The sequence below is a fragment of the Syngnathus scovelli genome, chromosome 14, assembly GCF_024217435.2.
Source record: "Syngnathus scovelli strain Florida chromosome 14, RoL_Ssco_1.2, whole genome shotgun sequence".
NCBI lineage: Eukaryota > Metazoa > Chordata > Actinopteri > Syngnathiformes > Syngnathidae > Syngnathus > Syngnathus scovelli.
In genome coordinates, this window is record NC_090860.1 from 1,688,065 (window position 1) to 1,749,012 (window position 60,948).

Below are 60,948 nucleotides of genomic sequence, written 5' to 3' on the forward strand. Positions count from 1 at the left end.
AGAACGTCATACCCCTAGACTTCTCTAGCCTGTATCCAAACATCATCATCAGCAAAAACATATGCTACACCACCATAGTAGAGCACGGCGGCGAGGAGTATGCCTGGGAGGAGCACGAGGGCTGCGAGCATGCCCCGCGGTACGCCGAGAAGGAGGCTTTGGGTCGGGAGATAGGGGCGCAGCAGTGCTCGCTCGCAGCGTTGCCGGCCAAAGCTAAGCAAGAGCGCGCCCGTCTCAGGGATCGCATACAACAGCTCAAAGTACGGTACGCAGCCATGGTGCCCGGCAGCACAAAGTGCAACACGTTCAGCTACAGGTTCACTCGAGAGTTTGAGGGTGTGCTGCCCAAGGTGCTCAGGAGACTGTTGGACAGCAGAGCGACCATACGCCGTCGCATGAAGGACATCAAGGACAGGGACCTGTACATGGTGTTGGAGAAGAGACAGCTGGCGTACAAGATCAGCGCAAACTCCGTGTACGGCACCATGGGCACACAGAGGGGATATCTACCGTTCATGGCCGGGGCTATGACCATCACGTATTGTGGGCGCAAGCTCATCGAGAGAGCCGCCGAGCTTCTCAGGACCGTGGTGGGGGCCACCATGGTTTACGGCGACACGGACTCGTGCTACGTACAGCCTCCCTCGAGGAGCTGTGGGACCTGGCCATCGACGCCAGCGACACGGTGTCGTCGTTCTTCGATAAGCCCGTGCGTCTCGAGTTCGAGCAGTGCATCTATACAAAGTTCATCATCTTCACAAAGAAGAGGTACGTGTATGTAGCCGCGGCCAGGGACGGCACGACCCGCACAGGCAGCAAGGGTGTCATGCTGTCCAGGCGGGACAGTGCCATGTGCGCCCGTAACATATATGCAGCCGTCATGACCGCCATCCTCCAAGAAGACCCCCGGGCCCACGTCACGGCCAGCGGCATGATGACAGCCATCATGGTGCCCGGGGCGCTGCCCGACAATGGCTTTGTGCTCACCAAGAGCGTACAGGACATAGGCGGTGAGTGCAATGACCAGGGCTCGTACCGCATACGCAACCCCAAGAAGGCGCAGGAGGTGGCGCAGCAGAGGTGCCGTTATGGCACAGGGGATGCATACCGTGCCGCCCTCAGAGAGGAGCTTGTCAAACAGATGCCTGCCCAGGCCCAACTCGCTGAGCGCATGAGGCTTCAGGGGCGCGCAGTCGTGTGCGGGGCGCACGTCGAGTACGTCGTGCTCAGGCACCAGCATGGGGTGCCTGAAGCGCCCCTCGGCGGCAGGATCCTAGACTATGACCACTGGAGCGACACCAAGGATGTGTACCCGTTGGACCGCCTGTACTACATGAAGAGCGTCATAAATGCGTGTGATCAGCTCTTTGTCACGGCCGGCTATGGCGCCGTGTGTAGCAAAGTGTACGCTGCGCATCTGCAGGCTGCGTATGTGCGTAAGAGCTGCTCAGGCAACAGAGCGTTATATAATAAAATGGCAGACACCGAGCAGCCACTGCGCAAAGAGGCCACACTGTCGTGCAACTCAGTAAAAGAGCAACTACTCAGCGCCATGGGCACTGAGTATAGACTGTCCAACAGTGTGCTGCAAGAGGTCATCGCCCACATAAAGAACCAGTACATTGTGGACCTGTGCGCCCGTATCACCATGGGCCTCGACTATAACAACAGTAAAACTGTTACCGAGAAGCTGCTCAAAGTGATCGGCATCTCAGGGTGGCCAGAGGTCCAGCTACCCATGTACTACGTTAAGTCGGGCACTATCATCAGGCTCATGAAGGACAAGATGCCTGGAGTGCGCATCCAGCAGCAGCACATTTGTGTGTACCTGCATATTGTGGGAGTGCTGCTGAGTCAGCATACCAATGGCCTGCGGCACTATTCTCATCAAGCCCGAGCACATGGCATACGTGCTCAGGAACAACAGGATCGACCCGAGCGCTCTGGTGTAGGCCAACTATGGAAAGTACTGCGCGTACACCTCCTGGTACACCTGCAGGTCGGCCGCACTGTATGGGCAGAATGTGATCCAATCGAACGCGTGTGGGTGTTGCCTTACAAAGGCCCGCACACTGTTCATGGCCACTTGCACAGCGTCCCATATGGGATAGTTGTACACACCTGTAGAGATGGACGGGAACGCTATTGTGCGTAATTGGTTGTTCATGGCCTCGTACAAAGACTGCACGTAGCAGCCCATCAGTTGCCGGGTTTGCTGCGTGGTTGGGACACTGCCGCGTTTCAGCACAGGGCCTACGGTGTGGATGACAAAATCGGCCGGAAGGTTATAGCCTCTGGTTATTTTTGCCTCCCCAACTCGAATATCATCCAGCTGCTGGCATTCTCTTAGCAGCCCAGAGCCCGCTGCACTATGTATGCACACAATGGCCGCTATGCGCAATGTGGATATGTCACACTGCCTAACTGTAACCCGTGTCGGTTCAATGGGCCAACTGGGGGCGTCGATGACGGTGCTCTCGTAACGTGTGGGCGTCTCGATCATGGTTGTATCTAGTTCAGTCGGGCAACCGTAATAGGGCTCTGGGCAATTGCAGAACATGTGCACGGAAAAGGGCATCCCTTACCTGAATGAGCGAGGCATGCCCCTGACTAAGCACGCGTTGTGTGAGATGTTGTTTCACCCGGCCGAACGCACGCTCCAAGAGACAGTTCAGCCTAATGAAAACGACTGCACCATGAGTCACCCACTCCACGATGAGGCTGTGGATCGCGTCTTGGTAAAATACAACACTACTCAACTCCAGTTTATGTGCAGCGATCCGGATATTGTGATCATGGACAGGGGCAGAGCCGTTGACAAAGCGGCCATAGTGGCCAGACTCTCGGGCTCACCGCAGACCAGTACCGTTACATCAGCCTCGCATCGGCCCGCGGTGGCCAGCAGCAGCAGCAGCAGCAGCAGCAGCAGCAGCAGCAGCAGCAGCAGCAGCAGCAGCAGCAGCAGCAGCAGCAGCAGCAGCAGCAGCAGCAGCAGCAGCAGCAGCAGCAGCAGCAGCAGCAGCAGCAGCAGCAGCAGCAGCAGCAGCAGCAGCAGCAGCAGCGTCCAACGTATTCCAAGTATGCGTGAGTGCATGAGAACGATGTCTATGAGACAAGTGGTCGCCATGTGCAAAGAACGTAACATCGATGTGAGAAATGAAGATACCGGGCGCCCGTACACCCACGCAGAGCTGTGCAAGAAGCTAACGGGCAGTTCTCCCACCATCACGGTACCCGAAACGGGACTGGTGGTGGACCCAGCGCCCGCAAACAGTCTAGTGTACATTAAGATGCCCCACACTATGCTGCATAACACAGTTCGCGCAGCCCACGGTGTCACGTACAGCTTTGTGGCCGTGCAAGACTCTGTTCCGGGCACTTACAAGCCTGTGGATCCGGAGCACTATGTCGTCTGTTACACCCCTCCGAAGGACATAGCAGTGCAGCTGTCGCCCATCGACGGTTGGGGCCCGGACATCAAGTGGACCGTAAGGCGTCCCTCGCAACCTTAACCTTAACCCGAGGTCCCAGAACACCTTACATTGCTCCTTGCGCCTTTCCCCCGGACATCGTCATCAGTGATCTGATGAAGAAGCTGGACATCCTGAGCGATAACGCCGTAAGTGTATGTCGAACTCCTTATGTTCGCACTCCACGAGACTCGGCGGCTCAAATGTGACTTTTGGAAGGCTTTGCGCTGAAAGAAGCTTGTTGATGTTAGAGATTTGCTCACTCCAACTTATTTTGCAAGAACCACACGGGAGACAAGCAAGTTCTTTTAGACACCTGCAGGTGGAGAGATCACTCGCTACAGGAACGAAATCTAAAAGTCTCCTTCCTGCAAGGGCATATTTATTAGGAGGAACAGAGTGGGGGTGAGAGTGGACAGGTTTGGTGTACCCCCGGCCTCTGATAAGATCAGAGCAGGGGGTGTTTTACACTGTTGTGGGAAACAGAACAACTTTGGATTGCTTCCCCTGCAGCTGGTCAATCAAGCAGAGGAAGCAACCACTTCATCTTACTCTGCATTGTGAGGGCAAGACAAGATTGATTTAATCATTATAGTTTACATTCCAACATAATCATACGATAAGGATAATTTGAAAAACCCTAACATCTCCCTCCTGTTTTATCATATGATTATGTCACCCCAAACAACAAAGACAAGTAAGAAAATACATATATATATATATGTACAATGAAGAAAGAAGAATAGTAAAAAATAAAAACAACAAACAATGATAGCAACACTTTCCAGTGAAGATGAGGCATTACCTCAATACCCAAGATCAAACTTATTGTGTAAGCGAAAAACCTGCTGGCCAGATGTTATTAGCAGGAAAATTCTTACACGGCCCCTGTGCCACAGGCGACCAGAATGCTATCAATAAAAAATAAAAATAAAAACACAGAAACAGTACATCATTGTATCCATCACTTGCGAAGCATTTTTGATGGTTAAATCATCAAGTTTCTGTAAAACATGCCCAACAGAGCAGCATCTACGCAATCCACGTGTCATTATCGTCATCACATCCGTCATCTCTAAGAAGTTGTATATGAACTTGGGCTACAGTAGAGGACACAAACTTCGACACAGCAGACTTCAAACATGGGATAACGCAGGTCGTAAACAAGCACAACACCACCAGCACAACAAGCACAGGAGACAGCAATTTCAACAGCAGTTGCCACCAGTTGCCAGAGAATAGCCATGAAAAGAAATCAAACTGATGTGGGACCTTGTCATTAGACATGGCCTGCTGTAAGTTCTTCAGCGAATTCATGGCGTCGTTTATGTGGGTGTCATTTTCTCCTGGTATGTATGTGCAACAGGAAGTCCCAATGATGTGGCACACACCACCTTGTGCTGCCGTCAACAAGTCCAGAACCATCCTGTTTTGCAAGACCATCAGTCTAATAGCCTGAATCTCTCTATTTTGTCCATCGTTGACTTGCAGCGAGAGATTCACAAAGGATTGAAAATGATAGTTCAGTGTCTCGATGAAGAGCGATAGTTTCCCAACCCCAATCTGAGGGAAGAGCGCAAGGACAACTTTGTCTCCGGCAGACCACACTTTATGGTCCTCTGGAACGTTCGCACCCCAGACAGGGTCATGAGGGTCAAAGATTGCAACTGCTCTGCGTCGACGTCCAGATGAGTTGTGTGCTCCTGTCAGCAGATGATGTCGTATCCTGTAGGTGTGGTCTGTCACCCACACTGGTGCACACACTCCTGTCCAGTTGGCGGGCAGCATCGGATAAACCTTGTGACCACAAAGCCACCAGCCATTCTGTATGAAGTATGTTCCGTTCGATGGTGTAGCCATGTTGGTTGGAGAGCCCTCACCACCTGAAATGGCTCTCTTATCTTGACACTCATCAGTGATGTCCAAAGCTCCCATCCAGTTTCCTCCTGGAGAGCAGTCGTCGTTAATGCAGACGTGGGTCTTGTTACCTTGGATGTAACATGTGTAATTCACTCCAGCTGGTCTCTCTGTGTAGGCCACTTGTGGTATTGTCCGTCCTTTAACAGTCACATTGAGATTTGTCCAGAACAGCTGATCACAGGCACCGTCAGCAAGTCCAGGGCGGTAAGGGTCGGCATCTTTGACTGTGACGGCACGGTGCTGATATCCAACTCCTCCCATGGATGCCATACATTTTGCTTCAGTGACATTCATTGCTCTGGCCTCCAAGCGAACTTGCGTGGAGGAAGGGGGGAGTTTCGAACACACATAGCACGCCTCCCGTGTGTGAGCTCTCACAGTGAACCTGACATACCGGTACCAAGTGTTGGTTTCGTATGGGTTTCTGGGGTCCCATGACCAGTCTTCAAAGTTCTCATCATGTGACCATCGTTTACCACGGGCAACATTGTCATTTGGTCTGTTCAGATGAGTCAATAGACCATAGCACGCTCCAACCACAACGCAGCAGAGGATCCATCTGGCATATGGAGCCCCGTTGCTACTAGGATGGCAGAAACACCGGGACATCCCCTCGCCTAGCGGAGTGGGAATCGATGAATTCTTCACCAACATTGAGACGCCTCACCCTAAACGATGGGGCCCCTTTGTAGTCAGCCTTCCCCACCACTCCGAATTAGGGGTCCAGCACTCTCTGCAACTTGCAGTGGCTGTGGTGAATCCAGCTGGGCCGTTGAGAAATTTTTACCGCCGTGGGAATAGCAAGCAAAACTTGGAACGGTCCCTCCCACCGCGGGCTGGCCCAGTTCTTGCTTTTGATGACCTTGATGTAGACCCAGTCTCCTGGATTGATGGGGTTGTCGACCTGTGAGGAGGAAAGATCAGGCGGCAGTAAATTTGTCTTTGACACAGTTTGAGCGTCCTGATCATATAATCTGCCAAGGACTGCTCTTCATCTGTTGTTTGCAACTCTCGTAGTTCTTATCGTTCTTATGTTCCTGTTAGCCTGCAATTGTCCAAATCAAAAATGTTTTCTTTTGACTGTCTTTCTTTTGAACCTCTAAATCTCTCGTGTTGCTAACCTATCTACACCAGAATAAAAAAAAAATACCACAGTATAACACCAAATGTATTCGAAAATTCATTGTCATAAAGTGTTGTATTATTACTATCTTCCACTATCTGTCCTACTCACTCCCTCCTTTTGAGGCTTGCCAACGCCCATACCTCACACCTTGACAATCTTTTTGGGATAATGCGTTCTTTACTACATACGATTCCATCATCATTTAATTTGACTTTCTGTCCAAAACGCTTCTCAATTTCCCAGTTCACACATCTTCTACATGTGTTACTGGTTCTCCAGTTTTTTTTTTCTGTAGTTAATTATCAACCCAAAAGCTACGTGTTTCTTTCTAACATTCAACCTGCTCAAAATCACTCTTTCATCAAAGTCGCTCTACTAATTTTCCATAGTAGTCGCCAACGACTTCAACCATTCAACCTGTAATTTCTTTTCATTCAGGCTATCATTCATCAATGTTCATTTGCATCTCACACACAGTCTCCAAAAAGGAGTCTTTCTATCACATTGGTCCCAATTCATCCAAGCTCACCACACAACATTCATATATCATTTTCAACTCAGGTTTCCTGGTAGAACAATCCACCAATTCAAAAAAAAACTTAACTAAAACAAACAATTGGCAAATTAATCTGAATTTTTTCTTTGTTTTTAAATTTGAAGAACTCAATCTCTCAGATTTAGCTTGCTTTTAGAATTTTGTATAATCTTATAACACAACCAATCAATTATTCCTATTAAATGTAGCATTGCAAAATCTTAAATTCACAATTTAGCTTCTTCCAATTCCTGAAAGCATGTTCTGTCATTTTTTTTTCTTCGAATTTCTCATGTGGGCTCGACACTTAACATGCACTAGTGTGGATTAGTTTCTGCTTGCAAACAGATTTCTCTCTTTTTCCTCTCATTTTTATCTTTCAAAATAATTTCTGTTCTGCGGTGCAAATTGGATAGACCACAGTCTAGCAAATTTTTTTTATACTAAAACTTTAGCCAATGTTCATCATTTTAACATATACACACACACATGCACAGCTCTCGCACGCAAAAGGTAGTTCCCAGCACCAATGATTCGTCACAGGCTGGCCATTTCCTGTGGTCGATCATGAGCTGGTCCCTCCCATGCACACGAGGACAGCACATTCTTATTTTATTTATTTATCTTCTAGAAGCAAGTTGCATTTCTTTACCACTTGATTTCTCAACTTCCTTTCTACTCCATACTTTTTTCTTCCACTTCGGCATATATTGCATACAATTAAGAAATCTACTCGCCATGTACTTCTCATCTCCGTCAAGAGGTAGAGATTTACCGTTTTTATTTCCCATCTTAATTCTAGTAATTTTAGGTTTTACAATCTCTTTGTCTCAAAAAATATTATTATTATTATTATTACTATTATTACTTATTTATTTCTTTGAGGATCCTCAATGCAGGTTTAAATTGACCTTTCAACAAATTACTAGCCTGTATTATTGCCGTGGATCAATGCTAGAACTGCTATTTAGTCAATTTATCCTACCAGTCACACTCTCAATTACACAAACTCCAGCGCTTTGTATTTTTCTCATGGCTCGGACAAACCAAAGCCGTATCTCATAGCTCGGACAAACCAAAGCCGAATATCATAGCTCGGACAAACCAAAGCCGAATCTCATAGCTCGGACAAACCAAAGCCGAATCTTATAGCTTGGACAAACCAAAGCCGTATCTCATAGCTCGGACAAACCAAAGCCGTATCTCATAGCTCGGACAAACCAAAGCCGAATCTCACGTGCACCTGTGTTTTTTTTTTGTTTTGTTTTTTTATACGCGTTTCACAACAACACAATCACACAACTTCAGGCCTTTAACTTACTTGTCCCCTGGTTCGTTGCACTGCCGGGTCCCGTCAATCCACCTCTGTCAGACGAAGGCAGACCTAAGATGCTGGCCCAGCGAAGAATTTCCTTCCCAGGTCTTTCTTTACCAGGTCCGGCTAATGGACGCTGGCCCGTCGACGGTGTACAGCGCGTCGTCCTCCGTCAGCCAGATGATGGGTATGAGGGATCCCGGGTTTCGGCACCAAACTCTGCAGGTGGAGAGATCACTCGCTACAGGAATGAAATCTAAAAGTCTCCTCCCTGCAAGGGCATATTTATTAGGAGGAACAGAGTGGGGGTGAGAGTGGACAGTTTTGGTGTACCCCCGGCCTCTGATAAGATCAGAGCAGGGGGTGTTTTACACTGTTGTGGGAAACAGAACAACTTTGATTGCTTCCCCTGCAGCTGGTCAATCAAGCAGAGGAAGCAACCACTTCATTTTACTCTGCATTGTGAGGGCAAGACAAGATTGATTTAATCATTATAGTTTACATTCCAACATAATCCTACGATAAAGATAACCTGGAAAACCCTAACAGTTGACGCTGTGCCTTTGGGCTCTTGCAGAATCTCACCAACGAGGAGCAGGTGGTCATGATTCACGCCAGGACCCTTCTCACCCTAGCCGAGAAGGTAACGCGCACGTCCACGCACGCTCTCGCATTCTGCTTATGTGACAGCAGCCTTTCCTCAGTGGTTAGAATACATCAAAGTGACCAAGTCAGCACTTCAACAGTAGATGTTGGACATTGAAAGTGAGAAGGTAGACAGACACGCGACATCAGCCAAGGGGAACTCCGGCAATGTGCCCCAACAATTCTGACCTTGAGCTGTGCTAGGATATGTTCTGTAAGCAGAAGGGCTACCTGGATGAAGAGTTGGACTTCAGGAAGCGTTCCATGGACCAGGCTCATAAGGTAAGTCGCCCTCAAATCTCCCGCCGGACCACTGATGGACGAGGATTGCGGCCCAGAGGATCCTGGAGCTGGAGGCCATGTTGTACGAGGCGCTACCGCAGCGGGACTGCCCCGCCACGGACGGCGAAAAAGCCAGCCACGCTGGCGTGAATGACGTGCTGACGGCGGATCAGAGAGAAGAGCTTAGGAGCGCCGTGGACCAATGGAAGCGAGCCCTGATGTGCGAGTTGAGGGAGCGCGACGCTTGCATCCTCCAAGAGAGAATGGATCTGCTGCACAGCGCGCAACAGGTAAGGGCCCAAAGCCAGCCCGGCACTTACTTGCACGCTTACTGGCTTTTGAAGGCCACTTTCCATTTGTCCGTCCTAGAGGAACAAAGAGCTGAAAGAATTCATCGAAGCTCAGAAGAGATAAATCAAACAATTGGAGGAGAAGTTTCTGTTTCTCTTTCTATTCTTCTCCTTCATTCTGTGGCCCTAACACCAGCTGGTGAGTGAGCTCCAGCGGCACCACACTCGACACCTCCGATAAACTGCCAGCCGGTCTCAGACGTTGGCAGACGCTCCGATGCCGACGTATACCCCCCGCCACAGTGACAGAGGCACCGCGTCACACCGGCGCTCATCCAATCAGAAGGCAGGAAAGGCAAATTCACATGCAGGGCACTCTTGAACCAGAAGAGAGCGCCACAAAAAACGGTTATTGCCCCAAACGCGCACTAAAAAGGGTCAGAATAACAAGAGTCCCACCGGCCAGCTGTGTGACAGCTGGTGTGAACATTTTATACAAATAAAGTTGTATAGTACAGGTTTGGCCAAGCCGCAATTCCTGAACCGCATGTGGCTCTTTGCTTGGATTCATGCGGCCCTTTTATGTTCATATCAACATTTGTGTGTGTGTGTGTGTGTGTGGGGGGGGGGGGGGTGGTTGTGCGTGTTGGCTTCACTTGAGTTCAATTTGGTATTTTGGTCAAAAGCGCATGTGGTGAAATTCCACAAAGTAGGATGGGCAAACACATTCCAGTAAACTATTAGTGTCAATTGGGCTCTCGAAATGGCAGAGAAAAGATGCACAGAAAAACGGAAATATGTAGATGAACACAGGACGTTTTTATCAGAGTGGGAAAGTTTCTATTTTTTGTTGAACGTGATGGCAAACCATTCTGCCTGTTATGTCAGACCTCAGCGCATTTCAAAGATTCAAATCTTCAGCGCCATGCACTTCAGCTCACTCCATGGCTAATATTGATCAGGCGTCGAACCCGCAACATCATGCTTAAGAGGTGGACATGCTAACCAGTGCGCCATTATGTCAACGCATAATAAGTAAGTCTACTGATCAAAACAGCGGTTACTTTATGACGTCGCTACGTCGTGGTCAAGTGACGCAGACAAGACATCAATGGACGGACCTTCCTCCGAAATTAGAATCCGTGGGCAGAGTTAACTTGTTTAAAAGGGAGTGGGCAGAAGAAATATTTAATTTATTTAAATCTATTTTGAGTGCACACCATTATGCCAATGCATAACAACTGTAAATCTACTAAACAAAACAGTGGTTGCTATATGACATCTGCCACGTTGTGGTCACGTGACAGACGTGACGTCGATGGGCGAAACTTCCGCCGGAATTCAAATCCGCGGGGAGAGTTAACTTGTTTAAAAGGGAGTGGGCAGAAGAATTATTTAATTTATTCAAATCCATTTGGAGTGTGCGCCATTATGTCAATGCATAACAACTGTAAGTCTACTAAACAAAACAGCGGTTGCTATATGACGTCTGCCACGTCGTGGTCACGTGACGCGGACGTGACGTCGACGCCTACTTTACATCCCACCGATCACAGGACCCCTCGGCTGCATAACCGCCCCCCCTTCCCAACCAATCGGATTTGCTATACGCGAAAACGACGCCAATGGGCGGGCTCTTCCGCCAGAATTTAAATCTGTGGGCGTGGCTTGCAACAGGAAGTAGGAAAATGGCGATGTTGACAAAGACACAGCGGATGGTAACATACGACTAACGAGAGAAATATTTTTATTTTCTGCTTGCAACTGGACCGTCCAGAGCGTACACGGTAAGTACAACTCATCGTTTTTAAAAAGAAGTACTTTTCTTGCCCTGAAAAGCGAGTGAGTGTGGCGTTTGGGGGGAACGTCGAATTTCGGCGATTATTTCGACTGGTCAACGGTTGTAAATGATTGCGTTGATTAAAAACTTTATTTAACTCTACTCTTAACTTTGCCGTTTCAGATATGCGGGTATTACACCGCGGAAATGATGTCAATAGGCTGAACTGTCGCCAAAATTCAAATCTGTGGGCGCAATGGCCTTGAGCGAGACAACGGATACAAACACGACGACTATCAACAGAAATATCTTTATTTTCTGCTTGCAAGTGGACCGTCTAGAGCGTACACGGTAAGTACAACTCATTGTGTTTAAAAATATTTACGTTTGTGTAGTTTGCGTTGCGTTACATCTGTGAATGTTGGTTGAGGCTAAATGTTAATGTTTAATTTCCTTCCTTTAGGTTCCACGGTGTTTGTTGGCTGTAAGTTTTCCACTGCAAGAAGAGGCTCGTATCATTGACCAGGAGCGAGCTACAAGTATCATTGACCAGGAGCGAGCTACAATGGTGAGTAGCCATAACATTTATGTTAAACACTTCCTATTTCATGTCTAACAATACTTGATTTAACAAATAACCATAAATAAATACAGTGTGGGCACTGAAGTTAACATATGTGATTATACTGCCTAATCCGTCACCGAGTATATTGTTGCAAAGTAATATAAGATCCAAAGTTGTAATTCAGAATAGTTTTCAAAAGAAGGCCATTAGAATTATATACAAGTCTGATTACCCTGAACATAATAACAAGCTATTAATTAAATCATAAATTCTTCAATTCAAAGATTTGGTAGATTATCAGACAAATAATGTCTAACAGTAATTGATTTAACACATCACGATAAGTAGATTGAGTGTGGGCACTCTCAAGTTAACATATGTGATTATACTGCCTAATCTGTTACAGAGTATGTTGTTGCCAAGTAATGTAGAATAGATCCAAAGTAGTAATCCAGAATAGTTTTGAAAAGGCCATTATAATAATAAACAAATCTGATTACCTTGAACATAGTAACAAGCTAAGTGTTTAATATGTCCTATGAAGTCAAAATTGGGCACCATCATGTGGTGAAATTTGGAATTGCATCACATCCAATTTTGCCTGGGAACAAACAGATTAAATAAATCTTAGTTTTGAATAAGCCACTCCTTCTCAAACAAGTAAACTCTGCCCATTTTGCGCAGTAGATGTTCTGTTAATATCTAGTATTTATACAAAGTCATAATTTAAATTGCTTTCAACCTTCATTCATCGGTTCAACCAACATTACTCGCTCTTATTACCAATTTGTATTGATTTAACTAAGCGTTTAATACTTCCTATCAGGTCTCAAGTCAAGATTTGGCAAAATACAATTTCAGCAAATCCAATTTTGCCAGGGAACAAAAATAGATTAAATAAACTAAATAAGTCTTCTTCCCATTAAATACATCAGAAAAGTTTGTCTTGTAACCAGTCCTCTTCAAACAAGTAAAGTCTGCCCATTTTGTGCCGTAGATTTTGTGTCTATGCCTAGTATTTATACAAAATCATAATTTAAACGACTTCTTTCCTTCATTCACTTTGGAAATTTGGAATTGCAGCAAATCGAATTTTGCCAGGGAACAAAAATAGATCAATTAAACTAAATAAGTCTTCTTCCCATTAAATAAATTAAAAAAGTATGTCTTGTAACCAGTCCTTTTCAAACAAGTAAAGTCTGCCCATTTTGTGCCGTAGATTTTGTGTTTATGCCTAGTATTTATACAAAATCATAATTTAAAGGACTTCATTCCTTCATTCACTTTGGAAATTTGGAATTGCAGCACATCAAATTTTGCCTGGGAAGAAAAGTAGATTAAATAAATTTAATAAGTCTTACTACTTCCCATTAAATAAATTAAATATGTCTTACTTGTTCCCACTCCTTTTCAAAAAAGTAGTTTAAACCGAGGGCCCTTCACTCAACCTTTAACCTCAACCCCGCACGTCACATTGTGTTGTATCTGTGAATGTTGGTTGTGGCCAAATGATAGTTTTCTTTCATTCGTTTAGGTTCCAAGAAAACTTGATGTAACTCTACTTTTAACTGCCGTTTCAGATAAGCGGGTATTACGTCGCAGTCATGTGCCGCGGATATGACGTAATTGGCGGAACTTCCGCCAAAATTCAAATCTGTTGGCGCGATGGCCGTGAGCCACTGAGCAACGACGATTACCAACAGAAATATCTTTATTTTCTGCTTGCAACTGGACCGTCTAGAGCAGGGGTCTCAAACTCAATTTACCTGGGGGCCGCTGGAGGTAGAGTCTGGGTGAGGCTGGGCCGCATCAAATCGTAATCCACAAAAGTAATCCATAAAAAAGGTCCTGATCCAATCTTCTCAATTTGAACAAATTAACAGTCAGAACATGCAGAACATGAAGAACAGGAACAGTTCTTCAGAACATGGGCTTCATTTCTACTTCCTCCTACTCCTTGCTGCCAGAGACTTGGCAACGCTTCCTCTCACACAGCTGAGCCACATTTGGCTTGAGGGAGGAGGCAACTGAGACCCTCAGTATGGCTTTAAGATGCTCATCTTTAATTCTGGACCTGTACTTTGACTTATTGAAGTTCATTGTGGAGAAGAGCTTTTCACACAGATAGGTGCTGCCAAAAAGGCACATGGTCCGCTTGAACATCCTGGAAAGCTCAGGGAAGCTGGGGGGCAGTTCTCTCAAAAATTGTCCAAGCTCCACTGTTCTTCCACTCACTTCCCTGAACTTGGCTTTGAGTTCAGTATTGCACTGCAGGTCAATTAGCTCCATCTGCAGAACAGGGGGGGCATCCTCAACATCAAAGGAGAAGGGGTCAGCAAAAATGTTAAAAGTGGCTCTGTGTGTCTTGAAGTCTGCAAACCTGTGATCAAATTCTTCTTGTAGCTTCCCAATGGTATCAGCATACTTCTCACCACTGAATGCTGTGCCTGAATCCATTTCCAGCTTTTGCTATCATTTCACTCACAACATAGCTAGCTTTCACAGCCGCTTCGTTCTCTTTGTTTGTTTTTTTTGAAAAAAAACTTGTTGCCTCAGTAGAGATTATTTAAGTTTGGCGACCCGATCCTCTCGCTCATCTCCCAGGTATTTTGCGTACTCCTCAGCATGTTTAGTTGAGTAATGACGTCTGATGTTAAACTCTTTGTTAACAGCAACTTTACCCATGCATATTAGACAGGTTGCGACGTTCCTGTGCTCAACAAAAAAATATTCCGCCTCCCACTTCTCCTGAAATTGCCTGTGCTCATCCGCAACTTTTCTCTTCACGGCAGGTTTTGAAACAGACATGACGGGGGCTGACAAACAATGTACAGCACTAGGTGACAGTGACAAGATATTTCCCTCCACTCGCTCATTCAAACATGTCAAAGTGCTAATTCGCCAATTAGCCAATTGCTATTTCGCCCAGTTGTCACGAGCCTGAGCTACGGGAGCCCATACGTGTCAAAAAAAGTAAAACGGCCAGATGCATGTGCGAAAAGAAATTCGCGGGCCGCACTAACACACAGCTTAGATGTCACGCAGGGGGCCGCAAAATATTGTCCCGAGGGCCGCAATTGGCACGCGGGCCATGAGTTTGAGACCCCTGGTCTAGAGCGTACATGGTAAGTAACACTCATTGTGTTTAAGGAGATTTACGTTTGTGTAGTTTGACTAAAGTTGTCGATGTAGCTAGCGTTCACGGTAATAGCAACGTGTAGCTGAGGCACTAACCCTAGCAGAAGTGTAGCCGCGTTGCGTTGTACGTGTGAATATTGGTCGAGGCGAAGTGTTAATGTTTAATTTCATTCCTTTAGGTTCCACGGTGTTTGTTGGCTGCAAGTTTTCCACTGCAAGAAGAGGCTCGTATCATTGACCAGGAGCGATCTACAATTGTGAGTAGCCATAACATTTATCTTAAACACTTCCTATTTCATGTCTAACGGTACTTGATTTAACAAATAACCATAAATAAATACAGTGTGGGCACTGAAGTTAACATATGTGATTATACTGCCTAATCTGTCACCGAGTATATTGTTGCAAAGTAATATAAGATCCAAAGTTGTAATTCAGAATAGTTTTCAAAAGAAGGCCATTAGAATTATATACAAGTCTGATTACCCTGAACATAATAGCAAGCTATTAATTAAATCACAAATTCTTCAATTCAAAGATTTGGTAGATTATCAGACAAATAATGTCTAACAGTAATTGATTTAACACATCACGATAAGTAGATTGAGTGTGGGCACTCTCAAGTTAACATATGTGATTATACTGCCTAATCTGTTACAGAGTATGTTGTTGCCAAGTAATGTAGAATAGATCCAAAGTAGTAATCCAGAATAGTTTTGAAAAGGCCATTATAATAATAAACAAATCTGATTACCTTGAACATAGTAACAAGCTAAGTGTTTAATATGTCCTATGAAGTCAAAATTGGGCACCATCATGTGGTGAAATTTGGAATTGCATCACATCCAATTTTGCCTGGGAACAAACAGATTAAATAAATCTTAGTTTTGAATAAGCCACTCCTTCTCAAACAAGTAAACTCTGCCCATTTTGCGCAGTAGATGTTCTGTTAATATCTAGTATTTATACAAAGTCATAATTTAAATTGCTTTCAACCTTCATTCATCGGTTCAACCAACATTACTCGCTCTTATTACCAATTTGTATTGATTTAACTAAGCGTTTAATACTTCCTATCAGGTCTCAAGTCAAGATTTGGCAAAATACAATTTCAGCAAATCCAATTTTGCCAGGGAACAAAAATAGATTAAATAAACTAAATAAGTCTTCTTCCCATTAAATACATCAGAAAAGTTTGTCTTGTAACCAGTCCTCTTCAAACAAGTAAAGTCTGCCCATTTTGTGCCGTAGATTTTGTGTCTATGCTTAGTATTTATACAAAATCATAATTTAAACGACTTCTTTCCTTCATTCACTTTGGAAATTTGGAATTGCAGCAAATCGAATTTTGCCAGGGAACAAAAAATAGATCAATTAAACTAAATAAGTCTTCTTCCCATTAAATAAATTAAAAACGTATGTCTTGTAACCAGTCCTTTTCAAACAAGTAAAGTCTGCCCATTTTGTGCCGTAGATTTTGTGTTTATGCCTAGTATTTATACAAAATCATAATTTAAAGGACTTAATTCCTTCATTCACTTTGGAAATTTGGAATTGCAGCACATCAAATTTTGCCTGGGAAGAAAAGTAGATTAAATAAATTTAATAAGTCTTACTACTTCCCATTAAATAAATTAAATATGTCTTACTTGTTCCCACTCCTTTTCAAAAAAGTAGTTTAAACCGAGGGCCCTTCACTCAACCTTTAACCTCAACCCCGCACGTCACATTGTGTTGTATCTGTGAATGTTGGTTGTGGCCAAATGATAGTTTTCTTTCATTCGTTTAGGTTCCAAGAAAACTTGATGTAACTCTACTTTTAACTGCCGTTTCAGATAAGCGGGTATTACGTCGCAGTCATGTGCCGCGGATATGACGTAATTGGCGGAACTTCCGCCAAAATTCAAATCTGTTGGCGCGATGGCCGTGAGCCACTGAGCAACGACGATTACCAACAGAAATATCTTTATTTTCTGCTTGCAACTGGACCGTCTAGAGCGTACATGGTAAGTAACACTCATTGTGTTTAAGGAGATTTACGTTTGTGTAGTTTGACTAAAGTTGTCGATGTAGCTAGCGTTCACGGTAATAGCAACGTGTAGCTGAGGCGCTAACCCTAGCAGAAGTGTAGCCGCGTTGCGTTGTACGTGTGAATATTGGTCGAGGCGAAGTGTTAATGTTTAATTTCATTCCTTTAGGTTCCACGGTGTTTGTTGGCTGCAAGTTTTCCACTGCAAGAAGAGGCTCGTATCATTGACCAGGAGCGATCTACAATTGTGAGTAGCCATAACATTTATCTTAAACACTTCCTATTTCATGTCTAACGGTACTTGATTTAACAAATAACCATAAATAAATACAGTGTGGGCACTGAAGTTAACATATGTGATTATACTGCCTAATCTGTCACCGAGTATATTGTTGCAAAGTAATATAAGATCCAAAGTTGTAATTCAGAATAGTTTTCAAAAGAAGGCCATTAGAATTATATACAAGTCTGATTACCCTGAACATAATAGCAAGCTATTAATTAAATCACAAATTCTTCAATTCAAAGATTTGGTAGATTATCAGACAAATAATGTCTAACAGTAATTGATTTAACACATCACGATAAGTAGATTGAGTGTGGGCACTCTCAAGTTAACATATGTGATTATACTGCCTAATCTGTTACAGAGTATGTTGTTGCCGAGTAATGTAGAATAGATCCAAAGTAGTAATCCAGAATAGTTTTGAAAAGGCCATTAGAATAATAAACAAATCTGATTACCTTGAACATAATAACAAGCTAAGTGTTTAATATGTCCTATGAAGTCAAAATTGGGCACCATCATGTGGTGAAATTTGGAATTGCATCACATCAAATTTTGCCTGGGAACAAACAGATTAAATAAATCTTAGTTTTGAATAAGCCACTCCTTCTCAAACAAGTAAACTCTGCCACTGGAGGCAGTCAGTGTCTGTCTGTTGAGGTTTTCACCTTGTTCTTCTCCTGCTGAAGTTCTAACTGGACATCCATCAGTTTGGCTCTCAGCTCGTCATTGGCGGCCAGAAGGGCGCCCGTTCACTCCGCCTTGGCCCGCCCTGCCGGAGCTCGTTTGGACATCTCTTACTCGAGTCTCGCCCGGTCGTCAGTCAGAGATCACAACATTTGTACCTGGAGAGCACAAACGCAGTGCTGTTTTCCACTGGCTTCGAACTCAACTTCAATCGGTACCGTAACTTACAACATCATAAACATAGATCTAGCTTGACTTATTCATTGAATAAATGCATTTAGTTCTTCAAAACTGCATCACGCAACATAGTGTGACCGAGACGGCCGTTATCCACCTGCGTGAATTTATTTGGTGAAATGAATGAGATGTTTATGACACCATCGTTCTGTCTCTATGTAGATGAAGGGAAATAATCGATTGCTGAAGGTCCAAAGGTGTTGTGATAAACAAATAAACATTTTAGTGATTAGTGACATATTTGTGATAAACATATTAGGCAGGATAATCACATATGTTAACTTGACTGCCCACACTGTATTTATTTATGGTTATTTGTTAAATCGAGTACTGTTAGACGTGAAATAGGAAGTGTTTCACATAAATGGACGACGAAAGGGGTACTCACCATTGTAGCTCCTGCTGGTCAATGATACGAGCCTCTTCTTGCAGTGGAAAACATACAGCCAACAAACACCATGGAACCTAAAGGAATGAAATTAAACATTAACATTTAGCCTCAACCAACATTCACAAACGTAAATATTTTTAAACACAATGAGTTGTACTTACCGTGTACGCTCTAGACGGTCCACTTCCAAGCAGAAAATAAAGATATTTCTGTTGATAATCGTCGTGTTTGTATCCGTTGTCTCGCTTAAGGCCATTGCGCCCACAGATTTGAATTCTGGCGAGAGTTCAGCCCATTGACATCATTTCCGCGGTGTAATACCCGCATATCTGAAACGGCAAAGTTAAGAGTAGAGTTAAAGTTTTTAATCAACGCAATAATTTACAACCGTTGACCAGTCGAAATAATCGTCGAAATTTGGCGTCTGTGGCTGGAAGCAGACGCCGAGTTCGACGTTCCTCCCAAACGCCACACTCCCTCGCTTTTCAGGGCTACACACAAAAAAACAGATTTTTCAAAACAATGAGTTGTAATTACCTGTACGCTCTCAGTTGCAAGCTGAAAACAAAAATATTTGTCTTTTTAGTCGTCATGTTACTAACCGCTGTGTCTTGTTTGCCAGCATTGCCGCTTTCCTACTTCCTGTTGCAAGTCACGCCCACGGATTATAATTTTGCCGTGAGTTCCGCCTATTGACGTCATGTCCGCGTCACATGACTGTGACATAATATTATCTAAAACTGTTTGTGCGGTATTGTGTTGTTTTGTGCGGTATTGTGTTATTCTGTGCGGCATGGTGTAGTTCAGTGCGGCATGGTGTTGTTCAGTGCGGCATGGTGTTGTTCAGTGCGGCATGGTGTTGTTAAGTGCGGCATGGTGTTGTTCAGTGCGGCATGGTGTAGTTCAGTGCGGCATGGTGTTGTTCAGTGCGGCATGGTGTTGTTCAGTGCGGCATGGTGCTGTTCAGTGCGGCATGGTGTTGTTCAGTGCAGCATGGTGTTGTTAAGTGCGGCATGGTGTAGTTCAGTGCGGCATGGTGTAGTTCAGTGCGGCATGGTGTTGTTCAGTGCGGCATGGTGTTGTTCAGTGCGGGATGGTGTTGTTCAGTGCGGTATCATGTTGTTCAGTGCGGTATCGTGTTGTTCAGTGCAGTATCGTTGTGTTGTCCGTATTGTGTTGTGTTGTTCGTATTGTGTTGTGTTGTTCGTATTGTGTTGTGTTGTTCGTATTGTGTTGTGTTGTTCATATTGTGTTGTTCGTATTGTGTTGAGTTGTTCGTATTGTGTTGTGTTGTTCGGATTGTGTTGCCTTTAACACTTAGCCTCTAACACTTAGCCTCTAACACTTAGCCTCTAGCACCTAGAAGGTAAATAAATAGGAAGGAAGTGTCACGTGCTGGTGCCTCCTGTCAGTGGAATCACCGTCACCTGCCACGGGTTCATGGACAGCGCTATATCAGCGCCGCAAGCGCAGAACCGAGTGCCAGTCTGTCCCTTGATGCTGCTTCGCTCATCAGTCCCGGAGAAACTTGACTCGCTTGACTATTCGAAACCCCCGCAGAACCGTTTGTCCTCTCCAGCCCGATCGCCGCTCCAGCGCCGGCTGTTCCCATTATCCCCTTCCAATAAAGTCCGTCGTCACGCTGTACTGTCCGATCCTTAACAGTACAAACTGGCCAACGCTATGCAGTCAGCGAACGACGAGACGGCATTGAGCCGACTGGAGCGAGCCGAGACCGCCATCAGCAGCCTGTCCGCCGACATCCGGAACCTGATCGAGGTTGGTCAGCAACAACAGCTGCAGCAGCAGGAGATGGCCCAAGCCCTCCAGAGACTGTCGGTGGCTGCGTCCCCGGCTGTCACGGCACCCCAGCACCGCCCGTCTGCCGAGGCCAGGAGGCTCGTGGACGTCCCGGAGCCCCGCCTCGGCAACATCGAGAAGTTCAACGGCGATCCCAAGCACGTGAGGGCGTTTGTGACCAACTGTCACATAATGTTCAGCCTCCAGCCCGTCACGTTTGCGTCAGAATCAGCCAAGGTCGGGTTCGTTCTAACCCACCTCACGGGCGAGGCGCGGCTATGAGGTTTGGCAGAGTATGAAAGGATGGCCCCAGCATGCGATTCCTTCGACGCCTTCGCATAGGAATTGCTCTGCCTGTTCGACCTGGGATCCGCCGCCGAAGACGCCGCCGAGGAACTGGCGACGCTGCGTCAAGGTAGCCGATCGGTCGCGGAGTACGCCCTTAAGTTCCAGACGTTGGCCGGCAGCAGCGGATGGAACGCGCCAGCGCTCGTTAGCACATTCCTAAACGGCCTCGCCGAGTATATGAAAGACGAACTGGTGTCTTACGATTGCCCGCGAACGCTGAAGGGCGCGATGGACTTGGCGGCCCGAGTAGACCTGCGGATCCGGACGCGGCGGCGCGATCGGGAGAGGAGGTCCCCGCGGAATCCGCATGGCCACATTCCTCCGTCTGCTGGGGACCCGTCAACCACACCACCCGCCGAGCCCATGGATCTGGGAGGGGCTCGGGTTCCCTCGGAGGAGCACCGTCGACGCCTCTCGCTGGGCTTGTGTTTTTACTGTGGGGACGGGGGCCATCGGGTGGCGGGGTGCCCGTTAAAAGGCCGGAGCTCACGCGGCGTCGGGGGATCCGCGTGAGCTCGACCAGCACCGGCTCTCCCAGTCCCAGCACGCTCACGCTACAGGCACGTGTCCAGCTTGCGGCGGGCGACCAGAACGTGGCGGCCTTGGTGGATTCCGGCGCGGAGGGGAACATCATGGACATTAGCCTGGCGCGTCAGTGGGGTGTCGGCTTCCTCCCGCTGAGCCCTTCCATTCCCGCGCGTGCCATTGATGGCCGTCTGATTGGCGAGGTGGCTTTCGTGACGGAACCGGTTAAGGTAATGCTCTCCGGCAATCACCACGAGACCATCCAGTTTTTTCTTCTTTCCCTCCTAGGACAGCAGCTCATCCTGGGGCACCCTTGGTTGCGGCAGCACAACCCGGTGCTGGACTGGGAGGTGGGGGTGGTACGGCAGTGGAGCGAACGCTGCCATCGAGTGTGCCTGAAGGCGGCCACCAGCCCACTCGGCAGAGCCCCGCCCAGGTACAGTCCCGACATCTCCAATGTCCCAGCAGTTTATCACGAACTCAAGGAGGTTTTTAGTAAAGCCAGGGCCGCTTCTCTTCCTCCACACCGGTCCTACGATTGCGCCATCGACCTGTTGCCCGGCACCTTCCCTCCCAAGGGACGCGTCTACTCCCTGTCCGCTCTTGAGCGCCGGGCTATGGAGGAATACATCCGGGAGTCCCTGGCAGCTGGTATCATACGGCCGTCCTCTTCACCTGCGGGAGCGGGGTTTTTCTTCGTGAAGAAGAAGGAGGGCACGCTCCGCCCGTGTATCGACTACCGGGGAATAAACGAGATCACCGTAAAGAACCGATACCCTCTGCCTCTTCTTTCTTCCGCCTTTGAGAGCCTTCAGGGTGCCACCATCTTCACAAAGCTGGATCTTCGCAACGCCTACCACCTGATCCGCATCCGGGAGGGAGACGAGTGGAAGACGGCTTTCAACACCCCGAGCGGACACTACGAGTACTTGGTGGTTCCGTTTGGGCTCACCAACGCCCCAGCAGTTTTCCAGTCCCTGATAAAGGACGTGTTACGAGACATGCTGGACAAATTTGTGTTTGTTTATTTGGACGACATCCTCATCTTCTCCCGCTCGCTTCCTGAGCACATCAAGCATGTTCGGGCGGTGCTGCGACGCCTCCTAGAGAATTCGCTCTACGTGAAGGCAGAGAAGTGCGAGTTCCACGCCTCCTCTGTCAAATTCCTCGGCTACGTGGTGCGTGAGGGATCCATCGAAATGGACCCTGGGAAGGTGGAGGCGGTCACGTCATGGCCTGTTCCCGAGACACGCAAGCGGCTGCAACAATTCTTAGGTTTCGCGAACTTTTATCGACGTTTTATCCGTGGATACAGCACGGTGGCCGTGCCACTCACCGCCCTTACCAGCCCCGCCTCCCCATACAAATGGACAGAACGGGCGGAACAGGCATTTCAGGAGCTTAAGAGGAGGTTCACATCCGCTCCCATCCTCAGAGTTCCCGATCCCGACAGACAGTTCGTGGTCGAAGTGGACGCCTCGGACGTGGGTGTCGGGGCGGTGTTGTCTCAACGTAGCCGCCAAGACGATCGTCTCCATCCGTGCGCCTTCTTTTCTCGCCGTTTGTCAGCCTCAGAAAGGAAGTATGACATCGGTAATCGTGAGCTCCTCGCCGTCAAGTTGGCTTTGGAGGAGCGGCGACATTGGCTGGAGGGCGCCACCACTCCGTTCATTGTCTGGACCGACCACCGCAACTTGGAGTATCTGAGATCGGCCAAGAAACTGAACGCGAGACAAGCACGGTGGGCTCTGTTCTTTGACCGGTTTGAGTTCTCTCTTTCCTACAGACCGGGTTCCCGTAACGCGAAGGCGGACGCCCTGTCGCGTTTGTTTCCTGGTGGGGAGGAGGGACAGGGTCCGCCTCCCACTATCCTCCCGAGCTCGGTTCGGGTGGCGGCTCTCACATGGGAGATCGAACGCCAAGTGGAAGCCGCATCACGCGATCAACCCGGCCCCAGCAACTGCCCGGAGGGTCGCCTGTTCGTCCCTGAAGCCCTGCGATCGGCCGTGCTGCAATGGGCGCACGACTCACGCCTGGCCTGTCATCCCGGCGCTGCACGCACGAGGTACGTGGTGGCACAGCGTTTCTGGTGACCCACCTGGCAAGTGGACACCAGCGATTACGTCAGAGCCTGCTCAATCTGTAACCGCTACAAGACGTCTACTCGTCCTCCGGCCGGGCTGCTTCAACCCTTGCCGGTTCGCCAGCGTCCCTGGTCTCACCTGTCAATTGACTTTGTCACAGGCCTCCCCCCCTCAGAGGGAAACACGCTGGTCCTCACGGTGGTAGACCGTTTTAGCCTAAGCTCCCATCTGCGAAGCAGACGGCGTCCATCATGGTGCGGGAGGTGTTTCGTCACCACGGTCTTCCACAAGACATCGTGTCAGACCGAGGACCTCAATTTGCGTCCACCTTCTGGATGGAGTTCTGCCGACTCCTCGGCGCCACGGCCAGCCTCTCCTCGGGGTTTCACCCTCAGTCCAACGGTCAAGCGGAGCGCCTGAACCAGGAACTGGGCAGGGCTCTCCGATGCATGGCCGCCGGGGACCAGCGCGGGTGGGTTCAACAGCTTTCCTGGGTAGAGTATGCTCACAATTCCCTTCCCAGCTCGGCCACGGGACTTTCGCCTTTCCACTGCGTCTTCGGGTACCAGCCACCCTTGTTCGCCCACCAGGAGCGTGGTGCGGCGTGCCCGTCGGCCCAGGCTTGTGTCCGCCGTTGTCATCGTGCCTGGGCGAGGGGCCGGGTCAGTCTTCTCCGCTCTGTTTCAGGCTACGCCCGCCAGCCGAACAAGCACCGGACGCCGGCTCCGGAGTACAGAGTGGGGCAGCGTGTGTGGCTCTCGACGCGGGATTTGCCGCTGCGAGCGGGATCCCGCAAACTGGCGCCCCGCTTTGTTGGACCGTTCCCTATCCAGAAGGTGATTGGCCCGGCCGCAGTCTGTCTGCTCCTTCCAGACTCCATGAAGGTTCATCCCACGTTCCACGTGTCCCGTGTGCGGCCAATTTCCCCCCCACACACACACACCAATGTTGATATGAACATAAAAGGGCCGCATGAATCCAAGCAAAGAGCCGCATGCGGTTCAGGAATTGCGGCTTGGCCAAACCTGTACTATACAACTTTATTTGTATAAAATTTTCACAACAGCTGTCACACAAACAAAGCGGGAAAAAACGAAGACGTGCGTGTTCCGCCCACGCTGGATTTATTTGCACCTTTGAAAAGACACCGTATTGCCGCAGATGTGGCAATGAGTACTTTTGGGCATCTGAGACGGAAGGATGTCCAAAGCATCACGTCACCTGCTCTGGTCGGCATGGTGGTGGGACGTTGAGGTCAACCGCTTTGGGGTTGGCTGAATCTTTGGTCGCAGGATGCCACACACTTGAAGACAGAAGCAGAAAAGCAGAGCTAAATGCAAAATGTACTCACCGGTGACTCCAATTTTTTCCCCCCTGAAGAAATGGATGGACGGGTGGCCCCGGCTGGCCGGTGGGACTCTTGTTATTCTGACCCTTTTTAGTGCGCGTTTGGGGCAACAACCGTTTTTTGTGGCGCTCTCTTCTGGTTCAAGAGTGCCCTGCATGTGAATCTGCCTTTCCTGCCTTCTGATTGGATGAGCGCCGGTGTGACGCGGTGCCTCTGTCACTGTGGCGGGGGGTATACGTCGGCATCGGAGCGTCTGCCAACGTCTGAGACCGGCTGGCAGTGTATCGGAAGTGTCGAGTGCGGTGCCGCTGGAGCTCACTCACCAGCTGGTGTTAGGGCCACAGAATGAAGGCCAAGGAGAAGAATAGAAAGAGAAACAGAAACTTCTCCTCCAATTGTTTGATTTGTCTCTTCTGAGCTTCGATGAATTCTTTCAGCTCTTTGTTCCTCTAGGACGGAGAAATGGAAAGTGGCCTTCAAAAGCCAGTAAGCGTGCAAGTAAGTGCCGGGCTGGCTTTGGGCCCTTACCTGTTGCGCGCTGTGCAGCAGATCCATTCTCTCTTGGAGGATGCAAGTGTCGCGCTCCCTCAACTCGCACATCAGGGCTCGCTTCCATTGGTCCACGGCGCTCCTAAGCTCTTCTCTCTGATCCGCCGTCAGCACGTCATTCACGCCAGCGTGGCTGGCTTTTTCGCCGTCCGTGGCGGGCCAGTCCCGCTGCGGTAGCGCCTCGTACAATATGGCCTCCAGCTCCAGGATCCTCTGGGCCGCAATCCTCGTCCATCAGTGGTCCGGCGGGAGATTTGAGGGCGGCTTACCTTATGAGCCTGGTCCATGGAACGCTTCCTGAAGTCCAACTCTTCATCCAGGTAGCCCTTCTGCTTACAGAACATATCCTAGCACAGCTCAAGGTCAGAATTGTTGGGGCACATTGCCGGAGTTCCCCTTGGCTGATGTCGCGTGTCTGTCTACCTTCTCACATTCAATGTCCAACATCTACTGTTGAAGTGCTGACTTGGTCACTTTGATGTATTCTAACCACTGAGGAAAGGCTGCTGTCACATAAGCAGAATGCGAGAGCGTGCGTGGACGTGCCCGTTACCTTCTCGGCTAGGGTGAGAAGGGTCCTGGCGTGAATCACGACCACCTGCTCCTCGTTGGTGAGGCACAGCGTCAACAAGCTTCTTTCAGCGCAAAGCCTTCCAAAAGTCACATTTGAGCCGCCGAGTCTCGTGGAGTGCAAACATAAGGAGTTCGACATACACTTACGGCGTTATCGCCCAGGATGTCCAGCTTCTTCATCAGATCACTGATGACGATGTCCGGGGGAAAGGCGCAAGGAGCAATGTAAGGTGTTCTGGGACCTCGGGTTAAGGTTAGGGTTGCGAGGGACGCCTTACGTACGCTCACGCCCTCAGCCTCACAGTAGATCTGCAAAGGGCTGAGGCCGTCTGGGAAACGGACTTGCAGAAACTTCAAGACGGGGGAGCGCCACTCCCTCTCCTGAAAGGCAGAGGCATGCATCCGTCCGTCCGTCCGTCTGTCACATCTCTGGCCTCAACACGCTTGTGCGAGTCTTCCCACCTCCAGCTCCAGGATGCGGAACTCAAGCAGTTCGTTTTGGTCTCGGATATCCTGGATGTGCTCTTTCAGACGCGCTTCTTCCGCCTCCATCCGCCTGACCTGAAAAGACAGTCAGACCTCATCTGTGGGGCTTCCCGACGGGTGTGACGGCAAGCGACTCCGCCCAGTGCCTTTCTTTCTGTCACCTTTTCGGCCAACTGCTGATTGCTCTGACGCAGCAGCTGCTTCTCCTCCACCCACTTGACATTCTAGAAGAGACAAACGCGTGGACAGCTTTGGAATGTTGTGTCATTTTCATCCACAAATTCTTTGGTTGACTGGAAAATGACATTTGCTTTTCTCCGCATTTTCCCAGCCACGTTCAGGGGGGGGTTGGTCCAGTAATGCCAGACGAATGAGTGACTGAAGATTGTAGCTATTTTGTCTGAGAAAAAGGTGTGCTCATTGATGAGCTTACCTGTCCTTGTTGCTTCAGCGCTGACTCCAGATCTGCTACTCTGCTTTGATAGTGACCCATTTCTACCATCAGCTTTTCTCTGGTCTGAAAGGAGGAGGAGGGAGGCTCCTCCTCCTCCTTTCAGACCAGAGAACACCCGAGGCTGGGTGAGAACGGGGAGGCTGCGACCCGGCCGGGGGTTGCGGGAAGGGGCGCCACCTTGATCTCCTTCTCGGCGTCGTAGTCCCCTCCGCTGGTCTGGGCGAGAAGCGCGTAGGCTCGTTGCAGCGCTTGATATTCTTGCGTCAGCTGGCGGTAGCGAAGCTCCGCCTCCTCATGCACACACCAATGCAACACAGCACTAGTGTTAGGGTTTTCCAGGTTATCTTTATCGTAGGATTATGTTGGAATGCAACAGGTAATAAATACCTTACCTTGTCCTCCTTATCTCAAGGTCGTAAAACATCCCCTGACATGTTTAGACTAGAGGACAAGGGCTTTAGCCAGCCTACCCATACCCCCACTCTGTTTCTCTTAATAAATATCCACGTGCAGGAACGAGGGCAGATTTCATTCCTGAAGCGAGTGATCTCTCCACCTGCAGGTGTCTAAAAGAACTTGCCTTGTCTCCTGTGTGGTTCTTGCAAAATAAGTTGGAGTGAGCAAATCTCTAACATTTTGGTGCCGAAACCCGGGATCCTCATACCCACCATCTGACCGGTGAAGGAGGACGTGCTGCATTGTCGACAAGCCAGCGTCCATTAGGAGGACCTGGAAGAGAAAGTTCTGGGAAGAGAATTCTTCGCTGGGCCAGCATCTTAGGTCTGCCTTCGTCTGACAGAGGTGGATTGACGGGACCCGGCAGTGCAACGAACCAGGGGACAAGTAAGTTAAAGGCCTGAAGTTGTGTGATTGTGTTGTTGCTTGTGAAACGCGTAAAAAGGAAGAAGTGCACAGGAATAAGTTTTGTGGAAGGAGGGGGTGTTGTAGAGTCCCCCTCTGGATGAGGTGTCTCTTTTGGAGCAGTGGTTCTCAAACTGTTTTAAAATCTCAGTACCTCCGTGAATCATTATTTGACGACCACTGTTCTAGGGAGTACAACCTCGCGTTGGCAGGGCTGGGGACAGGGACTTTTGTCTTTGGTTTCCAGGGAAGGTGGGGGGTGTTGTAGAGTCCCCTCACTGGATGAAGCAGCTCCTTTTTTTAAAAGGAGGACTTCGCGTAGGCAGGGATAACTTGTGTGATTGAGTGTGTGACTGGTAGGATAAATTGACTAAGAAGCAGTTCTAGCGTTGATCCACGGCAATAAAACAGGCTAGTAATCTGTTGAAAGGTCAATTTAAACCTGTATTGAGGATCCTCAAAGAAAAAAAATTGAAAAAAATTTTAAAACCTTAAACTACTGAAATTAAGATGGGAAAAAAGAACGGTAAATCTCTTGCTCTGCTCTTCTTTAAAACGAGAAGTTCATGGCAAGTAGATTTCTTAATTGTATGGAATACATGCTGAAGTGGTAGAAGTGCTAGAGTGTGGTTGAAATCTTCACAAAGAGATGAGAACGAATTCAAGAGACAAAAGCTAGAAAGATGAAAACTGATGCGGTCACAAGTGTTTGTCAGACCAGGAGACAATAAGGCCCCTGTGAGCAGGTGCAAGGCCGCAGCTCAAGCCGCGGCTCAAGCAAGGGGCAAGAGGAGTTTCCGGTCCTATGCAAATCATGTATCAAAATTTAAAAGATCTGAAACCTCTCCCATATGACAGCAAAACATGTCATTGTCAGGTTATCAAAAATCGTTTTAGATTGTTAGAGCCCCTGTCCACACAAGAAGTATGACAATGCTGTTTGTAGGCCCAATTACAAATGAATAGGGATCAAATTGTGTTACACTGAAGTTAAAATATGCAAATCAAGTGGTAAAGAAATGCAACTTGCTTCTAGAAGATAAATAAATAAAAGTAGAATGTGCTGTCCTCGTGTGCATGGGAGGGACCAGCTCATGATCGACCACAGGAAATGGCCAGCCTGTGACGAATCATTGGTGCTGGGAACTACCTTTTGCATGCGAGAGCTGTGCATGTGTGTGCGTATATGTTAAAATGATGAACATTGGCTAAAGTTTTAGTATAAAAAAAATTGCTAGACTGTGGTCTATCCAATTTGCACCGCAGAACAGAAATGATTTTGAAAGATAAAAATGAGAGGAAAAAGAGAGAAATCTGTTTGCAAGCAGAAACTAATCCACACTAGTGCATGTTAAGTGTCGAGCCCACATGAGAAATTCGAAGAAAAAAAATGACAGAACATGCTTTCAGGAATTGGAAGAAGCTAAATTGTGAATTTAAGATTTTGCAATGCTACATTTAATAGGAATAATTGATTGGTTGTGTTATAAGATTATACAAAATTCTAAATGCAAGCTAAATCTGAGAGATTGAGTTCTTCAAATTTAAAAACAAAGAAAAAATTCAGCTTAATTTGCCAATTGTTTGTTTTAGTTAAGTTTTTTTGAATTGGTGGATTGTTCTACCAGGAAACCTGAGTTGAAAATGATATATGAATGTTGTGTGGTGAGCTTGGATGAATTGGGACCAATGTGATAGAAAGACTCCTTTTTGGAGACTGCGTGTGAGATGCAAATGAACATTGATGAATGATAGCCTGAATGAAAAGAAATTACAGGTTGAATGGTTGAAGTCGTTGGCGACTACTATAGAAAATTAGTAGAGCGACTTCGATGAAAGAGTGATTTTGAGCAGGTTGAATGTTAGAAAGAAACACATAGCTTTTGGATTGATAATTAACTAGAAAAAAAACTGGAGAACCAGTAACACATGCAGAAGATGTGTGAACTGAGAAATTGAGAAGCGTTTTGGAAAGAAAGTCAAATTAAATGATGATGGAATCGTATGTAGTAAAGAACACATTCTCCCAAAAAGTTTGTCAAGGTGTGAGGCATGGGCGTTGCCAAGCCTCAAAAGGGGGGGGGAGTGAGTAGGACAGATAGTGGAAGATAGTAATAATACAACACTTTATGACAATGAATTTTCGAATACATTTGGTGTTATATTGTGGTAAATTTTTTGTTCTGGTGTAGATAGGTTAGCAACACGAGAGATTTAGAGGTTCAAAAGAAAGACAGTTAAAAGAAAACATTTTTGATTTGGACAATTGCAGGCTAACAGGAACATGAGAACGATAAGAACTACGAGGTGGGATCCAATTTCATTGGGGAGATTGAGAATTCACAGCACCATACTCTAAGTCACATTTTTGAGCAAGCATGACAATAACATGTGAGAGGTCAAGACATACAGATCAGGGCTTGATGTGGAAAGCAGACCTCGATGAGTTGATTTTCAATAATGATACTGAAGACAACATACTGTCCGATTAAATTGGAACTATAGATAAAATGTAGCTCAAAAATAGGATGAGTTGCAGGATTTACAATATAAAAACGAGACCGCTGTTATTAGGAGAATTTGAAGTTTGGTAAACAATGTTACCAGCAAATTGATGGCGCAGCTACATTTGGAGATAGTCTTACAAGTTTGATGTCCCAGCCTGTCATTCTCAGTGTCAGAGTCCCTGAAACCCAATCCAAGACTTCGCCTGCAGCCGTGAACAACCACAAAATGGTGCCTGGCTCTGAAGCACCTTTGACCTTTGGCGAAGGACAAGAAAAGACTGCTGTTGTGCTTGGAGAAGGACAAGTACACTCCGGAGGACAGACAACATCCTCGGGGACGAGAAAAGACAGTGAAAAGCGGAGGAACTCACAATGATGAAAATTGACTCATTTGAACAATGGACTCATTCAAGAGTGATGGATGGGGTCGCTCTGAAGCAACAGCCAAAGAACACCAACGTGAGAGGGTGAAGTGCGGCAAAAAGAAATGGACTTGGCGTGTCCGACAACCAAATCGCACTCCTTGGCGTTACCAAATTTGGTGGAGCTTGGTTCAAAGTGGAAGGGAGGTTCATTGTGCACTGAGTTTGACAGAACTGAGGAGATTTGATAAATAAATAAATAAAAATTTGAAAAATACGTAGGGCTACAGATTATAATCAGAGATTGAACGGATTTGGATAAAACAAATAGGCTAAAACGGTAGGAAACAAGAGCAAGATCTGATATTTTGGCTCATCAAGCCTAAAACGTAGAGGTCGAGTTATATAAATTTTAGAACAGGACATTTGGCAGTCAGGAGGAAGCTAGGTTGCTCAATGTACCTACTCAATACAATAGTAAGGTTTTTTTATACCACAGTGGAGGTTGGATGGTCAGAAAGTTAGGTACGTTCAATTTTTGACATTCACACAGTCATGCATAGGAGTCACAAGGCGACAGTTAACAAGACAATGACTGCAATAGGGGCCACCTACGACTGCACCGACATGAAAAAGTGAGAGAGCAGAGTATGGGATTATATGCTAAAACGTCTGCTATACATTTACCAATAGGAGATTCTATCAAGAGAAGCTACATGAGAGATGGATTAGAATCTCTTTGTCTGCGTGGGTGCGTGGGTGCGTGCGCGCGTGTGTGTGTGTGTGTGTGTGTGTGTGTGTGTGTGTGTGTGTGTGTGTGTGTGTGTGTGTGTGTGTGTGTGTGTGTGTGTGTGTGTGTGTGTGTGTGTGTGTGTGTGTGTGTGTGTGTGTGTGTGTTCACACCCTGTGTGGGTGCGAGCGTGTGAGGAGAAAGAAGGCATGGGTAAGACAATCTCTTTTAAACCAGGAGGCAATAAATGGGAACGCCCCTGTCATAAATAGTTTTTGGTTAAAGGGAATCATTAGGAAGTGTTCAAACTCTTCCCGCAAACATTCCTATTTGCCAGTTAAATGGGCACTACAATTGACTACGAGAGTTGCAAACAACAGATGAAGAGCAGTCCTTGGCAGATTATATGATCAGGACGCTCAAACTGTGTCAAAGACAAATTTACTGCCGCTTGATCTTTCCTCCTCACAGGTCGACAACCCCATCAATCCAGAAGACTGGGTCTACGTCGAGGTCATCAAAGGAAGGAACTGGGCCAGCCACGACGGGAGGGACCATTCCAAGTCTTGCTGACTACACATGTTGCACCCAAGGTTGCAGGACCCACAAATGCATTAACGACGACTGCTCTCCAGGAGGAAACTGGATGGGAGCTTTGGACATCACCGCTGTGTGCCAGGATGAGAGAGCCGTTTTCAAGGTGTAAGGGCTCTACTACCAACATGGCTGCACCATCGGACGGGACCTACTTCATTCAGAAGTTCAGAGGCACTGCCTCACCTGCATCCTATGAGTGCACGTGCCTGTTCAGTACGGATCATGGTTTTGTGGTCACAGGAGTTGTCCGATGCTGCCTGCCAACTGGACACGAGTGTGTGCGCCGGTGTGTGTGACAGACCTCACCTACAGACTAGAACATCATCAGCTGACGAAAACACGGGCACATATACAACTTCTTAGACGTGACAGTTGTGATAATGATAATGAGACGTGGATTGCGTAGATGCTGTTCTGTTGAGCATGTATTATGGAAACTTGTTGATTTGACCATCGAAAATGCTTCACAAGTGATGGATACAATGATGTACTGTTTCTGTGTTTTTCTTTTTATTTTTTATTGATAGCATTCTGGTCGCCTGTGGCAACGGGGCCGTGTAAGAATTTTCCTGCTAATAACATCTGGCCAGCAGGTTTTTAGCTTACACAATAAGTTTGATCTGGGGTGTTGAGGTAATGCCTCAATTTCACTGGAAAGTGTTGCTATCATTGTTTGTTGTTTTTATTTTTACTATTCTTCTTTCTTCATTATACATATATATATATGTTTTCCTTTCTTACTTGTCTTTGTTGTTTGGGGTGACATAATCATATGATAAAACAGGAGGGAGATGTTAGGGTTTTCCAGGTTATCTTTATCGTAGGATTATGTTGGAATGCAACAGGTAATAAATACCTTACCTTGTCCTCCTTATCTCAAGGTCGTAAAACATCCCCTGACATGTTTAGACTAGAGGACAAGGGCTTTAGCCAGCCTACCCATACCCCCACTCTGTTTCTCTTAATAAATATCCACGTGCAGGAAGGAGGGCAGATTTCATTCCTGAAGCGAGTGATCTCTCCACCTGCAGGTGTCTAAAAGAACTTGCCTTGTCTCCTGTGTGGTTCTTGCAAAATAAGTTGGAGTGAGCAAATCTCTAACAACTAGTACCAGAATCAGTCAGACCGGCGACAAAGCACCCGCGACGCAAAGACGAGTCCGATTCCAGGCTGAAGAGGAATGTTTGGCGACAATACGCTGGCAGAAATGGCGGGCTACCTCTTCGGGTTCCGTGTCGGGGGTTCTGTCGGTGTGAAAAGACAAGGACGATCCGTCCGAGTCCACCAACACGTCTTCGTCGTAGCCGTAAAATGTTTCGATGACCTGCGGGCGCGGAAGCAAACATCTCTCTGAACAAACTGAAGCGACACCTCACGATGAATCGACAAGAGGAACGATAGCGAGGAAAAGGCCATTTCATCTTGCGCAACACCAAGCAGCCGCAAACAAACAGACTCACCTTGCAGGACCACACGCTTTGTTCCTCCTCAGAGATTCTCGACGTCGGTATCGTAGCAGCAAATCTCTCTCCTGTCGACACAAATAATCCGCCTTTGAGATTCTTTGGATGCAAAGGGAACGAACGGCTCCGGCGCAGAAACAAACGCGACTCACAATGACATTTCTGACATGAGCTCCTGTCCAGAGCCTGAAAAACACGTCACCGGCGATGATTGGAGGGACGCTCGTCTTTTCCAAAAGTGACAACTACAGGGTGTGTCAGGGTTTTCCAGACTATCTTTATCGTATGATTATGTTGCTTTGACTTTGACTGCAGCCTGTAATAAATAATATTATTTATCCCTTATTTATCCCTATCATAAGCGATAGCAACTTCCTACACAAAGTTGTAAAACACCCCTTGCTATGTTTTGACTAGAGGTCAAGGGCTTTCTCTATTCAATCCACGCTTACACCCACCCTGTTTCTCTTAATAAAAATGCTCGTGCAGGAGCCGAGAGTCAGACTTCATTCGTACAACGGATGGACTCTCCACCTGCAGGTGTCCAAAAGAACTTACTTGTCTCCCGTGTGGTTCTTCCAAAATAAGTTGGAGCGAGCGCAACTCTAACAGGGTGCATTTTGCCACTAGCTGCCTACGGACAATGACGTCGCGCTCGCGGCTAATGGTTGACGGGCTGAGCAGCCGGGCGAGTCCGTCGTTTTCAGCGCACAGCGAGTGGCAAAGGCGCTGACAAAACGGGAGCTTTGAGCTGCTGAAAACGGCAAAACAAGTCTAAAGCGTGTTCAAACGCGTGCGCACAATGCTCCTGCTTGAAAGGTCGGAATTTAAGGGGCCAATTTTTTGGATGGCGGCCGCCGGCCAAGCTTTGGACGGAAAAGGTTTCCTGGCGACAGCGAGCGAGCGCAGCGCTGCCGTACGTGCACCGAGTCGCCTGCCTGAAGACCTTGGACAAGTCGTCGATGATGTGCCGCTGCTCCACAACTTGAAGGAACTCCATTTCACCGTCCTGCTGGCCGCAACCGCGGTCCAGGTCATTGAGCGAACTAGGCCTTCTCTGTGGAACACAAATGCAGTGGACTCTGTTGGCACGCCGCCGTTGTCCACGTCGACTTACCAAGCTTGCCATCTCCTCGTTCTCCTGGGTGACAAAGCGCACTTTGTTTTCAAGGCGACACAGCACCAGCGAGAGTTCTTCATTCTTCCTGCTCAGGCGTTTGTTTTTGTACAGGAGTGGCAGAAACTGGCTTTTTGTTTCTCTCAGTCGCTTTAGCTGCAAGCATGAAGTGCGGGATGTGAAAGACGCACAACACGCGGGCCAGAACGTATCCATTCCTTTTGCATCGGTTTGAACGGAATCGTGGCATTGGCTCCCAATAAAAGACAGGCAACCGACTCGCCGCGCCGCTCAACTAATAAGCAAGCGCAATGGGTGCCTCGCTGGATGGCGCGCAAACCTTCAAGCGTGCCGTCAATAAATTACCAGTTCATGCGCTCTTCAGAAAGCAGGGCGTTTCGATCCTCCAGTTTCCTGATGACTGCGCTGAGCTCAGCGATTTTCAGATGAAACCGTCGCGTGTCCCGATCCTCCTGAGACTGAAAACGCCCCGCAACACACACACACAACCACTCGTTCAAAGTTCAAAACTGTTTTTGTGCTACCTTCCTCCAGCAACGAACTAAGTCATGCGTACTGCAAGTGTGTGATGAGGTGGCTTACGCTATGAAGAGGATTGCTAGTAGCGGCGTTGACCCCACTTCCAGGGTAGTTTAGGCCCGCCCTTTGGGAATCCCTCAGGGCAGCGATTTGCTGCTCGGCAGCCTGAGTCTGCAGCTGAAGGCGGTGGACATGGCCGGCCCCAGGGCTTTATCCAAAACACTAACCGCTCTGTCTTTCAGCTTGATCTCATCCATCTGGATGTACAAACGGGGAGCGCTCAGGCAGGCGGGCAAACTCATTTGCCAGAATTGTGACAAAAACAAAGAGAGCAGGGCGGCTCGGTGGCGCACTGGGTAGCATGTCCGCCTCACAGTTAGGAGGGTGCGGGTTCGATTCCACCTCCGGCCCTCCCTGTGCGGAGTTTGCATGTTCTCCCCGAGCCCGCGTGGGTTTTCTCCGGGCACTCCGGTTTCCTCCCACATCCCAAAAACATGCTTGGTAGGCCGATTGATCACTCCAAATTGTCCCTAGGTGTGAGTGCGAGTGCGAATGGTTGTTTGTCTCTGTGTGCCCTGCAATTGGCTGGCAACCGGTTCAGGGTGTCCCCCGCCTACTGTCCGATGACAGCTGGGATAGGCTCCAGCACGCCCGCGACCCCCGTGGGGACTAAGCGGTTCAGAAAATGGATGGATGGATGGACAAAGAGAGCAACCGGCCAATTTTTTTCTTGAATCGACTAGAACACCTTTGCTGTGACAAAAGCGAAGCGAGCAACCGGACATTTTCTTCTTGTGAAATAGAATAGAATGCCTTAGGTGTCATTGCACTGCAGGTATACGACGAAATTGGGAACATAGCCACACACCGCGCATCTGATCAGTCCTACCAGTCAGCGAATCTCCCTCTCGCAGTCTCTCTTGGTTTGGCTCAGCTCCTCCCGATGCTGGTGATGAGCCGATCGGAGCCCGTCCGCTCGGGACTGCCAGGCCTGCTGGGCCGCTGCCAGGGCTTCTTCCGCGCTCCTGGTGGAGGCGACACCGCTCGGTCTCCCAACACCGCCGCGTCTCCTCCACCTCCGCCAGCAAAGCGCCCCCGCTCCTCACCTGAGCAGACATTGCGCCACACCGGGCCGTTGAGACCGCAACGGAGCGCCGCGACGCTTACTGGGGACAAGCTACACAATACGGTAGCGGCCGCATCGGAGCCCGACGTGGCGTGCGGATAGTCAGACACGGATTGAGCGGATCACCTTGTCCATGGAGTCGTCCCTCAGGCTGAGGACCAAGGCATTCAGTCGCTGGATCTCTCCATCTTTGATTTTGATCACTCTCATCAGCTCCATTTCATACTGCCGCAGTAATGTCTCCCTGGTAACGGCTAACTCTTTCTGCTTCTCCTCATGGAGTTTGCTTTTGAGTTCCGTCATGGCGGCGGTGGCACGGTGGTGCTCCGCCCGCAGGTCCTGACTTCTCTCTCTCTCCAGACAGCTGACCTGACATGACTTAGACTTAGACAAACTTTATTGTCATCTTGTCTGCACATGGTGCATACAAAACGAAATTTTGTTGCATACGTCTTACAACAAAGTAGTGATATTGCAGTTGAATAGAAGTAACATATCCTATGAAAAAAATATATATACATATACTATATATATATATATATATATATATATATATATATATATATATATATATATATATATATATATATATATATATATATATATATATATATATATATATATATATATATATATATATTAAAAATAAGTATAAAGTGCAGCAGTGATAATTATGCAATAGTGCAAGTAGGCAAAACAGTATTCAAGAGTGTGCAGAGGAATGCTAAACCATGTATTAAACTTCTATTTAAAGGGTTTATACAAGTTCAGTAAAGTTGGTAGTGCGAGATAGTGCAAGATAGAGGTCCGTAGTGTCATAAAGTACAGTTCTGTGAATGTGTGATGCAGAGTTCAGTTCAGAGCTCAACAGCTCTAGTGTTCAACAGTCTGATGACAGCAGGGAAAAAGCTGTTGCAGAACCTGGTGGACCTGGAGCGGATGCTGTGAAACCTCTTCCCAGAGGGCAGCAGGGAGAACAGTCCATGGTGGGGGTGTGATGGGTCATTGATGATGTTACGGTCACGGGACATGCAGCGCTGAGATGAAATGTCCTGAATGGAGGGAAGAGGAACCCCTATGATCCTCTCTGCTGTCCTCACCACTCTCCTGACGTTCTTCCAATCGGAGGCGGTGCAGCCTCCACACCACACAGAGAGACAGCTTGTCAGAATGCTCTCTATGGTGCTCCTGTAGAACGTCCTCATGATGGGTGGGGGCAGGTGGGCTCTCCTCATCCTCCACAGGAAGTACAAGCGCTTCTGTGCCCTCTTGACCAGTGCCGTAGTGTTCATAGTCCAGGTGAGGTCTTCTGTGATGTGGACCCCCAGGAATTTGGTGCTGCTGACCACCTCCACAGCTGAGCTGTTGATGATCAGTGGAGCGTGGTGAGGCTGTTTTTTCCTGAAGTCGACGGTCTCCTTCATCTTCTCCACATTCAGGATCAGGCTGTTGTCTCTGCACCAGCCCACCAGCTGCTCCACCTCCTCTCTGTAGTCCAGGTTGTTGTTGTCTCTGATGAGCCCCACCACCGTTGTGTCGTCTGCGAACTTCACGATGTGATTGGTGGTGAACCTGGGGACGCAGTCCTGTGTCATCAGGGTGAACAGCAGGGGGCTCAGGACGCAGCCCTGAGGGGAGCCTGTGCTGAGGGTGATGACATCAGAGGTGTTCTGTCCGACCCGGACTGACTGAGGTCTGTTGGTGAGGAAGTCTAGCAGCCAGTTGCGAAGGGGGGTGTTGAAGCCCAGGTGTTCCAATTTTCCTACCAGATGCTGTGGGATGATGGTGTTAAACGCTGAGCTGAAGTCCAGGAACAGCATCCGCACATGGGTGTTCTTCTCCTCCAGGTGAGCCAGGCTCAGGTGAAGAACGGAGGAGATGGCGTCATGAGCGGAGCGGTTTTGCCGGTCGGCAAACTGGAACGGGTCAAATAATGGGGGGAGTCTGGAAACGATGTGACCTTTAAGCAGCCTTTCGAAGCACTTCATCATGACCGGAGTCAGTGCAACAGGTCGGTAATCATTAAATGAGGTGATTTGAGGTTTCTTCGGCACCGGAATGATGGCGGCAGTCTTAAAGCACGCTGGCACTCTGGCTTGGCCCAGCGAGGTGTTAAAAATGTCTGTGATGACCCCAGCCAGCTGACTTGCACATTCCCTGAACACATGCCCAGGAATGTTGTCGGGGCCAGGGGCCTTACGGGGGTTGACACTCCTCAGGGTCTTCAACACATCGGCGGAGTCAAGGCAGAGTACCTCCTCTTCCTGATGTGGGACCGTTTTAACAGTTGTAGTCTGTAATCGCCCGTATGCCTTGCCACATACTCCTGGTGTTGTTGGCGTCGTGGAAACGATCCTGAATTTTTCGACTGCGGTCTCGCTTCGCTACCCTGATGGCACGGTTCAAGTTGGCTCTCGCTGTCCTCAGTGTCTCCTTGTCGCCAGACTTGAAGGCAGAGTTCCGCGCTCGTAGCGTTTGACGTACCTCCTCAGTCATCCAGGGTCGTTGGTTGCCCCGGGTGATGATATTCTTAGTGGTGCTGACGTCCTCGGTGCATTTGTTGATGTAGGCTGACACAGTCATGGCGCTCGTAGTGTTTGACGTACCTCCTCAGTCATCCAGGGTCGTTGGTTGCCCCGGGTGATGATATTCTTAGTGGTGCTGACGTCCTCGCTGCATTTGTTGATGTAGGCTGACACAGTCATGGCACACGCATGTCAAATCTACATCGGGAAAACTGGGAGGGAGGGAGGGTGGAAGGGAGGCAGGCAGGCAGGGAGGCAGGCAGGGAGGCAGGCAGGGAGGGAGGCAGGCAGTGTCTGTCTGTTGAGGGTTTCACCTTGTTCTTCTCCTGCTGAAGTTCTAACTGGACGTCCATCAGTTTGGCTCTCAGCTCGTCATTGGCGGCCTGAAGGGCGCCCGTTCACTCCGCCTTGGCCCGCCCTGCCGGAGCTTGTTTGGACATCTCTTACTCGAGTCTCGCCCGGTCATCAGTCAGAGATCACAACATTTGTACCTGGAGAGCACAAACGCAGCGCTGTTTTCCACTGGCTTCGGACTCAACTTCAATCGGTACCGTAACTTACAACATCATAAACATAGATCTAGCTTGACTTATTCATTGAATAAATGCATTTAGTTCTTCAAAACTGCATCACGCAACATAGCGTGACCGAGACGGCCGTTATCCACCTGCGTGAAGTTATTTGGTGAAATGAATGAGATGTTTAAGACACCATCGTTCTGTCTCTATGTAGATGAAGGGAAATAATCGATTGCTGAAGGTCCAAAGGTGTTGTGATAAACAAATAAACATTTTAGTGATTAGTGACATATTTGTGATAAACATATTAGGCAGGATAATCACATATGTTAACTTGACTGCCCACACTGTATTTATTTAGGGTTATTTGTTAAATCGAGTACTGTTAGACGTGAAATAGGAAGTGTTTCACATAAATGGACGACGAAAGGGGTACTCACCATTGTAGCTCCTGCTGGTCAATGATACGAGCCTCTTCTTGCAGTGGAAAACATACAGCCAACAAACACCATGGAACCTAAAGGAATGAATATTCACACGTACAACGCAACGCGGCTACACTTCTGCTAGGGTTAGCGCCTCAGCTACACGTTGCTATTAGCGTGAACGCTAGCTACATCAACAACTTTAGTCAAACTACACAAATGTAAATCTCCTTAAACACAATGAGTGTTACTTACCGTGTACGCTCTAGACGGTCCAGTTGCAAGCAGAAAATAAAGATATTTCTGTTGATAATCGTCGTTGCTCAGTGGCTCACGGCCATCGCGCCAACAGATTTGAATTTTGGCGGAAGTTCCGCCAATTACGTCATATCCGCGGCACATGACTGCGACGTAATACCCGCTTATCTGAAACGGCAGTTAAAAGTAGAGTTACATCAAGTTTTCTTGGAACCTAAACGAATGAAAGAAAACTATCATTTGGCCACAACCAACATTCACAGATACAACACAATGTGACGTGCGGGGTTGAGGTTAAAGGTTGAGTGAAGGGCCCTCGTTTTAAACTACTTTTTTGAAAAGGAGTGGGAACAAGTAAGACATATTTAATTTATTTAATGGGAAGTAGTAAGACTTATTAAATTTATTTAATCTACTTTTCTTCCCAGGCAAAATTTGATGTGCTGCAATTCCAAATTTCCAAAGTGAATGAAGGAATGAAGTCCTTTAAATTATGATTTTGTATAAATACTAGGCATAAACACCAAATCTACGGCACAAAATGGGCAGACTTTACTTGTTTGAAAAGGACTGGTTACAAGACATACTTTTTTTAGTTTATTTAATGGGAAGAAGACTTATTTAGTTTAATTGATCTATTTTTGTTCCCTGGCAAAATTCGATTTGCTGCAATTCCAAATTTCCAAAGTGAATGAAGGAAAGAAGTCGTTTAAATTATGATTTTGTATAAATACTAGGCATAGACACAAAATCTACGGCACAAAATGGGCAGACTTTACTTGTTTGAAGAGGACTGGTTACAAGACAGACTTTTCTGATTTATTTAATCGGAAGAAGACTTATTTAGTTTATTTAATCTATTTTTGTTCCCTGGCAAAATTGGATTTGCTGAAATTGTATTTTGCCAAATCTTGACTTGAGACCTGATAGGAAGTATTAAACGCTTAGTTAAATCGAAACAAGTTGGTAATAAGAGCGAGTAATGTTGGTTGGACCGATGAATGAAGGTTGAAAGCAATTTAAATTATGACTTTGTATAAATACTAGATATTAACAGAACATCTACTGCGCAAAATGGGCAGAGTTTACTTGTTTGAGAAGGAGTGGCTTATTCAAAACTAAGATTTATTTAATCTGTTTGTTCCCAGGCAAAATTGGATGTGATGCAATTCCAAATTTCACCACATGATGGTGCCCAATTTTGACTTCATAGGACATGTTAGGGTTTTCCAGGTTATCTTGATCCTATGATTATGTTGGAATGTAACCTGTAATAATTAAACTCGCCTCTCCTGTCTTAACAAAAGTAGTAGAACAAAGTGCTAAGATCTTTTGAACTGATTGACTAGCTGCAGAGGAAGCAATCAAAGTTGTTTTGTTCACACAACATCGTGAAGGACCCCCTGCTGTGCTTTGATCAGCCAGGGGCTTCGGCCATTTGTCTACTCTGACCCCCACTCTCAACCCCCACTCTGTTTCTCTCAATAAAAATGCTCCTGCACGAGGCCTGAGTCAGACCTCCATTTCGATCATCGCTGCACGCACAGCGACGAATGGACTCTCCACCTGCAGGTGTCCAAAAGGACTTACTTGTCTCCCGTGTGGTTCTTGCAAAATAAGTTGGAGTGAGCAAATCTCTAACAGGACATATTAAACACTTAGCTTATTATTATGTTCAAGGTAATCAGATTTGTTTATTATTCTAATGGCCTTTTCAAAACTATTCTGGATTACTACTTTGGATCTATTCTACATTACTTGGCAACAACATACTCTGTAACAGATTAGGCAGTATAATCACATATGTTAACTTGAGAGTGCCCACACTCAATCTACTTATCGTGATGTGTTAAATCAAATAAATAAATATGCATTTGTCAAGATATTTTATATTTTCGGTGTCGACCCCTTGCATTTTAATTCATGTCGGGGTAGCGGCTTTTGTTTGCTATTTGATTTTCCCATGGTTTATTTCTCTAAATTACGGAGTTGGCAATTCGAATGGCACCTACAGTGTCCTAAAGCCAATTTAATTCACAGGACAGTGATAAAATATTCAGTGGTAAGTCTCCTTTCCTCTGCTTCCACACAAAGCCACTGTCTACAATCCTGTTTTATATAAAGGAGAGCTCAAATGAGATCACTCTCAGTCGAACCATACACACACACACACACACACAATGCGCACTCTTATCATCTCACAGGCAAGCAGGGAGTCCGCCCTCCCGTGGATTTTAACAAACTCTTTAACCTTCCTATTGTGTAAGAAAAAACTTATTTTTGCCTTATTCTTAAAGTAGCTATAAAACCTATCTTTTCATGGATAAAGAAGCCAAACCAGCTAAACAAGAGTTAAGAAAAACACCACAGATGGCAGCAGAAAGCTAACACATTAGGAAGGCTAAGTTAGGAGGCCCCACGACACCTCAGCGGAATTTAACTGCTCAACATTACCTGTACGTCTTTAGAAAACAGATGGGTCCGCTCTCCCATGGAATTTAACTGACTTATCAGTCAGGGGACTCCATCATCCCAGCGGAATTTACTGTCTCTAATTGCACTTGATAGGGTCTAGAATTGTCAAGGTTTTAAGTGACCTCTTGTCACTGCACTTTCATTACTTTCAACAGAATCAATATTCGTACTCACAGTCTGCTGGGCCTTCTCCTCGGATGATCTCGTCAACCACTCCGGCGTCCAGCTGACTGATCGAGTCAGCCCCGTGAAAAGGGTTTCCTCTATATGCCTTGGCCAAGGACTTGTCCTGGGTCGAAAAGTCAGCTGGAATCCCGAAATAGGTCTATTGAGACCCCGGAACGAGCCCCCAAAAATCTGTTAGGTTCAAAATCAGCAAAAGGATCAGCAGACAAAACCAGTGAGGCAGAATATTGAGTCTTTTCTCGTGAGGAGTGCATTCAGACTTACAGCAATCCGACTACACTAAAAATCTGTTTTACACTCCTCGCTCTTTTTATTTGGAATGCCCTACCCACAGTGTGAGACGATTAGCCCTTAAGGGGGGGGGGGGGGAAGAGATTGTGGCTTCGTCTCGTAAGAAAAGAAACAAAAAGTAACGCACAAAGTGTTGCGTGCAGATATGGCTATATCAGCAAAACAGTTTAAGCGATATTCCGAGAGATAAAAGGAGAAAGTGACGTTCTTTAAGGAAGATCAGAGGGTTCACGACGCATTGTTTGACATGTTGTTTTCACGATCTGTTCTGGTGGACGCTGAGCTGTCAGCAGCATCTTGTTTGACACAACCGTCATCTCGCCCCTGACCCAGCCGTAATCCTTCTGTTCTGTTGTACAAGATAAGAATAAGCAAGGCAAAGCAGCAAGCATACTGAACAGTAATATTGTGAATAAGTACTCATTAGAGAACGCATGATAACATATATATACAATTTTTCTAACAATTACTGTTAGACATTATTTGTCTGATAATCTACCAAATCTTTGAATTGAAGAATTTGTGATTTAATTAATAGCTTGCTATTATGTTCAGGGTAATCAGACTTGTATATAATTCTAATGGCCTTCTTTTGAAAACTATTCTGAATTACAACTTTGGATCTTATATTACTTTGCAACAATATACTCGGTGACAGATTAGGCAGTATAATCACATATGTTAACTTCAGTGCCCACACTGTATTTATGTATGGTTATTTGTTAAATCAAGTACTGTTAGACATGAAATAGGAAGTGTTTAACATAAATGTTATGGCTACTCACCATTGTAGCTCGCTCCTGGTCAATGATACTTGTAGCTCGCTCCTGGTCAATGATACGAGCCTCTTCTTGCAGTGGAAAACTTACAGCCAACAAACACCGTGGAACCTAAAGGAAGGAAATTAAACATTAACATTTAGCCTCAACCAACATTCACAGATGTAACGCAATGCAAACTACACAAACGTAAATCGTTTTAAACACAATGAGTTGTACTTACCGTGTACGCTCTAGACGGTCCACTTGCAAGCAGAAAAAAAAGATATTTCTGTTGATAGTCGTCGTGTTTTTATCCGTTGTCTCGCTCAAGGCCATTGCGCCCACAGATTAGAATTTTGGCGACAGTTCAGCCTATTGACGTAATTTCCGCGGTGTAATACCCGCATATCTGAAACGGCAAAGAGTAGAGTTAAATAAAGTTTTTAATCAACGCAATCATTTACAACCGTTGACCAGTCGAAATAATCGTCGAAATTCGACGTTCCCCCCAAACGCCGCACTCACTCGCTTTTCAGGGCAACAAAAGTACTTCTTTTTAAAAACGATGAGTTGTACTTACCGTGTACGCTCTGGACGGTCCAGTTGCAAGCAGAAAATAAAAATATTTCTCTCGTTAGTCGTATGTTACCATCCGCTGTGTCTTTGTCAACATCGCCATTTTGCTACTTCCTGTTGCGAGCCACGCCCACGGATTTAAATTTTGGCGGAAGTCCCGCCCATTGGCGTCGTTTTCGCGTATAGCAAATCCGATTGGTTGGGAAGGGGGCGCGGTTATGCAGCCGAGGGGTCCTGTGATCGGTGGGATGCAAAGTAGGCGTCGACGTCACGTGACCACGACGTGGCAGACGTCATATAGCAACCGCTGTTTTGTTTAGGAGACTTACAGTTGTTATGCATTGACATAATGGCGCACACTCCAAATAGATTTAAATAAATCAAATAATTCTTCTGCCCACTCCCTTTTAAACAAGTTAACTCTCCCCGCGGATTTGAATTCCGGCGGAAGTTTCGCCCATCGACGTCACGTCTGTCACGTGACCACAACGTGGCAGATGTCATATAGCAACCGCTGTTTTGTTTAGTAGATTTACAGTTGTTATGCATTGGCATGATGGTGTGCACTCAAAATAGATTTAAATAAATTAAATATTTCTTCTACCCACTCCCTTTTAAAAAAGTTAACTCTGCCCACGGATTCTAATTTCGGAGGACGGTCCGTCCATTGATGTCTTGTCTGCGTCACTTGACCACGACGTAGCGACGTCATATAGTAACCGCTGTTTTGATCAGTAGACATACAGTTATTATGCCTTGACATAATGGCGCACTGGTTAGCATGTCCACCTCTTAAGCATGATGTTGCGGGTTCGACGCCTGATCAATGTTAGCCATGGAGTGAGCTGAAGTGCATGGCGCTGAAGATATGAATCTTTGAAATGCGCTGAGGTCTGACATATAAGGCAGAATGGTTTGCCATCACGTTCAACAAAAAATAGAAACTTTCCCACTCTGATAAAAACGTCCTGTGTTCATCTACATATTTCCGTTTTGCTGTGCATCTTTTCCCTGCCATTTCGAGAGCCCAATTGACACTAATAGTTTACTGGATTGTGTTTGCCCATCCTACTTTGTGGAATTTCACCACATGCGCTTTTGACCAAAATACCAAATTGAACTCAAGTGAAGCCAACACGCACAACCCCCCCCCCCCCCCCACACACACACACACACACACACACACACACACACACACAAATGTTGATATGAACATAAAAGAGCCGCATGCGGTTCGGGAATTGCGGCTTGTCCAAACCTGTACTATACAACTTTATTTGTATAAAATTTTCACAACAGCTGTCACACAAACAAAGCGGGAAAAACCGAAGACGTGCGTGTTCTGCCCACGCTGGATTTATTTGCACCTTTGAAAAGACACCGTATTGCCGCAGATGTTGCAAAGAGTAGTTTTGGGCATCTGAGACGGAAGGATGTCCAAAGCATCACGTCACCAGCTGGTGTTAGGGCCACAGAATGAAGGCCAAGGAGAAGAATAGAAAGAGAAACAGAAACTTCTCCTCCAATTGTTTGATTTGTCTCTTCTGAGCTTCGATGAATTCTTTCAGCTCTTTGTTCCTCTAGGACGGACAATTGGAAAGTGGCCTTCAAAAGCCAGTAAGCGTGCAAGTAAGTGCCGGGCTGGCGCTGTGCAGCAGATCCATTCTCTCTTGGAGGATGCAAGCGTCGCGCTCCCTCAACTCACACATCAGGGCTCGCTTCCATTGGTCCACGGCGCTCCTAAGCTCTTCTCTCTGATCCGCCGTCAGCACGTCATTCACGCCAGCGTGGCTGGCTTTTTCGCCGTCCGTGGTGGGGCAGTCCCGCTCCGGTAGCGCCTCGTACAACATGGCCTCCAGCTCCAGTATCCTCTGGGCCGCAATCCTCGTCCATCAGTGGTCCGGCGGGAGATTTGAGGGAGGCTTACCTTATGAGCCTGGTCCATGGAATGCTTCCTGAAGTCCAACTCTTCATCCAGGTAGCCCTTCTGCTTACAGAACATATCCTAGCACAGCTCAAGGTCAGAATTGTTGGGGCACATTGCCGGAGTTCCCCTTGGCTGATGTCGCGTGTCTGTCTAACTTCTCACTTTCAATGTCCAACATCTTCTGTTGAAGTGCTGACTTGGTCACTTTGATGTATTCTAACCACTGAGGAAAGGCTGCTGTCACATAAGCAGAATGCGAGAGCGTGCGTGGACGTGCGCGTTACCTTCTCGGCTAGGGTGAGAAGGGTCCTGGCGTGAATCACGACCACCTGCTCCTCGTTGGTGAGATTCTGCAAGAGCCCAAAGGCACAGCGTCAACAAGCTTCTTTCAGCGCAAAGCCTTCCAAAAGTCACATTTGAGCCGCCGAGTCTCGTGGAGTGCGAACATAAGGAGTTCGACATACACTTACGGCATTATCGCCCAGGATGTCCAGCTTCTTCATCAGATCACTGATGACGATGTCCGGGGGAAAGGCGCAAGGAGCAATGTAAGGTGTTCTGGGACCTCGGGTTAAGGTTAGGGTTGCGAGGGACGCCTTACGTACGCTCACGCCCTCGGCCTCGCAGTAGATCTGCAAAGGGCTGAGGCCGTCTGGGAAACGGACTTGCAGAAACTTCAAGACGGGGGAGCGCCACTCCCTCTCCTGAAAGGCAGAGGCATGCATCCGTCCGTCCGTCCGTCTGTCACATCTCTGGCCTCAACACGCTTGTGCGAGTCTTCCCACCTCCAGCTCCAGGATGCGGAACTCAAGCAGTTCGTTTTGGTCTCGGATATCCTGGATGTGCTCTTTCAGACGCGCTTCTTCCGCCTCCATCCGCCTGACCTGAAAAGACAGTCAGACCTCATCTGCGGGGCTTCCCGACGGGTGTGACGCCAAGCGACTCCGCCCAGCGCCTTTCTTTCCGTCACCTTTTCGGCCAACTGCTGATTGCTCTGACGCAGCAGCTGCTTCTCCTACACCCACTTGACATTCTAGAAGAGACAAACGCGTGGACAGCTTTGGAATGTTGTGTCATTTTCATCCACAAATTCTTTGGTTGACTGGAAAATGACATTTGCTTTTCTCCGCATTTTCCCAGCCACGTTCGGGGGGGGTTGGTCCAGTAATGCCAGACGAATGAGTGACTGAAGAATTTAGCTATTTTGTCTGAGAAAAAGCTGTGCTCATTGATGAGCTTACCTATCCTTGTTGCTTCAGCGCTGACTCCAGATCTGCTACTCTGCTTTGATAGTGACCCATTTCTACCATCAGCTTTTCTCTGGTCTGAAAGGAGGAGGAGGGAGGCTCCTCCTCCTCCTTTCAGACCAGAGAACACCCGAGGCTGGGTGAGAACGGGGAGGCTGCGACCCGGCCGGGGGTTGCGGGAAGGGGCGCCACCTTGATCTCCTTCTCGGCGTCGTAGTCCCCTCCGCTGGTCTGGGCTAGGAGAGCGTAGGCTCGTTGCAGCGCTTGATATTCTTGCGTCAGTTGGCGGTAGCGGCAGAATCAGTCAGACCGGCGACAAAGCACCCGCGACGCAAAGACGAGTCCGATTCCAGGCTGAAGAGGAATGTTTGGCGGCAATACGCTGGCAGAAATGGCGGGCTACCTCTTCTGGTTACGCGACTGGTTGCTGGTGGGGAAACCAGCTATGTTCCGATTCCAAAGTTCTAATATCATTGTAAAGAAAATTTGATGTATTAGCCCAGGAATTAGGTAGTGTGGCCAAGCATTCTAAGCGGTTATTTATTTATGCTCCAGTCACTCCTGACTTGTGGGTTCAAATCCCACCACAGAATCAATTCAGGTCTGGTCTTTTTGCCCAAATCCTGTCAGTGCAGCACTAAAGTATCAAGAACTTTCAAAGGTTTTTTGCAAAATAGCAATCTTTGCCTTTTATTCTAACCTGGAGTACCCATTTAGTAGGTAACTACGCTGTGTATTTGGACTGAGAATGGTGAAAGAAGGTACATATATGCCTCATAAACTGTATGCATTGAGGATGGGTGTCGACTTCCATGCAGCACAACCATCCATCCATTCATCTATCTTCTTCCGCTTATCCGGGGTCGGGTCGCGGGGGCAGCAGCTTTGGGAGGGTTTCCCGGAGTTCCCTCTCCCCAGCCACTTCATCCAGCTCATCCCGGGGGATCCCAAGGCGTTCCCAGGCCAGCTGAGAGACATAGTCTCTCCAGCACGTCCTGGGTCGTCCCCGGGGTCTCCTACCGGTGGGACATGCCCGGAACACCTCCCCAGGGAGGCGTCCAGGAGGAATCCTGATAAGATGCCCGAGCCACCTCATCTGGCTCCTCTCAACGTGGAGGAGTAGCGACTCTACTCCGAGTCTCTCCCAGATGACCGAGCTTCTCACCCTATCTCAAAGGGAGAGCCCACACATCCTGCCGAGAAAACAAATTTTGGCCTCTTGTATCCAGGATCTTGTTCTTTCGGTCACGACCCATAGCTCGTGACCATAGGTGAGCGTAGGAGCGTAAATCGACCGGTAAATTGAGAGCTTTGCCTTTTGGCTCAGCTCTCTCTTTACCACAACGGACCAGTACAGGGTCCGCATTACTGCCGACGTTGCACCGATTCGCCTGTCGATCTCGCGCTCCATCCCCCCCTCACTCGTGAACAAGACTTCAAGATACTTGAACTCCTCCACTTGGGGCAGGATCTCATCCCCGATCCGGAGAGTGCATTCCACCCTTTTCCGATCGAGGACCATGGACTCGGATTTGGAGGTGCTGACCGTAATCCCGACCGCTTCACACTCGGCTGCGAACCGTTCCAGCGAGAGCTGGAAATCACGGCCTGAAGAAGCCAACAGCACCACGTCATCTGCAAAAAGCAGAGACGCGATGCTGAGGTCCCCAAACTGGACCCCCTCAACGCCTCGGCTGTGCCTAGAAATTCTGTCCATAAAAATTATGAACAGAATTGGTGACAAAGGGCAGCCTTTGTCCAACCCTCACTGGGAACGAATCCGACTTACTGCCGGAAATGCGGACCAGACTCTGGCATCAGTGATACAGGGACCAAACCGCCCTTATCAGTTGGCTCGGCACCCCGTACTCCCGAAGCACCCTCCTCAGAACCTCCCGAGGGACACGGTCGAACGCCTTCTCCAAGTCCACAAAACACATGTGGACTGGTTGGGCGAACTCCCATGCACCCTCGAGGATCCTGCCGAGGGTGTAGAGCTGGTCCACTGTTCCACGGCCAGGACGAAAGCCACACAGCTCTTCCTGAATCCGAGGTTTGACCTCCCGACGGACCCTCCTCTCCAGCACCCCTGGAGAGACCTTACCGGGGAGGCTGAGGAGTGTGAATCCCCTGTAATTGGAACACATCCTCCGGTCCCCCTTCTTAAAGAGGGGAACCACCACCCCAGTCTGCCAATCCAGAGGCACTGTCCCCGATGTCCACGCAATGTTGTAGAGGCGTGTCAGCCATGACAGCCCCACAACATCCAGAGCCTTTAAGAACTCCGGGCGGATCTCATCTACCCCCGGGGCCTTGCCACCGAAAAGTTTTTTTAACTACCTCAGTGACTTCGACCCCAGAGATTGGAGAATCCGCCTCAGAGTCTCCAGGCCCTGCTTCCTCAATGGAAGGCGTTTAGGTGGAATTGAGGTCTTCGAAGTATTTTCCCCACCGACTCACGACGCCCCGAGTCGAGGTCAGCAGCACGCCATCCCCACTATAAACAGTGTTGACGTTGCACTTCTTCCCCCTCCTGAGACACCGGATAGTGGACCAGAATTTCCTCGAAGCCGTCCGGAAGTCATTGTCCATGGCCTCACCAAACTCCTCCCACGCCCGGGTTTTTGCCTCAGCAGCCGCCGAAGCTGCGTTCCGCTTGGCCATCCGGTACCTGTCAGCTGCCTCCGGAGTCCCGCAGGCCAAAACGGCCCGATAGGACTCCTTCTTCAGCTTGACAGCATCCCTTACCGCCGGTGTCCACCAGCGGGTTCGGGGATTGCCGCCACGACAGGCACCAACGACCTTACTGCCACAGCTTCGGTCGGCCGCCTCAACAATGGAGGCGCGGAACATGGTCCACTCAGACTCAATGTCCCCCGCCTCCCCCGGGACGTGGGAAAAGCTCTGCCGGAGGTGGGAGTTGAAGCTCTTCCTGACAGGAGATTCTGCCAGACGTTCCCAGCAGACCCTCACAGAGTGTTTGGGTCTGCCAGGTCGGACCAGCATCTTCCCCCACCATCGGAGCCAACCCACCACCAGGTGGTGATCAGTTGACAGCTCCGCCCCTCTTTTCTCCCGAGTGTCCAAAACATGCGGCCGCAAATCTGATGACACAACTACAAAGTCCTGGTGCCATTGCCCACGTGAGCATTGAAGTCACCCAGTAGAACGATGGAGTCCCCAGAAGGAGCGCTCTCCAGCACTTCCTCCAGGGACTCCAAGAAGGGTGGGCATAGACACAAACAACAGTCAGGACCCGTCCCCCCACCTGAAGGCGGAGGGAAGCTACCCTCTCGTTCACCGGGGTGAACCCCAATGTGCAGACGCCCAGCCGGGGGGGCAATACGTATACCCACCACATCTGCTCGACACATCTCACCGTGGGCAACTCCAGAGTGGAAGAGAGTCTAGCCCCTCTCGAGAGGGCTTCTACCGGAACCCAAACTGTGCGTGGAGGCTAGTCCGACTATATCTAGTCAGAATTTTTCTGCCTCGCACACCAGCTCGGGCTCCTTTCCAGCCAGAGAGGTGATATTCCATGTCCCAAGAGCTAGCTTCTGCAGCCGGGGATCAGACCGCCAAGGTCCCTGCCTTTGGCCACCGCCCAGCTCACACTGCACTCGACCCCTTTGGCCCCTCGCACAGGTGATGAGCCCATGGGAAAGGGGACCAACGTTTCCTTTTCGGGTTGTGCCCGGCCGGGCCCCATGGGCGAAGGCCCGGCCACCAGACGCTCGCCTTCGAGCCCCGCCTCCAGGTGCAGCACAACTAACGTGTGGAAAAGATAATGCGCACAACATTTTTTCTCAAAAGCATGACTTGAAAGAAGGTCCAAACCAGACAAACAGCAGAGGATGGTTTTGATCCATCCACCTCTGGGTTATGGGCCCAGCACGCTCCCGCTGCGCCACTCTGCTGCTCAGTGCTAGCAATTCATCAAGTCCTCTAATCGGCTAACAAGCATTCGGTTCCAACTCGTAACTGGATTCTGACTGTCACTCATATTATTCATTACATTATGAACAAAGCTCAGTCGGGCAGCACTAACCTGGATGCTGGTGGAGAAACCAACTTTTTATCCACTTTCACATTTTATTAGAAATGTCAACAAAATTCAATGTTGAAACTGCAGTTGGTAGGTAGTGTCGCTGAAGCGCTGGATTTAGGCTCTCAGTCTCTACTAAGGCGTGCGTTCAAATCTTGTGTTAGTTCCGCTCTATTCTTCTGGCCTGACTCTTTTTGGCGCAGCCGTTGTACATATGATGACCCTGGAAAGTTCTTGGCAAATTCTCAATCTTTGCCTTTCATGTTCATCGGGTCTACCATTTTAATAGGTATCTACACTGTGTATTTGGAGAGAGACTGGTCAAAGGGGACACATATATGCCTCGTGAACTACTACATGCATTACTGCGGATGAAGAAGAGTGAACAAATAAGTCATCAGACAAGTTTGCCGATTTTTTAGTGCCCATTAGAGCAGCACTCTGTTCCGTACTGTAACCTGTTAGGTTTGTTCCCAGTTCTTTATCTTTAATGCTCGATATGCTAACAGTAATTACCAAGAGAAAGCCTTCACAGTTTAACTATTTAATGTATGCCAAAATGATTGCTGCACAGCTGTGGAGCCCTTTCTGCGAGATGCAGAAGAAGGTTCCTCTCCCAGCGCCAAGGTTCCTGCTCTTATACTACTCTGGCCGCCTTCCTGCAAGGAGGCGACTGCCTAGCCTGTGTGATAATGTGTGACCTTGTCATCTTAACCGAGAGCGACTTCTACATATGTGCAAAGGGTTTCATAGAGTAGAGAAAGCTAATAAAGCAAGAGAAGTGTTACAGCGATATAATGGCATAGCTCAAGCTCCCTAGCTAATCACATGTGCCAAAGAGGCCTATTCTAACAAACCGTTGGTGAGAATGGGTAGACGGGGAAGCCTGTAAGCGAGTCCCTCACTCGCATACTCCATTGCTTCTCTGCCTTTTGGCTAAGATCAAGTGTAGTATCTGTTCTTGGGTTTGGGGGATTAAGAGAGCTGACCGTAGAAGAGAGAATTTTAACCATAAAAGTGGTGATTTTACCCTTGCTTTTACTAATCAGTTCTGTTTTCATCCCAGCAAGTAAGTTGCTTTTAGAATTGGACCGAGCCATTTTTTACTTCACCTGGAAATCCAAGTCAGAGGGACTGAAGAGGGACACCATGAAGAAAAAGAAAAAAAAAACAGAGGAGAAGGAGTCCCGAACTTAAAACTCTTCCTCGGAAGCAGATATGTTGCCCTGCACCTGCGAAGCGCGCTCGTTACACCAAATGCATCGAAAAGCCAAGCAATGACACGATTCTGGATGGGCTCATACTGTCACGGTCGGGTGGTGGAGCATGGAGCAGGACGACCAAGTGCAGCTTGGACCAGGGTATATTGAAGCAACTCAAAATACAGACTCGGTAAACTGACATGACTTAAACAATAACTTGACTGACTGACCGGGACGTGGAACAAGAAGACAGCAGGACATGACGGCACCAAGACAGGACGACACACCGAACGACAGGAACCAAAACCAATGACCAAAACCAATGACCAAAACCAATGATCCGACAGGGAGAGAGGGGCAGACAGGACTTTTATACACGACAGGTAACGAGAGGCAGGTGGGAACAATCACACTGATCATGGGCACACAGGAGGGGAGGGGCGAGCACACAGACAGAAACCAAGACAGACACATAGTGGAGCAGGGCGAGACGTGACAGAACCCCCCCCCCCCACAAGGGACGTCTCCCGACGTCCCAAAAAAAAAAAAAAAAAAACTAGGGCGGCGACTTGGGGAACCGCACCGCACTCGGGCGGCGACTTGGGGAACCGAACCGCACCGCACTCGGGCGGTGACTTGGGGAACCGAACCGCACTCGGGCGGCGACTTGGGGAACCGAACCGCACCGCACTCGGGCGGCGACTTGGGGAACCGAACCGCACCGCACTCGGGCGGCGACTTGGGGAACCGAACCGCACCGCACTCGGGCGGCGACTTGGGGAACCGAACCGCACCGCACTCGGGCGGCGACTTGGGGAACCGAACCGCACTCGGGCGGCGACTTGGGGAACCGAACCGCACTCGGGCGGCGACTTGGGGAACCGAACCGCACCGCACTCGGCGGCGACTTGGGGAACCGAACCGAACCGCACCGCACTCGGGCGGCGACTTGGGGAACCGAACCGCACTCGGGCGGCGACTTGGCGAACCGAACCGCACTCGGGCGGCGACTTGGGGAACCGAACCGCACTCGGGCGGCGACTTGGGGGACAGAACCGCACTCGGGCGGCGACTGCGGGGACAGATCCGCACTCGGGCGGCGACTGCGGGGACAGATCCGCACTCTGGCGGCGACTGCGGGGACAGATCCGCACTCTGGCGGTGACCTAGGGGACAGAACCGCACTCCGGCGGCGCCCTAGGGGACAGAGCCGCACTCTGGCGGTGACCTAGGGGACAGAGCCGCACTCTGGCGGTGACTTAGGGGACAGAACCGCACTCCGGTGGCGCCCTAGGGGACAGAGCCGCACTCTGGCGGTGACCTAGGGGACAGAGCCGCACTCTGGCGGTGACTTGGGGAACAGAACCGCACTCGGGCGGCGACTTCGGGGAACAGAACCGCGCTCGGGCAGCGAATTGGGGAACACAACCGCACAGGGGCGGCGACTTGGGGAAACAGAACCGCACTCCGCGGAAACTCGGGGAAACACAACCGCACTAGGGCGGCGACTTGGGAAGTCTGTGCCGCGATCGGCGGCAACTCAGGAAGTCCGTACGGCAATTGGCGGCGACTCCGGAAGTCTGTACCGCGATCGGCGGCCACTCACAAAGTCCGTACCGTGATCGGCGGCATTCGGAAGGCGGGGCTGTGCGCGGCGGCAAGAGCCATCACGCGCCGCAGCAGTGGGAGTGGGGCCAGGGACGATCGCGGGTCCGGCGCAGCTGGCCCGAAATCTGGCGACGCCCGCAGGTCCTGCAACGCTGGGATGGAGCCCGGTGGTGGCCGCGAGTCCGATGGCGCCGGGGGGCACTCCGATAGCGGCCGCGGGTCCGGCGTCGCGGCAGCGAAGTCCGATGACGGTCGCAGAGGCGATGGTGCCAGGAGGAACTTCGATGGCGGCCGCGGGTCCGGCGTCGCGGGAGCCAAGTCCGATGACGCTCGCAGAGGCGATGGTGCCGGGAGGAACTCCGATGGCGGCCGCGGGTCCGGCGTCGCGGGAGCGAAGTCCGATGGCAGCTGCAAGCCCATGGCGCTGGAACAAGCTCGGACGACGATCGAGCGTCGCAGCGGGAGCTGGTGGTGGAGGGGGGTCCAAGCGCTGGTCGTTGTGATGGTCGGATCATTCTGTCACGGTCGGGTGGTGGAGCATGGAGCAGGACGACCAAGTGCAGCTTGGACCAGGGTTTATTGAAGCAACTCAAAATACAGACTCGGTAAACTGACATGACTTAAACAATAACTTGACTGACTGACCGGGACGTGGAACAAGAAGACAGCAGGACATGACGGCACCAAGACAGGACGACACACCGAACGACAGGAACCAAAACCAATGACCAAAACCAATGACCAAAACCAATGATCCGACCGGGAGAGAGGGGCAGACAGGACTTTTATACACGACAGGTAACGAGAGGCAGGTGGGAACAATCACACTGTTAATGGGCACACAGGAGGGGAGGGGCGAGCACACAGACAGAAACCAAGACAGACACATAGTGGAGCAGGGCGAGACGTGACACATACCTCCGGAAACTAAAGCTAATACCCATCGACCAATGAATTCCTGTGTCTTTTAACGCGCCACCTTCTTATTTCTTCACCAAAAAGTTTTTGAAGAACTTTAAATTAGAGCAAGAAAATAGTGAAATTTTAACAAGTCACAGATCTATGATCTCTGTCGTACAGCGGGAAGTGGTTTGTCCAGTGCTCGGACCCGCATTCGGCAAGCCCACAACAGTTTGGCACAACGTCAACCACCCCGCCCTCTCGAAACAAACTTGTTGGGACCTGTCGTGGATGGTGGCCCATGATGGCCTCCCAGTCAGGTCCGTTATGCACTCCCGGGGCATATCAGCGCTCTCAACGTGCCCCCGACCTGCCTGTGGCGCCCAGGAGTCAGTGTGGCACCTGCTCAGGTAGTTCATGGCTGCCGTATACCTGTGGGCGACCTGCAGTTCCCGGCAAGGGAAGTGTTGAATGCAGACATCAACATCTCAACAGACCCTTCGCACCCAGGTTGCAGCCTGTTTGAACTACTCCCCTCCGGACGCCGTTATAGAGCTCTGTACACTAAAACCAGCAGACACAGAGACAGCTTCTTCCCCCAGGCTGTCACTCTGATGAACTCACACCACTCTTAGAGTCTCAGAGTCATTACTGTGCAATAACATCCCGCTTTCCACACCTTTTTTGTTTACACTGTTTGTACTATGTGTCCTCTCTGCATCCATTGCAGCCTGGTCATCCTAGAAGAGGGACCCTCCCATCTGTGGTCTCTTCTCAAGGTTTCTCATTTCCCCTAGCTGGAGTTATGAGTTTTTCCTTGCCCTCTTGGGAGTTTAAGATCAGTTTAAGATCAGGGGATGTTTGAGAATATCTTTCATTTTTCACATGTTGTTGTTAGTCACCTAAATGTTGAACAGAGGCTGTGATTTACCGAAGTCAAATTCCTTGTTTGGCACGCTCAAACATGGCGAATAAAAAACTCTTGAATCTTGAATCTTGAACCTTGTACTCTATGGGGTGAGCCCGTTGAAAATCAAGCAAGAAGACTTTACAAAGCAGTGGCTCACTTTTGCTGCCATCAAAGACGCCATGTGGACTTCCAGAAATTTGCTGGTAAGGAGGCACAGACAGACAAGGAAATGATGGAATTGGGCTAAAATGGTGCACGAAAACAGTGTGTATTCACCTTTATATTTTGCTTCATGTAGCCTTATCAAAATGAATAAAACTTCTCTCTGTATGTGCATTCACGTGTAACATTGAAGGAGGTAGATATTTTGTTTCAATATTTAAATAAATACCATCATTGTCTATTAAGACACTAAAAGTTGATGGAACATTTTTTTTGTAGGGCTGCTGTGTTTTAACAAGGAAAGACTCATGTGCTTATGGATGAAGACGACTTGTACTTGTGATTGTGCTTGTGAACAGTAAAGAGGAGTGCTTGTGCAATTGACAGGGTTGGTTATTGGTTTTTATTTAAAAACAATATTTTTTGCCAAATTACAATAGACTGGCATGTGCCAATTCAAATGGATCCCACCAGAAGTTAAACTGCATTGATAAACGAAGCCCCTTCGTTAGTCATCACTTTACCGTGGAGGAGGGGTTTGCACGCCCCAATGATCCTAGCAGCCATGTTGTCTGGGGCTTCATGCCCCTGGTAGGGTCATCCATGGCAAACGGATCCTAGGTGAAGGGCCAGACAAAGCACGGCTCTCACAAGCCCCTTATGAAGAAAAACATAAATGGATTTTGTTTTCCCTCGCCCGGACGCGGGTCACCGGGCCCCACATCTGGAGCCAGGCGTGGAGGTGGGGCTCGAAGGCGAGCGTCTGGTGGCCAGGCCTTCGCCCACGGGGCCCGGCTGGGCACAGCCCGAAAAGGAAACATGGGTCCCCCTTCCCATGGGCTCACCACCTGCCGGAGGGGCCAAAGGGGTCGGGTGCAGTGCAAAATGGGCGGCGGAAAAAGGCAGGGACCTTGGCGGACCGATCCCTGGCTGCAGAAGCTGACTCTTGGGACATGGAATATCGCCTCTCTGACTGAAAAGGAGCCCGAGCTGGGCGTGGGAGGAGTTTGGCGAGGCCATGGAGAATGACTTCCGGACGGCTTCGAGGAAATTCTGGTCCACCATCCGGCGTCTCAGGAGGGAGAACCAGTGCACCGTCAACACTGTTTACACTGGAGATGACGTGCTGCTGACCTCGACACGGGACGTCGTGAGTCGGTGGGGAGAGTACTTTGAAGACCTCCTCAATTCCACCGACACGCCTTCCATTGTGGAAACAGGGCCTGGAGACTCTGAGGTGGACTCTCAATTCTCTGGGGTCGAACTCACTGAGGTAATCAAAAAAGTCCTCTGGGGCATGGCCCCGGGGGTGGATGAGATCCGCCCAGAGTTTTTAAAGGCTCTGGATGTTGTGGGACTATCATGGCTGACACGCCTCTACAGCATTGCGTGGACATCGGGGACGGTGCCTCTGGATTGGCAGACTGGGGTGGTGGTTCACCTCTTTAAGACGGGAGACCGGAGGTTGTGTTCCAACTATAGGGGAATCACACTCCTCAGCCTCCCTGGTAAGGTCTATTCAGGGGTGCTGGAGATGATGGTCTGTCGGGAGGTCGAACCTCGGATTAAGGAGGAGCAGTGTGGCTTTTGTCCTGGCCATGGAACAGTGGACCAGCTCTACACCCTGGGCAGGATCCTCGAGGGGGCATGGGAGTTCGCCCAACCTGTCCACATGTGTTTTGTGGACTTGGAGGAGGGGTTCAATCGTGTCCTTCGGGAAGTTTTGTGGAGGGTGCTTCGGGAGTACGGGGTGCTGAGCCAACTGATAAGGGCGGTTTGGTCCCTGTATCACCAATGCCAGAGTTTGGTCCGCATTTCCGGCAGTAAGTCAGATTCTTTCCCAGTGAGGGCTGGACTCTGCCAAGGCTGCCCTTTGTCATCGATTCTGTTCATAATGGACAGAATTTCTAGACGCAGCCAAGGCGTTGAGGGGGTCCAGTTCTGGGACCTCAGCATTGCGTCTCTGCTTTTTGCAGATGACGTGGTGCTGTTGGCTTCTTCAAGCCGTGATCTCCAGCTCTCACTGGGGTGGTTCGCAGCCGAGTGTGAAGTGGTCGGGATGAGGGTCAGCACCTCCAAATCCGAGGCCATGGTCCTCGGTCGGAAAAGGGTGGGATGCCCTCTCCGGATCGGGGATGAGATCCTGCCCCAAGTGGAGGAGTTCAAGTATCTTTGGGTCTTGTTCACGAGTGAGAGCAGGATGGAGCGCGAGATCGACAGGCGGTTTGGTGCAGCGTCGGCAGTAATGCGAACTCTGTACTAATCCGTCGTGGTGAAGAGAGAGCTGAGACAAAAGGCAAAGCTCTCAATTTACCGGTCGATCTACGCTCCTACCCTCAACTATGGTCACGAGCTTTGGGTCGTGACCAAAAGAACGAGATCCAGAATACAAGCGGCCGAAATGAGTTTCCTCTGCAGGGTGTCCGGGCTCTCCCTTGAGAAGGTTGGTCATCCGGGAGGGACTCGGAGTAGAGCCGCTGCTCTTCTACGGTGAGAGGAGCCAGATGAGGTGGCTCAGGCATCTCATCAGGATGCCTCCTGGACGCCTCCCTTTGGAAGTGTTCCGGACATGTCCCACCGGTAGGAGACCTCGCGGGCGACCCAGGACGTGCTGGAAAGACTATGTCTCTCGGCTGGCCTGGGAACGCCTTGGGATTCCCCGGGTTGAGTTGGATGAAGTGGCTGGGGAGAGGGAAGCCTGGGAGTCCCTCCTAAAGCTGTCTCCCCCTCGACCCAACCCGGATAAGCGGAATAGGATGGATAAATGGATGGATGATAAACGAGGTTTTAAACGTGATTGTCTGTCTGCACTCGGCATAATTTCTCTGTTTATGTGAACATGTTCACACGTGCCGGTATGAATTATGTGAACGTATGATTGTTGCACGGAGTATGATATAGGCGGCTATCCGTTGCAATATTGGTATTCTTTTGCAGAGCATCAACAAATTGAGATATACTCTTATTGTTCCTCTCCACGGAAATGGTATACTCTTTATTGTTCCTCTCCACAGAAATCTTTAGTAAAAGGCGAAAGATTTATTCGATCTGAAGAGAAACGAGTGATCTGAAAGTCTGAGTCAAAACGGGCCACCCCACTGCTGGTCTCACTAAATTCACAGGCGGTCTCACACTCAAATTGCAGCAACCATTCCTTCTAATACAAACAATAGAAGTTGATGGATTTACTACGTATACTTACAAGGACTCAAGCAAAATAGAATGTTTAAACGAGTATTTTGTGTTTATTAATGTCTCACTTACTTTAAACATTGTTGGCGCACAGGTTTGTAGGTATCTGATCGAACACTGATGGCGCTCGTTCTTCCAATTATATTGGGCGTCTATTTTGATTATTGATGGTAAAAACAGTTGTATGTCTTGGTACGTGTACTTTTGGTCTGAGAGAACGGGAAATGATCCCATCCCTGTGTTTTATTTGAAAATTTGTAATTTCATAACTTTATTCAACACAAATCGGGAAACAAAATACGATCGTAATTTCTCAAATGATTTTTCAAACTTCAGAAATGCTCTATGTCTCCCTTGTGTCGCAAATAATTGAGGCTTTTGACGTTGCTGGCATGGTTTGGAGTGTAATTCACCTCCACTGCGTTGGTGGCGTTTGATATTTGACATTTGAAAATATTTCTGTCATTTTACTTTAGAAAGTAAAAGTTGTTTTCTAGAAATCCATACTTGTGATGTATGAGGAACAACAATCGGGCGCATTCTTAAAAAGACAGACCTACAGCCGACAAAAAGGTTTTGATACGTTCATATCATATGACGAGTCAGGAACGTGGTAATTACATATTATTTTGCATTTGCTAATTTGGTGAATACAGTTTAGCGAGCAAATGCACAGTGTTAGAGATTCGCTCAGTCCAACTTATTTTGCAAGAACCACACGGGAGACGAGTAAGTCCTTTTAGACACCTGCAGGTGGAGAGTCCATTCGTCGCTGTGCGTACAGCGATGTTCGAATGGAGGTCTGACTCTCGCCTCCTGCAAGAGCATTTTTATTAAGAGAAACAGGGTGGGGGTAAGAGTGGACTGAATAGAGAAAGCCCTTGACCTCTAGTCAAAACATAGCAAGGGGTGTTTTACGACTTTGTGTAGGATGGGACACGCTAGGTTATTTATCACAGGTTGCATTCCAACATGAGCATAAAACTAATCTAGCTAGGTTATTTATTACAGGCTGCATTCCAACATAATCATACGATAAGGATAATCTGGAGAACCCTGACACACAGTTCCAGAGTACAGTTAATTACATAATCAAAAGCGTTCAGTGTGTCACAGCATCGCAGACTTAAACTCCATGTGCATACTACTGCGCTTAATTTTTGTTTTCATCAGAAAGACCAGAGGAGAGCGCGAACACAGTCCCCCACTACCAGAAATAATGCAGTCAAGATTCACACAGTAGGGGAATTTGCAGAGGTCAGCACAACCGTAGTGCAATGGCTGAGCCTTACATGGGGTGAACCACCTTCTTGATCATGGGCCGACGTCTTTACCGCACACGCCATCTTCAGTCACGGGCTTAATTGCTAAAAACGTGTGGCACACATACACACTCAGTGGATGAAACAGGATTCGTAGAACTGTTTAAGTCAAAGTCAGCTTTATTGTTAATTTGTCCACATGCCGAAGACATACAAAGAAACCGAAAGTTCGTTCCCCCCTATCCCATGGTGACAAGACATGGCCCACAACAGACAAACAAGTAAACAAGTATAACAAAAGCGTGCTGAATA

The 60,948-nt window shown here is 48.4% G+C and overlaps 2 protein-coding genes, 1 long non-coding RNA gene, 1 other non-coding gene and 2 pseudogenes across 4 annotated transcripts; 2 read left to right on the plus strand and 4 right to left on the minus strand.

Annotated features, from left to right (window-relative positions):
* The first annotated feature begins 9,238 nt into the window (after positions 1–9,238).
* Positions 9,239–9,757, plus strand: LOC125980786 (janus kinase and microtubule-interacting protein 3-like). The gene is made up of 2 exons (XM_049740324.2): positions 9,239–9,583; positions 9,663–9,757. Exons 1-2 carry the CDS (start codon positions 9,371–9,373, stop codon positions 9,705–9,707), a joined length of 258 nt encoding a protein of 85 aa, XP_049596281.1. The 5' UTR covers positions 9,239–9,370; the 3' UTR covers positions 9,708–9,757.
* Positions 9,758–24,497: 14,740 nt separating this feature from the next.
* Positions 24,498–25,815, minus strand: LOC125980800 (uncharacterized). Its single transcript, XR_007485757.2, has 3 exons — positions 25,330–25,815; positions 25,125–25,250; positions 24,498–24,756 (listed from the first exon to the last, which is right to left on the minus strand). It is a non-coding gene; the product is annotated as an uncharacterized lncRNA (long non-coding RNA).
* Positions 25,816–45,830: 20,015 nt separating this feature from the next.
* On the minus strand, positions 45,831–47,143 carry LOC125980777 (janus kinase and microtubule-interacting protein 3-like). The gene is made up of 5 exons (XM_068653050.1): positions 47,079–47,143; positions 46,894–46,992; positions 46,579–46,812; positions 46,393–46,458; positions 45,831–46,331 (listed from the first exon to the last, which is right to left on the minus strand). Exons 2-5 carry the CDS (start codon positions 46,981–46,983, stop codon positions 46,203–46,205), a joined length of 519 nt encoding a protein of 172 aa, XP_068509151.1. The 5' UTR covers positions 46,984–46,992; positions 47,079–47,143; the 3' UTR covers positions 45,831–46,202.
* A 5,173-nt stretch (positions 47,144–52,316) lies between these two features.
* Positions 52,317–52,524, plus strand: LOC125981572 (U2 spliceosomal RNA; annotated as a pseudogene).
* A 6,639-nt stretch (positions 52,525–59,163) lies between these two features.
* Positions 59,164–59,248, minus strand: LOC125981575 (U5 spliceosomal RNA; annotated as a pseudogene).
* Positions 59,249–60,553: 1,305 nt separating this feature from the next.
* LOC125981570 (U1 spliceosomal RNA) lies at positions 60,554–60,719 on the minus strand. Its single transcript, XR_007486063.1, has one exon. It is a non-coding gene; the product is annotated as a U1 spliceosomal RNA (small nuclear RNA).
* Between the last annotated feature and the right edge of the window lie 229 nt (positions 60,720–60,948).

Coding starts and splice junctions, on each gene's coding strand:
- LOC125980777 (XM_068653050.1), bottom strand. CDS start 46,983: ATGGAGGCGGAAGAAGCGCGTCTGAAAGAGCACATCCAGGATATCCGA. Junction 46,813..46,893: donor TCCGCATCCTGGAGCTGGAG/GTGGGAAGACTC, acceptor TCTGCCTTTCAG/GAGAGGGAGTGGCGCTCCCC. Junction 46,332..46,392: donor TTCTCACCCTAGCCGAGAAG/GTAACGCGCACG, acceptor GCCTTTCCTCAG/TGGTTAGAATACATCAAAGT.
- LOC125980786 (XM_049740324.2), top strand. CDS start 9,371: ATGTTGTACGAGGCGCTACCGCAGCGGGACTGCCCCGCCACGGACGGC. Junction 9,584..9,662: donor TGCTGCACAGCGCGCAACAG/GTAAGGGCCCAA, acceptor TGTCCGTCCTAG/AGGAACAAAGAGCTGAAAGA.